General features: G+C 39.5%; 1 protein-coding gene across 1 annotated transcript; it reads right to left on the minus strand.

The window, feature by feature from the left end:
* Nucleotides 1-38,154: 38,154 nt before the first annotated feature.
* Nucleotides 38,155-39,181, minus strand: LOC113316220. The gene is made up of 3 exons (XM_026564438.1): nt 38,901-39,181; nt 38,765-38,805; nt 38,155-38,552 (listed from the first exon to the last, which is right to left on the minus strand). Exons 1-3 carry the CDS (start codon nt 39,179-39,181, stop codon nt 38,155-38,157), a joined length of 720 nt encoding a protein of 239 aa, XP_026420223.1.
* Nucleotides 39,182-72,089: the final 32,908 nt, after the last annotated feature.

A 72,089-nucleotide genomic window follows, 5' to 3' on the forward strand; every position in this document is an offset into this window, starting at 1 on the left:
CTAAACCATATTATATGTTGACATGCTCTTATTGTTATCTCAAAGGTCATGAGTTTTCAAAGTGTTTCAAATACAAACACATGATGAGATATGTCAACAATCTTCAGCAAAGAGAAGATTGTCTAGCCACTAAGCTTAAACTCGCAGAGAAAACAGCTAAGGTATGTAAGATCTTATCTTCCTCGAAGAGATTAGTTTCCAAAGACAGATATAGGCCATTAGAGAAGAAAACACGGTCTAAACATATGGAAAGGGAGGGTTCCATGAATTCCAACCAAAAGGATCATTGTGGAAAAGTTGTTGTTCACCACATCACAACTTGATTGTGTTGTCTTGTGCATCTTGTCTCATGTGCCTGTTCAAAAGAGACAATATCTTGCACACCTCAGGCTTTTAAAAATAAAATTTTCTTTAGTTTTGTTTTTAGCTTGGTGTTGTTTGGTTTGGAATTCCTCCATGTCACTTTTGATATTGGAAGGGACCGGTTTGCCAAAAGAAGAGGGTTATTATCGACAATTCTACTCTTTATAGGGTTGTGAGTTGGACGTGTACGAACCTGTTTAAAGGTTTCGAAACCCCACATTCCTTTTTCCTTCTCTGATACTCCTTATATCTTAAGACTGCTTGTTGAGGTTTGATTGTGAACTCCTCTCATAAAACCATGCTTTCATGGATACTCCAAGTATCATGTCTTCTGATGGGAAAGATATCAATATGATTGTTAAGCCATCAATCACTAAGGAAAAAGAGAAATCTCATTTTCCTCCAACTTTAAAAAGAAAAATAAGGAATGTGAGGAAGCCAAGAGATGTTCCTTCAAACTCTCAGAAGTTTTCTGATGTTATTGAAGAGTTGAAGCTGGCAAGAAAAGAGATTCAGCAAATAAAGGCTTGCGTTTTAAGATCATTGGAAATTCAGAAGACCCTGGTTCAACATCATCATCCAAGAAGGTTTATTGGTATTGACTCCTTTCTCCATGAACCATATGTTCCAATGGATGTTGACGACAAGGAGTTCGGGGACGACAAGGAATTTTTCAAAGATCTTAATGTCTAGTGAAACTTATTAAAAGAATTTTATTCTTGTTTTTGTTTAAGAAGGATAACTAGGGTTTGTAATAGCCATTATTGTGAGTACACATAGCTATGTCCAACGTTTTCATCTTCATGTTTTTAGATTTATTTGTTTAAATTCTAAAGTTTGGTTTGGAAGATGATTTTTGCAGTATTAATCTTTATGGTATTATATATTGCAATGTGTTATGGGATATGTGTGTTTGCTTCCGTGAACTATTATTGTCCCATATATTGTCAAAAGTTATCTCGTTTATATGTCGATATGCATGTATTGATACAAGATCGATGAACTTTTGACAAACAAAAGTTAAGCCTATTATGTCATTTATTGATGGAAGATAGGTTATAATCTTTTGTTTACAAGGATTATGTCTATTATATGTCATTGTGAAAATAGTGATGGAAAATAGAATGAATCCTTGTATATTCTGCAGTATTGACCTTCCCTGATCCATATTTTATATATATACTGTGCGTCTCCATAAGTCTTCTTGTGTGAGCATTTCCAACTAGACTAATCATTGATTCGTTTGTGGTTATTTTGGTTGTGTATTCCGATTAAATTAATCATAAGTTCTCTTGTGGTTAGTTTGATTGAGAATTTTGGATACAAAATCATTTTGTGGTTTTTGGTGTCCAAAGAAATCCTTCTTTTCTCGTAAAAGTAAGGTCGCTCTTGTTGTTCTTTCGGGAATGACATCAAATGCGGGGAGAGTTCTTTTGGACTTGCGCTTAATTGCCATATCTTTGTGGGGAGTGCGGCTGCGGAATATTTGAGGAGTTATCTTGTATCTTTATAAACTCCGTGATGAATGCATTTAGCTTCGGTTTATGACTGCATCTAAACAAAGTTGATATGTACTTTTCTTTGGTCTTGAAGTGTCTCCATGAAAATTTTCATTAGGATCCCGTTTTCGTACCTTTGTCAATTTTATTGACAAAAAGGGGGAGAATTAATATGTAATTCACACTACAAATACATATCGTTTTCGGATCATTATGTAAGGGGGAGTGGTTTTCGTGTTGAGACGAAGTATTGACTAGGGGGGGGGGGGTGATACATATCAACATAATATTATCGTATGCGTCAAAAATAAATTGCACTTTCTTACTACTCAAAATAGATAATGAAGCAAGGGCAAGAAAGGATCGTTCCCACAGAGAGGTCTTGGATTGTCGTTTGTTTCGGTTTCTTATAAGTAACAATGGGGGGTTTTCTGATTTATATAAACTAAAATAAAATAAAAGCGAAACAATAAAAAGTAAACATGCAAATCAAGGATGTGAAATATTGGGTAAAGGTTTCATCTTTAATTGTAAACAAGTATTTGAATGTATGAATAGAATTCGTATTTAATCTCGCTTGCAAAATCTGACTACATCTTTAACCAATAAAAATAAATCAATTACTTGTGTTTATGGAGTTCATAACAAAAAGCATAGAAGAAAGCATCATGTTCAAAATCCTAGAAAACAAAAGTAGAATAAGAGATAATCCATCCTCTCATGGAATAGAATAAGACCCTTATATACTTTCCTTCCTTCCCTGATTTCTAAATCTCAGCCGCATCCAGGCACATGCTAACTATTTGTTCGACTGAAGCTGGCCCAAAAATAATTAAAACAAGCCCATAGTTCAAGAGCCCATCAGCCTTAGGTGCTTGTCAGTTTTGTGAAACTGACAAGCTATTCATTTCATCACTGAGTTCTGTAGCCTCCATTCTATCCACACAACAACCAAGCCATTTCACCACTGCACCATATCAGTTCCATTGCCACTTCCATCTCATTACCAGCAGCAACTTCAACCTACCACTGCCTTGCCGGAGTGAACCCTCCTTGCTTCTAAGTCAAGTCCTGGCCATTGTCTACCAACGCCACATACCCAGCCATCAATTCTTCCATCTCAGGCACTCGCCAACCTTCTAAATTCAAGCAATTTGAGTTCACCATTTCCTTGAGTCTTGCACTGCAACATCAACTGCACCATCTACCACCTGCATCTCAATTTCACCCTGCAATCCATTTACCCATTAGCGCACATCACAACTCATCTCTAGCCTGATGTTCAGGCAACAAGCTTGACCAAATCCATTGCAGCCTCCCTGTATTTGTTGTTACAAAACCACCATACTGCCAATCACCAACTTGAACTGCAGATGCAAACATCTCAATTGCACTTACTCAAATGCCAGCAGCAACACAGCCACCGTAGTCACTACTTCAAGGCAACAGACTTCTCCCTGAGTTCAACCTAAAACCCTTGAATCTTCTTTGACCTTCAATTCCTTATCTTCCCTGTTCTCTCCTCAAATAAACCACTAGTGCCTTCTGTAGCTCTAGTCACTGCCATTGGCACCAATTTAGTCGTGCAGATTTGCACCTTATCATAATTGCCACCAACAATTCCCTCAATCAATGGCACCAACAACAAATTCAGGTCCCAGCGCTTCCAACCATTCTGATTCATCTTCAATCCACTCCATTTCATCATACCCAACTACCATATTCCATTTCAGGTTCACCACCATACGCTTAACACAACCAGCTCCAGTTCCTCCTGCAATCATTGTCTTCCTCAATCTCAACATCAACAACATACCCCAACTTTCTTTGTTCATCACCACAACAACAGTACCAATCTCAAACCCACAATTCTGCTTTCTTCTTATTCTTTAATCGAGCTCAATCCCTAAATTCATCCACAACAAAACAGATCTCCTCATTTCTTCTCTGCTTCTTTTGCTCCAAATGGACATTTTCTGCTTCTTTTGCTCCCAAGGACTCCATTGCACCTAATAAACTCAAACTCACACATAAGGTACATAATTTACATGAAAACTCGCAAAGAAAGCATAAACAATAGATAAATATCAAGGTGTTTTAGACACCTATCACATAGTATAACAATGATCGAGAGCTTTTGTTTTCTCATTGTTATGGCTACGGAACTTCAACAACTATGATGCTGAACTTACAACCTTTGGAATCATGGGAGTGCTTGGAAAAGACAAAGTTCTCGAGTAATGTTGAAGAGCCAAGGAGATCAAGCATGTGGACGTGAAGATACAAAGTTTTTTTCTATTTTGTAATCCATATGTATTGATAGTTTTGTCACTAAAATTGACAAGGGGGGATATTGTTAGAGCACTGCTCGGTCGAACTCGCATGCGTTTCTATATCAAGCATGTTTGTCAATATTAGTGATCAAAACTATATGTCTTGATTTCTAGTTTACTTATGACTAAGTCTCGGTCTAGGATAGTTAAGTGCAGTTGAGCTCCAGACTCCATGACGATCATCTTACGAAGACGAAGAACTACTCGAGGAATAAGTGGAACTTCATCCGAGAAAAAGGTATGTGGAGACTTGAACTTTTCTATCACTCAAAAGTCTATTCTATCTCATACTCTTGAGACAAAGTCGTATAAGTATGATAGTTTTCATACATACACATTTGTTATTTTGGGACGAGTTTACTCGCGTATCTTTTTCTCAAAATATGTGTTGGTGAGCTTTTGCTTTAAACATTTTCATCTTTACCCGTGATGCAAGTCATGAAGACGTTTCAATCTTGAAAATAGATTTGGTGACGATAGTCGTGAATAATGATTGTTATAACATTATAGAAGAATGTTTCAATGATTGAAATGTAGAGTTGAGTTTACCAACTATGGATATAAGCATATATAGTGTGTTGGCACATTAGTGTATAAATCCATGTGCCGGAAACCAAGTGCGTGCATATGTGTGCATGCGGTATTGGTGAAGGAGACATGTTGAGTACGCATACCTGCGGAGGTTTTCATACCGAAAATTTTTGTTGAGTTTGTAAGTTTGCAAACTATTAAACTAGTCACCTTAGGATCGCATACCCGTACGCGTACCCATGGAAGTTTTCGAACCGAAAATTTCTGCTAAGTTTGTAAACTCAAATCCGGTAGCTAAGGTACGCATACCCGTACGCGTACCCAAGCTGGATATTTCTCAAATCGGTTGTTCATGAACTTAAAACAATAAATTATAAGGATTGCAATCTTTGCAAACCGTGGCTATATTGTTCATGAATTGATTCAAGTGAATCAAACCGATTTTGTTTTAATTGTGTCTATGAATAAAGACCTAAGCAATTGAACAACACTTGAACTAGTTCTTATGAGTCATTTGAACTAGTTATGAGAAAGATGAATACAGTTAATATGAAAGTGCTCATATGGCTAACCATTGGTTAAATATTTGTGAACCAACTAAGTGTACACGTTTAGGTATGGTTACTCAAACCTAAATGAATACATTTCGTTTGTGTGTGACAAGCTAAGTTTCGATCTGACGGTTGAATAGCTTGGAAAAATCAGGTTTTCCATCTAACGGTGAATATTGAATGCTCTGTTACCAAGGTAACTTGGATTGCAAACCCTGATTTGAAAACTATATAAAGGAGACATCTAGCAACAGGAAAAACTAATCCCCACACCTCCTGTGTGATACTAGGTGGTTTTGCTAGAGTCTATTCTCCTTTAACCGTAGGTTTCTTCTCGAGACCCTGTCGATTAACGACTGAAAGACTTCATTGGGATTGTGAAGCCAGACGAAACTACTTCTTGTAGTTGAGTGATCTTGCCATTTTCTATCGTCGGAGTTCAATTGAATAATTGACTTTAGATTATATCTCCGATAGGGCAAGATAAAAAAGAAATCACAAACATCTTCGTCTCATCGTTTGTGATTCCAGAATATCTAGTTTCGCTACCATACGATTTAGATTATTGTGAGGTGATTGATAATACTAGGATGTTCTTCGGGAATATAAGTGCGGGTTATCAATTAGTTCTTGTTCACCTTGATTTATCAAAATACGGAACAAAAACTCTTGGGTATTTCTGTGGGAGACAAATTTATTCAATCCTATAGACTTTTCTATGTGAGACAGATTTGTCTATCAAGTCTTCGACTTTGGGTCGTAGCGGTGATAACCCCAAATTAGTAATAATAGTCCGGCCGACCCTACTATTTCCAATCCAAGGTTTCACTATATGGATATGCATCCATACGGCGATCACAACAAGCACAGACCATAAAAAAATAGAATAAAACAAACAAAATTGCCACTTTTATTGGGATAGGTATATGGAAGTCTGATACATCCCATCAAATATGAAAATAAAGCTTGAAAACAAAGTAGTGTCTCAAAACAACTGAAAATAAAACTCAAGTCGGTACAAAGTACCGGTGTCTCTCCGTGCACCCCTTATTACATAAATAAGGTAAACAAATACTATCAAACTGCTGCGAGGGAGGATTCATATTTCCTCAATTAGCTGCAGCACCTAACTCGAGAAATCCATGACTAAATTACTTATTCCTGTCACCTGAAAGTGGAAAATCAACACAAGGTTAGAGCCTTGAAAAATAGCAAGTTCACTCTTATTCCATCAGCCTAACTGCTGAGTATGAAAGCATTATGAATATCACATACGAGTTGTTATATTGGCCAAGATAAAATGTCAAATAAGATAATAATGCAATTCAGTAACCCTTCACCTTTTAAATATATAGTTCCAAACCTTTACCATGGAAGTTCAGTACTAGTAATCCTTTTCCTACCACATAACTCAAATTTAAGTCATAAACAAGAAACAACATACATAAACATTATAGCCCACCGTGACACACAATCCTTTTAGTTACATGGTTGTTTCCCTGATCTCGGTAAATAAAATTCAAGACATACATACCACCATTGCCCACCACGACTCATATTCTAATTGTGATATAGATGTGTCCCTGATCTCGGCGAAAAACAAAATCAACACTTTGCCCACCGCGACTCACATTCAGTTACATTATGAACATGGCCCTGATCTCGGCAACCAAGACATACTGGAATCAAATAAGCACACAACACATAACAAAAACAAATATAGCGACCGACACAAGCACAACAATTTGTACCGCCTAACTGTCCTTAGTATAAACTAATGTTCCACTTACCTGATCGTCCTATAATTTTTATAGAGAACTCAAAATTACCTATAGTGAAACATATAAAATTTCAGGGCATTCTAACGGTGGAATCCTGAGATACCAGGCATTCTTAGATTCTTTTCCAAGGTAAAAATCTGTAGAGGCAGTCCACGTTTAGAGGGAAAATGAGGTGCCTACCCAAGTGCGATCCTTATGAAATTTATACAGGACATTAATATGGTTAGAGATATCTTCGTACCAAAAATTTAGAAAAATCTAATGGTTACATTCATCATACCAGGAGCTACAGCTATCCATTTCAGAATTAGGGTTCTGCAGAAAACAACTAATTCCATTGATTTCTACAGGGTCTTACCAGAGTCCGATGGACCTAAAAATTTAACCAAAGGTACCTGACATACTCAACTTCAACACAGCCAAAATTCATAGGAAGCCAACGGTTGGAAAATTATACACAGGAAGATCAGTAATCACCTACCACAACAATTTACCATTTCTAATATGTGACGTTTCATTAATTACCTTAAGAAAAATTATGAATACACCATGTTAATCAAAAGGCTTAGATAAACAAAATTAACCTGATAAAGCAATAGTAAACTTGCCTTTTCAACAGAGAGGAGATCAATTGAACTAACGAGAAATAAAATCAAAACCATAATCCTGACTCCTTTCTCGAATTTGCACGTCTGTTCCTCTTCTCAAATTTCTGCTCCCTAAAGGTTATAGCTTGAATCTAGATTTATACGTTTTTATTCCATTTTATCTCTTAACTCTCTAGTTGGAAGTTACTAATCAGACCCTACTGAAATGATAAGGGGAAAAACCCTTCTAGACAATTCTAGCCTAGAGCCAACTTACACCCCTAATACACTCCTATATGACATAAAGGATTTAACTAGTACTTCCTAAATATTCAGTAAAGGGGGTATTACATTACCCCCCTGTAAAAAAAATGATTTCATCCTCGAAATCTAACGTACTTCTGAGTCAAACAAGAACGGGTATTTAGCTCGCACATCATCTTCACGCTCCCAAGTGGCTTCATTCTCATTGTGGTGATTCCACTGCACTTTCACCAGGGATATATCCTTAGTTCGCAGTTGTTGTACCTTTTTATCAATGATTCGATAAGGCTTTTCATTAAGAGTACCATCTTGTTGAACTTCAAGGTCCTTGAAGTCTATTACATGAGTGCGCTCTTCATCTCTCAAATGTTTCTGCAACATCGATATATGGAAGACATTATGAACCGATGACAAATGCTCCGGAAGTGCTACATGATAAGCCACTTTGCCAATACGCTCAATAACTGGAAATGGTCCAACATACCTTGGAGCCAACTTCCCCTTATTATGTGAAGCGCATTACTCCTTTCATCGGTGAAACTTTCAGCAAAAAATGATCCCAAATATTGAACTCCACATGCCTTTTCTTTTGGTATGCGTAACTATTTTGGCGACTTTGGGCAGTCCGAAGTCGTTCAGGAATTAAGGTAACCTTCTTTGTGGTTTCTTGAACAATCTCAGGTCCATACAAACTATTATCTCCAACTTCTGCCCAACATACCGGTGAACGACAAGGTCTACCATATAACGCTCCGAAAGGTGCCATGCCTATACTAGAGTGGTAACTGTTGTTATAGGAAAACTCGATGAGTTTGAGATTATCCTCCAAACTGCCTTTGAAATCCAACACACATGCCCTCAACATATCCTCTAGGACTTGGTTCACTCTCTCGGTTTGTCCATCCATTTGCGGGTAAAAAGCAGTACTTAGTCTAAGCTCAGAACCTAAAGCTTTTTGAAAACTATTCCAAAACTTCGAAGTGAAGTGCGAATCTCTATTCGACACAATGGACGACGGTACCCCATGCAGTGCGACAATGTTTTCAATGTACAGGTGTGCTAACTTGTCTGTAGTATATGTAGTCTTCACATGAATAAAATGAGCGGACTTCGTCAAGCGATCTACTATCACCCATATTGAATCATGACCTTTCTTCGATATTGGTAATCCAACTATGAAATCCATAGATATTTTATCTTATTTCCAAGTTGGAATTGGTAGGGGTTGCAGCATCCCACCTGGTGTTTGGTGTTCGATCTTGACCTGTTGACAAGTTAAACACTTCGAGACATAAGTAGCGATGGCGAGCTTCATTCCTGACCACCAAAACTGACGTTTCAAGTCACGATACATTTTGGAACTACCCGGGTGCACGGTATATCTACTGCGGTGAGCTTCATCCAAGATGATACATTGTAACTCTTTATCCTCGGGTACACATAACCTCCCCATGAAACGTAAACCACCATCAGAATCAACTGCCACATTGGTAGTTACATCTGAGTTAATCTCTTTGAGTTTTTCTTGGCACCATGCATCTTTCGATTGCGCAATAATGATTCTTTCAATCAATTTTGGTTGAACTAACATACGTCCTACAAACGAAGATTTTCTACTGTCTGAACACAAAACAAAGTCAGTATGTGCAACCTCTTGTAGTAACTTTCATTCATGGGACATCAAAAGAGCCACCACTGCACGTGGTTTTCAACTCGATGCGTCAGCTACCACATTTGCCTTGCCTGGGTGATACTGTAATGCAAATTGGTAGTCCTTCATCAACTCCATCCACCTCCGTTGTCTCATATTCAATTCTTTCTGGGTAAACAAGTATTTAAGACTCTTATGATCAGAAAATATTTCAAACTTTTCTCCCAAAAGATAGTGCCTCCAAATCTTTAATGTGAAAACAATTGCTACTAGCTCCAAATCATGAGTTAGATAATTTTTCTCATGCCGCCTCAACTGTCGAGATGCATAATCCACAACCTTCCCATTTTGCATAAGAACAACCCCTAAACCGCAATGTGAGGTGTCTGTATAAACAGTTAAACCCCCACCGTCAGCTTGGGGAAGTGTCAAAACCGGTGCTGAAGTTAATTTCACCTTTAGAGTATGGAAAGCTTGTTCACATTCTCTATTCCAATCAAAAGGTACGCCTTTCATGGTCAGACGAGCCAATGGTCCTGCAAAGCTTGAAAACCCCTTAATGAAACGACGATAATAACCCGCCAAACCAAGAAAACTACGCACTTCTGTGACCGAAGTTAGTTGCTTCCAATCTAGTACTGCAGTAACCTTATGGAGGTCCACCGCTACACCTTCTCCTGATACAACGTGCCCAAGAAATTGAACCTCTTGCTTCCAGAATTCACACTTCTTAAACTTAGCATATAACTGATGATCACGGAGAGTCTGTAATACCAACCTCAGATGTCTAGCATGGTCTTCTTGTGTCTGAGAGTATATTAGTATGTCATCAATGAATATGATAACAAACTTATCTAAAAAGTCTTTAAAGACCCGATTCATCAGATCCATAAACTCGATGTTACCAACTATGATAACCCCAAATTAGTAATAATAGTCTAGCCGGCCCTACTATTTCCAATCCAAGGTTTCACTATATGGATATGTATCCAGACAGCGATCACAACAAGCACAGACCATAAAAAAACAGAATAAAACAAACATAATTGTCACTTTTATTGGGATAGGTATATTGAAGTCTGATACATCCCATCAAATATGAAAGGAAAGTTTGAAAACAAAGTAGTGTCTCAAAACAACTGAAAATAAAACTCAAGTCGGTACAAAGTACCGGTGTCTCTCTGTGCACCCCTTATTACATAAATAAGGTAAACAAATACTAACAAACTGCTGCGAGGGAAGATTCCTATTTCCTCAATTAGCTGCAACACCTAACTCGAGAAATCCACGACTAAATTACTTATTCCTTTCACCTGAAAGTGGAAAATCAACACAAGGTCAGAGCCTTGAAAAATAGCAAGTTCACTCTTATTCCATCAGCCTAACTGCTGAGTATGAAAGAATTATGAATATCACATACGAGTTGTTATATTGAGCAAAATACAATGTCAAATAAGACAATAATGCAATTCAGTAACCCTTAACCTTTTAAATATGTAGTTCCAAACCTTTACTATGGAAGTTCAGTACTAGTAATCCTTTTCCTACCTCATAACTCAAATTTAAGTCATAAACAAGAAGCAACATACATAAACATTACAGCGCACCGTGACACACAATCCATTTAGTTACATGGTTGTCGCCCTGATCTCGGTAAATAAAATTCAAGACATACATACCACCATTGCCCACCGCGACTCACATTCTAATTGTGATATAGAAGTGGCCCTGATCTCGGCGAAAAACAAAATCAACACTCTGCCCACCGCGACTCACATTCAATTACATTATGAACATAACCCTGACTCGGCAACCAACACATACTGGAATCAAATAAGCATACAACACATAACAAAAACAAATATAGCGACCGACACAAGCAAAACAATTTGTACTGCTTAACCGTCCCTAGTATCAATTGATGTTCCACTTACCTGATCGTCCTATAATTTTTACAAGGAACTCACAATTACCTATAGTGAAACATATAAAAATTTCAGGGCATTATAACGGTGGAATCCTGAGATACCAGGCATTCTTAGATTCTTTTCTAAGGCAAAAATCTGTAGAGGCAGTCCACGTTTCGAGGGAAAATGAGGTGCCTACCCAAGTCCGATCCTTATGAAATTTACACAGGACATTAATAAGGTTATAAATATCTTCATATGTAGAATGGAAGTCCATGTATAGTCCATATATGTTACGGTCCATATATATTGTTGGTCTTATGTAAGTGTCCTGTAAACTAAAGTCCAATATGCTTAATATAAATACTTGCCTCTAGTACCCTAGTAGGGTTAAGAGAGCTTATACAATTGTGCATGGTAAAAAGAGCTAGAACGATCTCTCCAAAACCCTAGCCTCAATTTTTTTTTCGAAAACCTAGCTTGCTCTTCTATTCATCATGTCTTCATCATCTCAATCATCTTCCTCTTCCATTTCTTCTACCTCTAGTACTATGGCTTCTGATCAAAGCCATAGTTCTCCAACTATCCCTTCTTCTGTGTCGCAAACCGTAGGCTCTCTTATATCTACTTATTCTTCTTCTCTGTTCGACAAATCCCCTTTCATGCCTTCTTCGAGAAAAATAGTTCTCTTGGATATAACTAACTATCTTTTTTGGGAATCTCAGATAACTCATATTCTTAAATCCCAACGACTTTTCAAATATCTTCATGACTCTTATGAGATACCAGTTGCAGAACTTGTGGATAAAGAAACTGAAGCTCGAACTCCTAACCCAGCCTATGAGGAGTGGTAAGTTATTGATCAAACTATTATATCATGGATTAACTGCTCTCTCACTGAAACCATGAAGTCTGAATGCTCAAGACGTGGAAACTCTCGTGAAGTATGAAACTATCTTCGATCTACTTATGAAACAATCAACCCAACATGTATTCTTCAACTTAAAGCCAATTTATCAACTATTCAAAAGGGTAACGCTTCCATCTATGAATATATTCTGAAGATTAAGGAAATATCTGATTCCTTGGCAGTCGTCCTTCAACTAGTGTCTGATCTTGAGATTGTCTCCACAACACTACGTGGATTGGGTGTTGATTGGTATAATATTTACACAACAGTTATAGATCGAACTACTCTTCCTACCTTTACTGAACTTCATGCTTTACTACTACATCATGAGTCTCATCTTCAATATTTGCAAAATCTACAATCACACACTGCTGACATTCAAAATCCAATTTTTTTTTTGATGGTGCTCCTTCTGGTCGTGGTAGTCAACAACAACAGAACTCATCTCAACAGAGTAACTCTGGTTGTGGTCGTGGTTCTTTCAACAATTCTGGCCGTGGCCATGGAGGAGGTTTTGGTCGTGGCAACTACTCAAACTCTTGTCGAGGTGGTTACAATAATTCTGGTGGTCGCAACAATTGGAATACTGGTTGGAATGGTTATGTAAATACTAATGGTTGGAACAATGGTGGTCGTGCTGGCAACAATGGTGGATATCAGTCTAAATCTTATGGTCGTGGTCGCAACAACAACATGGGATCTGTGCTTGGTCCTCCACCTCAAACCTTAGTTGTTATCTGTCAGTGGTGCGGTGTGAAGGGTCATACTGCTCAGGCCTGTCATCGACTCACACAAACTCCAAACTTTGATCTCCCGCAGGCCTTTTCAGCTTTGCAAGTTCAACCCGTGCCGTATGAAAACCAGTGGTTGTTGATACAGCTGCATCTGCACACATGACGTCGGATTCCTCTCAGATGACAAATCGTTATGATTATAATGGTAATGATAAAGTTCTCGTTGGTGATGGTAAACTACTACCTATCACAGGAATTGGTGACATTACTCTTCACTCTCCTTCGTCAAAATTGCTACTGAAAAACACATTACATGTTCCATCACTTGCCAAGAATCTTATCTCTGTTAGCCAACTTACTCGTGACTCTAACTGTTTTTTTCGTTTTGACCGTGATGGTTTTTGCATTCAGGATCAACTCATGAGAGCTCTTCTGTAAAAGGGAAAGAATGAAGCTGGACTGTATGCTATTTCCCCCAGTGCGTCATCAGATTCTCGATTGTCTTCCGTTCCAGCACTATCTGCTACCACTATTGGTGTTCGCACTAGTCCCACTGTGTGGCATATGCGCTTAGGACATCCCAATGATACTATTTTTAATTCTCTCATGTCTCGTTTATTGTTTGATTCTAGTCTTTCTTCTTCTAAGTCTATATTCTCTAGTTGTGTAGGTGTTAAACATCACTGTACTCCATTTTCATCTAGAAATATTTATTCCAATAAAATTGGAGATGTTATACACTCAGATTTATGGGGTTCTGCGCCTTTTGTTTCTAATTGTGGTTTTCGTTATTTTCTTCTGTTTGTTGATGAATGCTCTCGCTTCTCTTGGGTCTATTTTCTATCTAATAAAACACAAGTCTTACGTTGCTTTCTCAACTTCCAAGCCATGATAGAGAAACAGTTCTCTACAACCATCCGAGTACTCCAAACTGATGGTGGTACTGAATATGCTGATCCATTGAAATCTTACTTATTTGAACACGGTATTTTAAGCCAATCTTCTTGTCCTAGCACGCCTCAACAAAATGGCCTTGCTGAATGAAAGATTCGTCATATTACTGAAACAGGTCGTGCTTTAATGCTTCAAAGTGGCTTTCCTGAGAGTTTTTGGGCTGAATTTTATGCAACAACTGTTTATTTGATAAATCTTCTTCCTACTCCAGTTTTATCTAATAATTCTCCCTATTTTTCTGTTCACAATCGCCTTCCCGACTATGATTTTTTGAAAGCTTTTGGGTGTCGTTGTTATCCTCTCTTGAATCATTTTAAAAGTAATAAATTGCAGCCAAAAACTCTACCGTGTGTTTTCCTTGGATATAGTGATCGACATAAGGGATACAAATCCAAGGAGAATTTGGAATAATGTGGATCAATTGTTGCGCTAAAACCCCGCGGAAGCGATTTGCACAGTTACACAATGGTACTCTAAATATCGCAAAGAACACAAACTAGAAAAGAAAAGAGACGAGAATTTAACGAGGTTGAATCCTCGGGAAAAATAAGATATTTATATATTATCGTTTAGGAGAAAACATATAAACCCTAAGAGAGAAAGTAGAATTTTTGGTGTAATTTTCTAGGTTCTCTACTAGGCTATTTATATAGGTACATTACTTAGCCTACAAGGCTAGGGTTTCATAACTTAGATAAAAAGTCCCTAGACTTTAGGAAGAAGTAAACAAACCCAAGAGTTATCATAAATCTTGGCCGGCTGATTTTGGTAGATCCAAAAATCTTTCCACCGCCACAAAAAACAAGTGTGAGTTTTTCCCAAACCCAACTTGACTGACCTATATCTTCTAGAATCTACACGTTTGGAGTTCCACATAAATTTGGACTCTCACAAACCGTGTCCTATAATCTAGCATCCAACAATTCTCCACCTAGGATCATGCATTCATGCATGAGACGATCAATATACGAAATCTCCTTCGTCTTCCGACGTCGATTGCGCCGTAGGCTGCCTACGTATCCTTTGTCAGGAATCAAACCGACCGTAGTTCACTTAACGGCCTTGATAGAAGGCCTCCATCAGGTTCCTAAGAACCTCTACCCCAACGGATTTCACCAAACCGGAAGAATGTGGATCAATTTCGATCAATGACGAAACTTGACCCCAGATACTACTTTCGTTAACATATCAGCTGGATTGTCTTTAGTATCGATCTTCACAAGTAGAATGTCTTCTTCTTCCAGAATTTCTCTAACAAAGTGAAATCGAACATCTATATGTTTGGTTCTCGAATGATGCACTTGATTCTTATCCAAGTAAATTGCACTAAGACTATCACAATGCACAGGCAGTTGTTCCTGCACAACACCCAAGTCATCTAGCAAACCCTGTAACCATATAGCCTCCTTAAATGCCTCTGTCACTTCCATATACTCCGCTTCAGTAGTTGAGAGAGCCACAGTAGACTTCAAAACCGATCTCCAACTAACCGGTGCTCCATCCATGGTAAATACATACCCTGTAGTTGAACGTCTCTTGTCCAAATCACCAGCATAGACAGAATCTACATAACCAACACATAGCTGATTGTTCCCATCTTCCTTCACAAACTCCAAGCCAACATCAACAATACCATAAAGATACCTCAAAATCCATTTCACAGCTTGCCAATGTCCTTTACCAGGATTATGCATATAACGGCTGATCATACTTAATGCATGTGAAATATCCGGCCTTGTACATACCATCGCATACATCAAGCTACCAACAGCACTAGCATATGGGACTTGGGTCATATACTCATGCTCTTCTTCGGTAGTAGGAGACATATCTGAACTCAACTTAAAATGAGGACCAAGGGGAGTACTTACATATTTAGTTCCTTCGCAGATACCAAATTTCTGTAACACTTTCTTCAAGTATGCCCTTTGAGACAAAAAAACTTTACCCTTCTCTCTGTCACGTTGAATCTCCATGCCAAGAATCTTCTGAGCTTCTCCCAAATCTTTCATCTCGAACTCAGTTGACAATTTCTGCTTCAAATTATCAATATCTTTCTTGTTATTCAATGCTATCAGCATATCATCGACATACAAGAGAAAATATATGAAAGACCCATCACGTAGCTTCTTTAAGTATACACAATGGTCATAGTGACTTCTTGTGTATGTCTGGCCAATCATAAACTGATCAAATCGCTTATACCACTGTCTTGGAGACTGTTTCAGCCCATACAACGATTTCTTCAGCTTGCATACACAATCTTCTTTTCCAGCAACTTTGAACCCACTCGGCTGAGTCATATAGATATCCTCTTCTAGATCACCATGTAAGAACGTCGTCTTAACATCTAGCTGAACTAGGTCTAAATCATATTTTGCTACCAAGGCCAACAAAATTCGGATTGATGAGTGTTTCACAACCAGAGAGAAAACCTCATTGTAGTCAATCCCTTCCCTTTGGGCATAACCTTTTGCAACTAACCTTGCATTGTAGCGTACTTGATTCACCTGAGATCCTTCTTTCTTAGCGTATACCCATTTGCACCCAATGGCCTTCTAACCGTTCGGAAGCTTCGTAAGAATCCACGTGCCATTCTTGTAAAGAGACTCCATCTCATTCTGCATAGCAGCTTCCCATTCTTGATGCTCTACACTGTGTATAGCTTCAAAATAGGTATTAGGAATTCCTTCTTCAATAACTGGTAATGCATAAGCTATAAAATCATTCATCCATCCAGGTTTCCTGATTGATCTTCTCGGTTTGCTGGTTGCTATGGTTTCAGTGACCGTAGCTTCTGTATCTTCCACTGCTTCATGTTCCTCATAAACATCGTCACTATCATTTAGAACTTCAGTAGTTACCTCCTTTGTAGACGCCATGCCTTTGGAAGTAGTCGTAACAGATACAAACTTAGCTAGACTTAGTGGAGTTGCATCAATCTCCACCCGCTGCAAAGGCTCACTAGTACTGGTAGTGTTCTCCACCTGCCGAGAACCCCAAGACTTCACCATAGACGCTTCATCAAATGTAACGTCTCTACTCATGACTATCTTCTTATCTATTGGATTCCATATTTTGAACACTTTCACTCCTTTCTTCACACCCATAAAGATCCCTTTAACAACACGACTATCAAGCTTGTTTTCACTAACATGATACCAAGCAGGGCAACCAAAGATATGAATTGAGTCATAGTCATAAGTTGGTTTACCATACCACTTCTCCATCGAAGTTTTACCTTCTAATGCAGCTGATGGCAACCTATTAATGAGGAAGCACACATATGTAACTGCCTCAGCCCAAAACGCTTTACCTAATCCAACATTAGATAACATACATCGTACCTTCTCCATCAAAGTACGATTCATGCGTTCAGCTACCCCATTTTGTTGCGGTGTCTTCTTAACTGTGAAGTGCCTCTGTATTCCCTCATCCTGACATACTTGCAATAATGGATCACTTTTGTACTCTCCACCATTGTCCAAACGTTGTACCTTGATCTTTCTTCCAATTTGAGTCTCAGTTTCCTTTTTCCACCTCACAAAGACTTCTAGGACTTCATCCTTATGCCTCATGGTGTACACCCATACGCGCCTAGAATAGTCATCAATGAAAGACACGAACCAATGTTTCCCTCCCAATGATGCATTCTTGGAGGGACCCCAAACATCTGAGTGAACATAATCAAGAACTCCACTAGTGTTGTGGATTGTTGTGCCAAAGCTTGTTCTTGTCTTCTTGCCTTTCACACAATGTTCACAAAACTCTAATTTGCAGGAAATAACACTTTTCAATAAATCTTGACGAATTAAAGAGTGTAACGACTTATCACCTGGATGTGCAAGCCTCATATGCCATAACTTCGTGGTCTCCATCGCTGTAGTCTCGATGTGTTCAGAAATTGGCACATCTCCCGTTAATGTACTCCCAGTTAAGTAGTACAAGTTATGATGCCTTGTGACCTTCATGATTACCAACGATCCAGAGATTACCTTTAAAATGCCATTTTCAGCGACTAACTTGTAGCCCTTAGATTCCAAACTTCCGAGCGAAATCAGATTCTTCTTCACAGCAGGAACGAACCTTACTTCATTTATCTCCCGAACCATACCATCATGCATCTTGATTCGAATACTACCAATTCCAATCAACATGCAGGTGTGATTATTCCCCATACACACTTCTCTATCAAACTCTTCAAAGTTTGAGAACCAATCCCTATGAGGACAAATATGATAAGTAGCACCAGAATCTAATACCCACGTACCGTCAGTTACGATAAAATTTGATGGTATCACAGTCAGCAAGAAATCTGAAGCTTCATCTGAATATTCACTTGCCTTAGCAATGTTCACCTCGGTGTTATCCCTTTCTCGATCCTTACGCTTGGTATAATCCTTAGACCAATGGCCAAAGTCATGACACCATGCACATTCATCCTTCTGCAGACGCGCTCTTGACTTTGAACGCCCTTTCACTTTACCACGATCACCATTCTTCTTTCTCATGTCTGTTGAATGACCTCTTGCAAGAAGCAAGTCATTGTTATCTTTACTTGACAGGTCTTCACGGTCCATCTTCCTGAACTCCTCACTACGCAATGCTGTAGTGACCTCAGTGTATGTCATTTTATCCTTGCCGTGCATTAAAGCCTTAATCACGGGTTCATACCTTTCAGGAAGAGAGTTTATCAGACACAAAGCTTGTTCCTCGTCGTTGATCTTCCCATCATAGTTAACTAACTCAGCAAGAAGTTTATTATATGAATCCAGGTGCTCTGTTAGAGTTGCACCTTTCTTCATGTTATAGCGATACAAATTTTTCTTAAGATGTATCCTATTAGCCACGTTCTTCACAAGGTACTCCTTCTCTAGCTTTTCCCAGAGGTCCTCAGCTGAAGTCTCGTGCTGATAATTAACTCTTACTGACGTTGCTAAACACCCTTGAATCGAACCTAGACATAATTTATTCATCTTGTTCCACTGCTTTTCAGACATCTCCACTGGCTGACCTTCTAAAGCTTCTTTTAGGTCAAGATGAACAAGAGCATCCATTACGTCTGTTCACCATAAACCAAAGTTATTGGTTCCGCTGAACTTTTCAACCTTCAGTTCTGATCTATGAGAATGCAATATTTCTTCTATTGTTTCTTTATCTTTACTCGTGGACTCCGAATGTTCTCCTAAAGGATCTTTCGGATCAAATGGTTCTTTCCCGTCAACCATTGTTCACAAACAACCAAATATAGATAAAAAAATTAAACTTCAAGATCAGAATTACCTCAAAAAACTTCAGAAAAAATACCCTCGCTGCAATAGTACGAATACCCAAAAAATCCAAGAACGTAACACGAGATCTTGATTCCAATTGTTGCGCTAAAACCCCGCGGAAGCGATTTGCACAGCTACACAATGGCACTCTAAATATCGCAAAGAACACAAACTAGAAAAGAAAAGAGACGAGAATTTAACGAGGTTGAATCCTCGGGAAAAATAAGAGATTTATATATTATTGTTTAGGAGAAAACATATAAACCCTAAGAGAGAAAGAAGAATGTTGGTGTAATTTTCTAGGTTCTCTACTAGGCGATTTATATACGTACGTTACTTAGCCTACAAGGATAGGGTTTCATAACTCAGCTAAAAAGACCCTAGACTTTAGGAAGAAGTAAACAAACCCAAGAGTTATCATAACTCTTGGCCGGCTGATTTTGGTAGATCCCAAAATCTCTCCACCGCCACAAAAAACAAGTATGAGTTTATCCCAAACTCAGCTTGACCGACCTATATCTTCTAGAATCTACACGTTTGGAGTTCCACACAAATTTGAACTCTCACAAACCATGTCCTATAATCTAGCATCCAACAATTATACACCTCGGATCATGCATTCATGCATGAGACGGTTAATATACGAAATCTCCTTCGTCTTCCAACGTTGATTGCGCCGTAGGCTGCCTACGTATCGTATGCCAGGAATCAAACCAACCGTAGTTCACTTAATGGACTTGCTAGAAGGCCTCCACCAGGTTCCTAAGAACCTCTACCCTAAAGGGTTTCACAAAACCGGAAGAATGTGGATCAATTTCGAGCAATGACGAAACTTGACCCCGCGGAACCTCTACCTGAAAGGGTTTATATATTATCGTAGTTATCCTCGGGAAACTTGACCGTAGTTTTTCTGTTGGTGTTTTCCCTGGATTCACCACTCTCCTGAATTTGCTCTGATACCAAATTGTGGGATTATGTCGGTGAATATAGGTTTGACTTTTGGTCAAAACTTATCGACGTCATGGTATTTTTTTGGTCTAAGAGATGGTTCCATGAAGATGGAAGTTCGGATGTGAGATTCAAAAGTAATTCTACGGGTATATGGAGATGGTGAACAACTCTGGTGGAAGACGAAGGTGATTTCCTATGATCGTCTCATGCTTGAAAGCATGATCCGAGATGGAGAATTGTGGGATTATGTCAGTGAATATAGGTTTGACTTTTGGTCAAAACTTATTGATACAAACTTGTTCCTAAAGTTTAGGAACTTAGAGGCTAAGTTAGGAAAACTTGTTCCTAAAGTTAGTCTTCTTAAGGGCCAAGTCAGTTTCTCTATATATAGGACTAGAATTGTAGGTTTGTAGATAATCCAACCTAAAAGAGTAGTGAATCCTTGTGCTTAGGATTTTGGTCTTTTTGTTAGGAAGGGTCGTGTGCTACCGTGAAGGTCAATATCGGTGTGAGAGAAAAACTTGTAGAGAGAGGATTTTGGTGTTTTAGTGTTTAGGGTTTGGGGATTTGCCCTAAACCTAATTTCTAGTGTTTCCATGTTTCTCCTCTGTTAATAGAAACTATGAAAAAGGCGTAGAAAAGAAGACATTAGGCTGGTTCGTGGAATGGTTAGAGAGTTGGTTTCTATGGTTTCTTCGATGGTGTTCTCGGGTATGTCTTTTTAACTCTTTGGTTCTTGTCTTGGGTTGCAGAAAGAGAATGTAATGGTCTTTGATGTTAATGAAAGTTTTTCTGGTGGTGTTGGCCGTGGATGTAGCCTATAAAGGTGAACCGCGTATATCTTGTGTTGTGGTTGTGTGTGCCTTTTTATCTTCTGTCTCTCTTATTATTTGTCTCATGTTTGGTTTAAATCACCAATTTCCCTTTGTGATCCTGTGTTTCCGCTGCGCTCGGGGTGCCAATTTTCCCAACAATTGGTATCAGATCCATGGACGGGTTGGTGTGATTGAACTTGGAATTTAACGGTGGTTTATTGTTCGGGTGGAGAAATATTTTTTGAAGATAATGTTTCAACCTGTGTTTAAACAAATATGGATTTGTGATGTGATTTACAAATCATAGGTTCAACTTGGTAGAAGTTTATGTTCTTCGTTTGGTTTTATGATGTAGTATGGGATGCAGAATAAAACTGAATGAGGTGGGATACATATTTACTTCTTGAAAGGTGTTAGTAATCATACACTATAAAGAATAGGTTACAAAGTTTGAAGAAAGGATGAGACTGTGAGGTCTCATGTAGAAGCAAGTCCAGCAACGCTTCGAAGTTATGCACGATATGTTATAGATTTATGTTCTTAAGTCTATGTTAAAGTATTCTTGATGGCTTGCACGTGATTTCAAGAATATGCCCGATCTTGAAAGCATGTACCGTGGTAATATGGGCATTCACACGGTATATATTCTGAGCGAGTATGTTGGGTGTGATGGTGGTAAAAGTATCTTAGATTGGTGATGGCTTTGGAATCGCTCAAAGGTTTAAGCATGTTAATCACAGTGGATATATCTGATGGTTTGTTTCAGATACACGGTAATCATGACATGTGCTAGAGTATGGTATTGAAGCTAATTCTTCCTTTCTGGATTATAGTTCAATATGTAATTAGCTTACTGGTTAGGTGGAGCTAATGGTGATTCTTCTGGATGGTTCTCTTGTTGATTAATGGTGGAGTCTGTGCAAGGATTCATTGACGGCGATTGAAGATTTTCATGGTGTTTGTGAAACATGATCAATTTCACAAGTGTTCTTCTGGCAGAATGTGGTTTGAAGACTTTTATCGATGTCATGGTATTTTTTTGGTATAAGAGATGGTTCTATGAAGATGGAAGTTTGGATGTGAGCTTCAAAAGTAATTCTACGGGTATATGGAGATGGTGAACAACTCTGGTGGAAGACGAAGGTGATTTCCTGTGATCGTCTCATGCTTGAAAGCATGATCCGAGGTGAAGAATTGTGGGATTATGACGGTGAATATAGGTTTGACTTTTGGTCAAAACTTATTCATACAAACTTGTTCCTAAAGTTTAGGAACTTAGAGGCTAAGTTAGGAAAACTTGTTCCCAAAGTTAGTCTTCTTAAGGGCCAAGTCAGTTTCTCTATATATAGGACTAGAATTGTAAGTTTGTAGATAATCCAACCTAAAAGAGTAGTGAATCGTTGTGCTTAGGATTTTGGTCTTTTTGTTAGGAAGGGTCGTGCGCTACCGTGAAGGTCAATATCGGTATGAGAGAAAAACTTGTAGAGAGAGGATTTTGGTGTTCTAGTGTTTAAGGTTTGGGGATTTGCCCTAAACCTAATTTCTAGTGTTTCCATGTTTCTCCTCTGTTACTAGCAACTGTGAAGAAGGCGTAGAAGAGAAGACATTAGGATGGTTCTAGGAATGGTTAGAGAGTTGGTTTCTATGGTTTATTCGATGGTGTTCTCGGGTATGTCTTGTTAACTCTTTGGTTCTTGTCTTGGGTTGCAGAAAGAGCATGTAATGGTCTTTAATGTTAATGAAAGTTTTTCTGGTGGTGTTGGCCGTAGATGTAGCCTATAAAGGTGAACTGCGTATATCTTGTGTTGTGGTTGTGTGTGCTTGTTTATCTTTTGTCTCTCTTATTATTTCTCTCATGTTTGGTTCAAATCACCAATTTCCCTTTGTGATCTTGTGTTTCCGCTGCGCTCGGGGTGCCAATTTTCCCAATTTTCCTTACCGGAAGTGATACTGCAGGTATTAATTCTCTACTACCTAAACTTCAGACATAATTCTTTATGACTGACTTGGGAGACTTGCATTATTTTCTTGGTTTGGAAGCTACGAGAACTAAGGATGGTCTTGTGTTAACTCAGAATCGATACACGTTAGATCTTTTAAAAAGAGTTGATCTTACAGATTCTAAACCCGTTTCTACTCCAGTGGCGCCGCGTTCTAAGTTATCATCCAATGATGCTGCATTATTTTCTGATATTACTCTATATCGAAGTTTGGTGGGAGGCTTACAGTATCTAAATATGACGCGCCCTGACATTTCTTATGCAGTTAATCAGGTTGGTCAATATATGCATCGCCCAACTCAAGCCCATTTTATGGATGTTAAATGAATTCTTTGTTACCTAAAGGGGACACTTGGTCATGGGATTTCCTTTTGGCGCAACAACCCTATAGAGCTTACGTCTTTTTCTGATGCTGATTGGGGAGGTGACCCTGATACCTCTCGCTCTACTTCAGGCCATTGTATTTTCTTGGGTAAAAATCTTATTTCCTGGGGTTCTAAGAAACAACCAACTGTTTCTACTAGTAGTACTGAAGCTGAATACCGTGCCATATCATCTACTTCCGCTGAGCTCACATGGATTCAATATTTGTCGCAAGATCTTGGTTTTTCCTTAACGAAGCCACCAACTCTATATTGTGATAATATCAGTGCTACATATCTTGTTATCAATCCTATTCAACATGCGCATTCAAAGCATATCTAAATTCACTATCATTTTGTATGAGAGCGTATCTCATCAGGCCGTTTACTTCTTCGCTATATTTCAACAGAACATCAACTTGCGGATTTTTTCACTAAGGGTCTCTCTACGACAAGGTTTCATTTTCTGTGTGGCAAGCTTTCACGTTGTTTACCACCGCGTACAGCTTGAGGGGGGTGGGGGTGTAGAATGGAAGTCCATGTATAGTCCATATATGTTACGGTCCATATATATTGTTGATCTTATGTAAGTGTCATGTAAACTAAAGTCCAATATGCTTAATATAAATACTTGCCTCTAGTACCCTAATAGGGTTAAGAGAGCTTATACAATTGTTCATCATACCAAAAATTTAGCAAAATCTAATGGTTACATTCATCATACCAGGATCTACAGCTATCCATTTCAGAATTAGGGTTCTGCAGAAAATAGCTAATTCCATTGATTACTACAGGGTCTTACCAGAGTCCGATGGACCTAAAAATTTAACCAAAGGTACCTGACATACTCAACTTCAACACAGCCAAAATTCATAGGAAGCCAACGGTTGGAAAATTATACACAGGCAGATCAGTGATGTAGATTTTAGATAACAAAAATTAATGATTAAATGAAACCTAGTTATATCCGCAAGCGCACAGGTCAATAGTAATATAGATAGCAAATGCGGTTCGTTCCCACAGGGAGTGTGAAATACTCTACCAACTAATACCAAAAATTAAATAATCAACAAGATAATGATTTAAGAATTTTTAGAAATTCGGAACAAAATGAAATGATAAATAATTTAAAGATAAACAATAATAAAGTCACTCTTGACCAATCTTAGGTGGCATTAGTGTGCTGACATCGACTCGCTTCACCATTAAGTCTCACATTTTGATGTTTATTCGCTGGATGATCGAATTCACTTGTACTTTCTGCAAAAGCACTAAAATAGTGTCATTAGTCAAAATATTGAGTCCTACCTAATATAAATATGGGTATAAAATGTAGCACTTTCGTGCTTATCAACACCCCCACACTTATATTTTGCTAGTCCTCGAGCAAAACAAAGAATTGACCCGCTACACAGCTGGTCATATGAATATAGAGACCCGCTACACAGCTGGTCATATCATTTTTTTCTTGTTTTTTTAGACCCGCTACACAGCTGGTCAAATAATAAGATAAAGAGAGAGAGACCCGCTACACAGCTGGTCATAGAAAATACCATACAAAAGACCCGCTAAACAGCTGGTCATTTTTTTTTAGACCCGCTACACAGCTGGTCATAATTTTTTTTTTTAAAATCCTAACCAAAGTGCCACTCCCCCACACTTAAATATTACATTGTCCTCAATGTAATTGAGTCATCCAACGTAGAAATCAAGGTGGGAAATTATAAATTGCAAAACTAAAATAAACAAATAAAAATAAAAGATAGAGAAAAGAGAACAAATCTGATGGGTTGACTCCCACGAAGCGAAATGGATTGTTTCCCTGCTTTCAATAACACATAATCTCAAACAAAATGAGGTTGATACCCCAAAGTAAGCTGCCAATCATATATATAGAGTCTGAAAAGTTGGGGATCAACCCAACCAATCCGGTCATCTGAAAATATGCACCTGCAAAAACTATAATCATCCAAAGATATATGTGAATCCATTCCCCATAAATAACAATCCTTAGTAATCAATCCATGCATTGTCAGGATATGTAAATCATTCACACAAAGAGGTATAAATTTTTCAATAGCTTCTAGTTGAGGTGCACGCCCTAAATCAGGTTCTAAATCAGCGGAAATAACTTTTATGGCTGATTTTGGTTCCAGTTAAGCAAAATAGGGCACACGAACATATGTTGGCTCAAATGGAGCAATAATATCATGACTCATAGACCCGTTATCATCTAAAACGGTTTCATTATCAATATCATCAAGACAAAAAAATTCTGAACTTAATGGCTTAAAGGTCATGGTCGAAACTTTCTCGACTGATGGAACTAGTCGAGACTCGAACAAAACTAGAGGTTCTAGTTTGTATTTCCATTTATTAGTGTCTAACAGCGGTGTGGAGTCTAACAAGGAATTGACTTCACAAATAACACTGTCGTCATCAAAATCATACCCAAAATGAGCTAAGCAAACCTCTAATGGATCTCCCAAGTGACTCTTGCAAATATCTTGCGAGTGCATACTTTCTTTTCGCCCGCACTTCAGACTAAAGTACCTAAAAAAAATCAAACAAACTGCGTAAAAAGAACTAAAAGAACAATAAAAATAAATTATTTACAAAAATTAAAAATAAGCTATATACAATGATATCAACTAGCGAGTATTTTGCTACCACTCCCCGGCAGCGGCGCCAAAAACTTGATGTAGATTTTAGATAACCAAAATTAATGATTAAATGAAACCCAGTTATATCCGCAAGCGCACAGGTCAACAGTAATATAGATAGCAAATGCGGTTCGTTCCCACAGGGAGTGTGAAATACTCTACCAACTAATACCAAAAATTAAATAATGAACAAGATAATGTTTTAAGGATTTTTACAAATTCGGAACAAAATGAAATGATAAATAATTTAAAGATAAACAAAACGAGTGTGGGTTATTAAGATTTTCGGTTTCCACCAATTAATTATGCAAACTCTACTAATCTTTAAAAGTATATTCCATGCTCTTTCAAATATTGTTTCTCCGCTGTAGTTGTCTTCGCTTCATGAGTAGTGATTCTAAAGCATTACCTATCTATCCTTTCATACCACGTCTAGGGATTTAACCGAAGCACGCAGTATCAATTCAAGAGCATAAATAATCTAGAAAATCACATCAACAATAGAATACCAAGCCAAATGAAGAAAAACTAATAATCAATCAACTCATTATTAAGCATATGAATATAGAGTTTTCATAATAGAATTGGGTTCTACCTAGACCCTAACATAGCTTTACCTAGCCATGGCTTTCACAAAAAACCATAAAAATATTAAAATCAAATAGCTAAGCAAAAATGGAGAAGAAAAACTCCAAAATCCTTCTCCTGTTTCTCTTCCCGCTCTGTGGCCGGGTGCCCCCCCGGTATATTTTGAAACAACACATAAATATAGCTCACAAATGAATTCACGTTTTTCTTCTTCATCGCCACATCACCTCCCAATAGAAGTCATGTCATGAAAATATAAATTCACCCAATGATGTTGTGTCGCGTGTCATAATATGACGAGACATTGTAAAGTATCACCGAATCTCCACTTTCCATAGTATATGAATTTCATTTAGAAAGCATGATATTTTCTTACATGTGATGGGTCCCACCTTAACTGTATTTGCAAAATGACGTCAGTTGGCTTCAAATATTCCTTCAGATTCTTTATATAAATATAGCAAGAGAACTTATGTAAGGACAAGATATATTAATCTTTCCTTTTTCTTCATTTGCATGTGGTCATGGAGGTGATATTCTTCCATTCTTATGCTAACAATAGTAAAGTCACTCTTGACCAATCTTAGGTGGCATTAGTGTGCTGACATCGACTCGCTTCACCATTAAGTCTCACATTTTGATGTTTATTCGCTGGATGATCGAATTCACTTGTACTTTCTGCAAAAGCACTAAAATAGTGTCATTAGTCAAAATATTGAGTCCTAGCTAATATAAATATGAGTATAAAATGTAGCAATTTCGTGCTTATCAACACCACCACACTTATATTTTGCTAGTCCTCGAGCAAAACAAAGAATTGACCCGCTACACAGCTGGTCATAAGAATATAGAGACCCGCTACACATCTGGTCATGTCATTTTTTTTTTGTTTTTTTTAGACCCGCTACACAGCTGGTCAAATAATAAGATAAAGAGAGAGAGACCCGCTACACAGCTGGTCATAGAAAATACCATACAAAAGACCCGCTACACAGCTGGTCATTTTTTTTAGACCCGCTACACAGCTGGTCATAATTTATTTTTTTTAAATCCTAACCAAAGTGCCACTCCACCACACTTAAATATTACATTGGCCTCAATGTAATTGAGTCATCTAACGTAGAAATCAAGGTGGGAAATTATAAATTGCAAAAAAAAAAAAAAAAAAAAAAAAAAAAAAAAAAAAGATAGAGAAAAGGGAACAAATCTGATGGGTTGACTCCCACGAAGCGAAATGTATTGTTCCCCTGTTTTCAATAGCACATAATCTCAAACAAAATGAGGTTGATACCCCAAAGTAAGCTGCCAATCATATATATAGAGTCTGAAAAGTTGGGGATCAACCCAACCAATCCGGTCATCTGAAAATATGCACCTGCAAAAACTATAATCATCCAAAGATATATGTGAATCCATTCCCCATAAATAACAATCCTTAGTAATCAATCCATGCATTGTCAGGATATGTAAATCATTCACACAAAGAGGTATAAATTTTTCAATAGCTTCTAGTTGAGGTGCACGCCCTAAATCAGGTTCTAAATCAGCGGAAATAACTTTTATGGGTGATATTGGTTCCAGTTGAGAAAAATAGGGCACACGAACATATGTTGTCTCAAATGGAGCAATAATATCATGACTCATAGACCCGTTATCATCTAAAACGGTTTCATTATCAATATCGTCAAGACAAAAAAATTCTGAACTTAATGGCTTAAAGGTCATGGTCGAAACTTTCTCGACTGATGGAACTAGTCGAGACTCGAACAAAACTAGAGGTTCTAGTTTGGATTTCCATTTATTAGTGTCTAACAGAGGTGTGGAGTCTAACAAGGCATTGACTTCACAAATAACACTATCGTCATCAAAATCATACCCAAAATGAGATAAGCAAACCTCTAATGGATCTCCCAAGTGGCTCTTGCAAATATCTTGCGAGTGCATACTTTCTTTTCGCCCGCACTTCAGACTAAAGTACCTAAAAAAAATCAAACAAACTGCGTAAAAAGAACTAAAAGAACAATAAAAATAAATTATTTACAAAAATTAAAAATAAGCTATATACAATGATATCAACTAGCGAGTATTTTTCTACCACTCCCCGGCAGCGGCGCCAAAAACTTGATGTAGATTTTAGATAACCAAAATTAATGATTAAATCAAACCCAGTTATATCCGCAAGCGCACAGGTCAACAGTAATATAGATAGCAAATGCGGTTCGTTCCCACAGGGAGTGTGAAATACTCTACCAACTAATACCAAAAATTAAATAATGAACAAGATAATGTTTTAAGGATTTTTACAAATTCGGAAGAAAATGAAATGATAAATAATTTAAAGATAAACAAAACGAGTGTGGGTTATTAAGATTTTCGGTTTCCACCAATTAATTATGCAAACTCTACTAATCTTTAAAAGTATATTCCATGCTTTTTCAAATATTGTTTCTTCGCTATAGTTGTATTCGCTTCATGAGTAGTGATTCTAAAGCATTACCTATCTATCCTTGCATACCACGTCTAGGGATTTAACCGAAGCACGCAGTATCAATTCAAGAGCATAAATAATCTAGAAAATCACATCAACAATAGAATACCAAGCCAAATGAAGAAAAACTAATAATCAATCAACTCATTATTAAGCATATAAATATAGAGTTTTCATAATAAAATTGGGTTCTACCTAGACCCTAACATAGCTTTAGCTAGCCATGGCTTTCACAAAAAACCATAAAAAGATTATAATCAAATAGCTAAGCAAAAATGGAGAAGAAAAACTCCAAAATCCTTCTCCTGTTTCTCTTCCCGCTCTGTGGCCGGGCGCCCCCCCGGTATATTTTGAAACAACACATAAATATAGCTCACAAATGAATTCACGTTTTTCTTCTTCGTCGCCACATCACCTCCCAATAGAAGTCATGTCATGAAAATATAAATTCACCCAATGATGTTGTGTCGCGTGTCATAATATGACGAGACATTGTAAAGTATCGCTGAATCTCCACTTTCCATAGTATATGAATTTTATTTAGAAATCATGATATTTTCTTACATGTGCTGGGTCCCACCTTAACTGTATTTGCAAAATGACGTCAGTTGGCTTCAAATATTCCTTCAGATTCTTTATATAAATATAGCAAGAGAACTTATGTAAGGACAAGATATATTAATCTTTCCTTTTTCTTTATTTTCATGTGGTCATGGAGGTGATATTCTTCCATTATTATGCTAACAATAATAAAGTCACTCTTGACCAATCTTAGGTGGCATTAGTGTGCTGACATCGACTCGCTTCACCATTAAGTCTCACATTTTGATGTTTATTCGCTGGATGATCGAATTCACTTGTACTTTCTGCAAAAGCACTAAAATAGTGTCATTAGTCAAAATATTGAGTCCTAACTAATATAAATATGGGTATAAAATGTAGCACTTTCGTGCTTATCAATCAGTAATCACCGACCACAACAATTTACCATTTCTAATATGTGACGTTTCATTGATTACCTTAAGAAAAATTATGAATACACCATGATAATCAAAAGGCTTAGATAATCACAAGGGAACATTATTTAAATACCCTTATTATAGGGCCTCTTCCAAAACACCCTTATCATCTTTTACAAATACCCCTAGGCATGAAAAAGCCCAAACCCGAATTGTAAGATTACCAAACTAACCTTCAAATAAATATAAAGATTCAGGAGAAAAGAAGTAACGGTCGGCCATTAATTAATTTCTTCTTCTTATTTTCTTCTCTCACTCTGTTTCCTCTCTCGTTCCAGATCGAAAAAACTGCCCAAATTCAAAAACAAAACTGAAAAAAACTGCAGAATCGACTACAAAACCAGAAAAAAAACTGAAACAAAACCAATTAATCGTTACAGAAAACAGTAAACTAGATCAAGGAGTAGATTAGTTCAGAGATTTTGCAAAAATCTAACCACAAAAACGAAGCAACAGATCAAAAAAACTACAAAATCTAACGGCAACATCACTTTCAGAAGAACAAACGAAGGTAATCAAAGATTCTGTGTTTGAATGAAGTTTGAATTTCAGTTGATTTCAATTTTTAGGGTTTAATACATGATTTATCTTCAAAAAAAGAGTTCGATTCATTTGATTTCAGTTTTGAAATAGTTCGATACTGATATCTCTTAGATTCAAACTAATTTTCTTTGATTTTGTTGCATGTAATGAAAGAAAACAAAATCAACTGATTCTGTTGGTGTTATTGATACTAATTTCATTCAATTTGATATTGCATGTGATGAAAAGACAAATTGAACTGCTTCCCTCTGTTGGTGTTTAAGGAATCGAATGCTTCTGCTGGTGAAAATAAATCAGTAAAGGTAATAAACCTCCTGGTGATACTAATTTCATTCGATTTACTTTGTTCTACTTCATAGTTACTTTGTTCCATTATGTTGAATTAGAACTGTAGTTTTGTTGAATCTCTGCAATCATTCTATAGGAAAAAGGTATTTTACTATAGATTTGGAAGCAACTGGTAGTAGTTGCCTTCACATTTTACTACTGGTTTTCAACTGATGCTAGTTGTTCATATATTTTGAAGCAACTGGTAGTATTTTCCTTCATATTTTGAGTCAGTTGTGCATTTATGCCTTATAAGCTGAAAACTAGTAATTGTTGTATGCCTTTGGAATGCCTTATGAATGCGATGGAACATGTTAAATGGTTCTGAAGACATCATGTACTATTGGACTTATGCTAGTTGTTCCCATTATGTTCTGAAATGAATTGTGCTTTTGGAAGCAACTTGCACTAGTTGCCTTCGTATTCTGGAGGCAGCTTATGCTAGTTGTTCCCAGTCTTTGTGATTGTACTTCTTCTATGATTTTATATTTCTAGAGGCAACTTTTTCTAGTTTCTATAATATGTGGAAGCAACTTAAGATAGTTGATCTCAATTTCCTAAGTCAACTTAAGATAGTGGAGTCAGATTTTGGTAGTTCCTCATATATATAGAGACAACTTGAATTAATCAGCTCTATTGAGATATCATGCTAACTATTTCTATTGTCTGAACAACACTAGTATGAAGAGGACATCACCAAGATTGAAGGCAAAGGCAACCAGCTCTGTAAAAAAGAATGCTCCCAGCAACAAAGCAACAAAAACTGGTGACAAAGTTCCACAAGGAAAAGGTATGAAAAAGAAAACATATAAATCTTCTTTTAATTAGCTATATGTATCTGTGTAATGTATGTTAACTGGATAGCTTGCATGTATGTAGGTAAAAAGAAGAAGATAGAAACAACATATAAATCTGGATTATTACCATTGTTAGATATGAGTTACTACTTGTATAAAGTATTGAAATACAAGCCATCCCATGTGAAAGCCTTAAGAGAGTCTCTGTATTGGGTTTTTTTTGAACCATTCTTTAAAGAAGAACCAGAAAACAAGCCTCCAAAAGACGTAAGGGCTGAAAGAGATGTATACACTAAGATTCCTCAAGCTATAGAGATTCTTCTCAGTTGCCATGATAGTGTAGTAGTGAGGAAGAAGGTGGAAGTGGGATTTGTTTTTAAGAATAAGGTTAGTTCCAAAAGCGGATGACTTTGCTTTTTTCTTCAATGTGCAAAGAAGGCCTGAAGATGCTGAATTTAAGAAGAAATTGAGTAAAGTAACTAAAGAGCACATAAATTTCTTGCATAAACATTTCCCCCCAGTAGAAGCCAAAGACTACAAAATTACAAGGCAACAGATCGATATGGCGTTGAGAGAAGAAGCTGAAAATGGAAAGGACCCGGCGTTGTTTCTGATTTTCTTTGGAATGTGGTTGTGCACCGTGTTCTTTTACATGGATACTAGTGGAGGATACTTTACCCAGAGATGGTTGACATACTTGTTCTCCATGCATAAAGTGTCGTGGCCAGACCACATAGTGAAATTTTTAATGGATAATATAAGGAAACCAAAAGGAAAAGATGGTCTTAAACGTGTACCTGGGTGCATACCACTTTTGTTCGTAAAAAAGAAATGAAAAATTGTTGACAATTTAATCTTGATCTAAAATGTTTTGAGAAACTTAACTAACATTTTAATTTTTTTTCAGTATTGGTTTTTGGAGCATAACAACTACCTCCCGAAGCGACAAGGATTTGAACATTCAACTCCGAGATTCACTAGGTGGAACCAACTGGATTTGTGCAACAAGTTGACGGTAGAAAGGAAAGATAAAGACGGGAATATGGTGTTCCCAGAAGGATTTACTGTAAGTAAAAATTCTTATGCTATTTGTCAATTCTCTGAGTTCTAAACATATTTGTAGTCCATTTTGCTGGTTAATTATGGACTAAACATGTTATTTGTCAATTAGCACATGTTATTTGTCAATTCTCTGAGTTCTAAACATGTTTGTAGTCTATTTTGCTGGTTAATTATGCTTTTAATGATGACTGAAACATGTTATCAGTCCATTTTGCTAGTTTACTTTACTCGCTACTGTTTACTTTAGGCTAGTTACTTTAGTCACTGCTGTTTAATTTACGCTTTATTAACTAGTGTTATGAAACAACATATGTGGAAGCAACTTGCTCAAGTTGTCTCCATAAAATGAAAGCAAATTGCTCAAGCTGTCTCCATAATATGAAAGCAACTTGATCTAGTTGGTTTCAGAAGTTGAAGCAGAAAGTTTTTTCTATTCCAAATGTATATTAACTTGCCACTGATTTTGAAGAAAAAAATGCTGACTAATTTGGAACTTTTCAGTTTACAGAAGGCATTCGAGACGAACTATCACCAGATGATCTAGGACTGACTTACTTGAAAGAATTGCAAGGAGAATTAGAAATAGAAAAAGCTTTCAACAACCTGCTGTATGATTTACTTAAAGAAGAGAGGATAAATGGCGCATTTCTTGAAGCCGAAAACGTTGCACTCCAAGAGGTCTTCTATAGGATTGATGGGAGAGATCAGTTCTTAGGAAAGTTCATCGCTAACAACTCCTTTCTCAGAAGCGTTTATGAAGCTAAGAAGGATAAGATTAATTTGAGCGATGATCAACAACAACAGATGGCCGCCGCGTACAAGAACTTGAATGACTGGGAGGATTTGAAGAACACACCAGAGAACCTCTCAAGGGAGCAGAAGTGCAAGGATTGGAGCGCAATGTTTCAAGGTAAAACAACCAACGGACAGTCCTCTGAACATGAAACTAAAGAAGATGATGTGCAAGTAGGTGGAACTGGGGGAGAAGATAGTGTAGGTGACAGTAAAGCTACAGAAAATGTAGGTGAGACTAAAGAAGTTGATGAGGAAGAAACTGAGGAAGAAGATAATATAAGTGACCCTAAAGCTGCAGAAAGTGTAGGTGATACTAAAGAAGATGATGAGGGAGTAGGTGAAACAGAAAATGAGGTAGTAAATCTAAATGCCGATGAGAAAATATAGGCGAGCGAATAAGAAATCTCTATTGCTGAAGAGGCAACACCATTAACTGCAATAAAGAAGCCGATTGAAAGGAAAGATTCAGCCGAGGTAAATATGCAAGATAGTTATGATGAGTTGATACAGGAAGTGGACATTAATGGTATAACTGGAAGATATTACGCTGACATAGTGCAAGTAAATGGCAATATACAAGAAGAAACAAAAGCAAGTACAGTGTGCTAGTGGAGGAAGAGCAAGTTGCAATGGATGAAGAGAAAGAAAAGGAAAGTCCAGTTGCGCCAGTGGAAAAAGAACCAGTTGCAATGGAGGAAGAGAAAGTTGCAATGGAGGAAGAGCAGAAAAAGACAACTCCAGTTGCAACAGAGGAAGAGCAAGATGAAAGAACAAGTGTAGTTGCAATGGATGAAGAACCAGTTACAGACAAGAAAGAAAAGAGAACTACAGTTGATGAAGAAGATGCATCGGAAAGGTAAGTTTCATTCATTTACTTAGTAGTAAGTAATTCTTGGATGGAAGCAACTTTCTCAAGTTGTCTCCAAATGTGGAAGCAGCTTGCTAAAGTTGTCTCCATATGTGGAAGAAACTTCCTCAAAGTTGTCTCCTCTACTTGTTTTTAGTGTGCTCTGTTTTTAATGAATTTTTTCCTCCCTCCGTGATTTGCTGAAATTGCAGGAAAGTAGCATATTGTACACAAGAGAATGTGGATGAAAAGAAAACATCAGATGAAATGGATGTTGTTCTACACACTCCAACAAGCAATAAAGAAGCATGTGTGCAAACCCAATCCTTTGAAGGTCCATCTTTTGATTTGAATTTTGAGTCTCCGGCAGCACCAGTCCCAGGTTCTCTAATAGTTGAACAACAAAAAGCAGATGAAAAGAGTGACTTATCAGAAACTGTAGAGCAACAAGTTGAGGAGAAAGCAAAATCTGATGTTGATTCTATTATTAGAAGAGTCAAGAACGATCCAAGAGAGAGGAAGAGAAAGGAATTGGAAGATGCATTCACTAGAACAGGTTTACACCCAAAGAAAAATAAGAAACAACAGGGGAGTGAAATTATTGATTTGGAAGCAATAGAGTACACTGATCCAACACCCCCAGAACAAAAACAACTCAAGGATGCAGAAAGTCTTGAGATTTGGGATAAGTGCACTAAATAGGAACAAGCAATTCTCAAGGAATTCTGTAAGGATGCCACATAAAGGTAATATACGAAAAAACTTTACTTTTCATTTAATACATTTTATGTCTATCTGAAAAACGGGACTAGAATTGAACTGAAAAAGATCAAAATACTTTGAGTAGATACTTAGAGTACTTGAATTAAAAAGATGAAAGTACTTGGTGATTAATCCAAAAAGTTACTTGTGCAAGTTTGTTCCATATAAGAAAGCAACTTCTTGAAGTTGCCTCAAGTATTTGCATTAGAATGTTCTGTTGTGTTGTTTATGATTGTTGGGTTATGAAGGGAGATGGCTTATTCTGGAAAGGATAATAAGTTTCATATTGATAAGATGCACATCCAGAATCTGCTGGATAACAATTATATCAACAGTGATATCATTGATTATTACATCACTATTCTAGAGGACAGTATGGAAAAGGGTCCTGATAAGGGATACGACAAGCATGTCATTTTAAATACAAATACTTTGGTAAGTAATTTTCTTACTTTTCATTTGACAACATTATCTTCTGATCTATTGCAGGTGTTCATAAAAAAACTTGTTGATATTCTCATTTCTTTGTCACTACGCCTGTTGTTTATGACCACCTGAAAAAAGAAAAAAATACTAGTTCGATTATGGTAAGATAATAAAATTCTGTATAAGATGATGACATAATACTATGATGAATAGAAATCTGAATGAAAAACATTTACATTGATGCAGGGTCTTGTACAATCTGCATTAGACAAGGGAGATGAGTCTGCAATAGAGTCAAGCGTAGTTGCAGATAATGTAAGACAATCTTACCAAGTGGATGGCAGAAGAAAGATGTTACTGATTCCGACGTGCATGTACAAAGACAAACGTCCTTACCACTGGGTTTTGCTGGTGCTACATGAAGGCATGTGGAAGGTGTGCAACTCAATGAAGCAAAATCCAGCCCAGTCAAGAAAAATTCATGCCCTGACAAGGACATTAAGTAAAGTTATTAATGAAATGGGACACATAGACAAAGATGGTGCGCCTATATCTCCAAATTTCAAAGTTCTTCCAGTGCTTCAACAACGAGAATACCCTAACTGCGCAATTTTTATTTGTTGGTATATGAAGACGTTGGTGAAATTCGAGATCATCGAAATGCTAAAAGAAGGAACAAAAGATACTTATGTGGAAAAGTTCAACAAGAAAAGGGTGAAGTTGGCCTTCCGCATCTTGAATGCAACTGATGAATGGAAGCATCAGAAAGGAACAAATATCAGACAGTTGGTAATATACTCTCAATAGAACTAATTGAAAGGGAAACATTTGTTCTTGTTAGTATTATCTAGTAAAACATTATGTTGGTATTATTAGTATTATTCTGATTGAACTACATTTATTAGTATTATTCTGATTGGTTTTAAAACAATATGTTTAATATTATCTAATTAAAGTACACTTCTTAATATTGTCTAGTTAAAGTTTGAATGGTTTGATTATTTCCCTTGATTATATCAAGTGCTGAAATATTTCTATATGGTTGCAGGTATGCATGGGTAAAAGGGGAGATTGATAAAAAATACAGACAAACCCTTGCTCAAGTTGTGTACTTAAATGGAAGCAACTTGCTCAAGTTGTCTCCATAAATGGAAACAACTTGCTCAAGTTGTCTCCATCTATGGAAGCAACTTGCTTCAAGTTTGTTCCAACATTGGAAGCAACTAATAAAAGTTGTCACCAAAAAAATCATGTAGGAACTGAAATGGAAGCAACTAGCAAAAAGTTGTCTCCATAAATGGAAGCAACTTGCAGAAGTTGTTCCCAACATTGAAGCAACTAGAAAAAGTTGTCTCCATAAAACAGAAGCAACTAGTAAAAGTTGCCTTCAACTAGAATAACTTGACTTCAAATCTGTATCCATAACAAACATAATTTCCATGGAAAAAAACATTACAGACCCTGCAGCAAACTGAAGAACAAAAACTGATTTCATAAGCATAAAAAGTTGAAAAAAAAAGTGTACCATTATCAATTAAAGACAAAACCAAGTTCACATAAACATAAATCACAAGTTCAGTAAAACATGAAAGAAAGGTTCAGAAAAAAAATAAAACAAACTGGAACAAATGAAAAGAGCCTAATGCGGTTGAGAGATTCATAAGATCATAGGAACATCATCATGTAGAACCTTCCAATCCTAGACTAATTCTTGAATATTGGTGGGCGAGGGGCCAATGGAGCACTGCGGCATGTTCTACGATTATGGTATACAAGCATTCCACAGCGACCACACTTTCTCTTCTTGCGGAATTTCTCACGATAACTGAGTTTACGAACAGAGTTTGGTCTTCCAACTTGTGGTCCAACAGGGGGAGGCATGACATATTTTGTACGAGAAATCTCACCCGGCTTGTCTCCGTCAGGAATGGGATAGATAGGTTTTGTGTACAGACCTCTGTAGTATTCGATAGTGTAGTAAGGTGTGACGTGCTTGTATTCCTCCTCCTCACCAATCTGCACCATAGCTTTCACGGAATAACTGCAGAGGAAGCTGTGTTTTTTCCACCACTGACAAGTGCAGGTCTGGGAATCCAAGTCGACAGTATGCTTCCCGGTATTAGTTATGATCTCAAATACCTTTTCACTGGCTCGACGCACCTTGTATCTACGACAGTCAGTTATCCTCTTGTTTAGCCTTGCTTGCATCTTAGGGGTAAGTCTTGTAGTCCAGTTGCTAGCTGCAAGCTTCCTCTTCCATATTATCTCCATTGTCCGAGCACGAATATATTCAATCAACTCGATGGCTTTCAGTCGCTTTTCGTGCCTAATCAAGTTGTTGAAGCTTTCAACTACATTGGATGTAAGTTCTCTATACCTTTCCCCAAGAAACTCGAGGAGCCCAGTTCTTCAGTGGGATCTTGTTCATCCACTCAATAACAGAGAACAACTTCAGATTGACCATGCTTGAAACTGCCTTCAAAAATTTCTCCTTGGTGACATCACTGTAGCATTGCTCAAACAACTTAATAGCAGTTTGTCTACTCTTGCCTTTGCTAACTGGATTATTGCCTTTCATATGGTACGAGCAATATGAGTGAAAAGCATTCAGAAAGATTTCAGGAACAATGTTCAAAAGTCCAGTTCCACGATCAGATATGATGGTCGACAGACGATCATCATCGACAGTTCCCTTCAAATTTTCCAGAAACCAGCGCCAATTATCACTATTTTCGCCAGAAACAATCCCAAAGGCAACTGTAAATATCTCTGCAAATAAAAAGAAACAAAAAAATTTAATACAAAAAATGGTTGCATGTTTCGAATTATACAATGGAAGAAACCACGACAAGTTGAATACAGAAAAAAGGAAGCAACTAGCACAAGTGGTATCCAAAAATGGAAGCAACTTGGTCAAGTTGGTTTTCAAAATTCTTAAAGTTGCTTCATAAAAAGAGAAGAGGAAAGAAAATGCATAATACCTTGGTTCCCAGTTTTCCCACAAGCTACCATAAGACCACCCCTGAACTTCCAGAAAGAAACGTAGCATCTATTATCAGCATAGGACGGCAATACTTGTTGAACCCTGTAATGCAAGCTTCAAAAGCAATAAAAAACCTCTCAAATTGCCGGTTTTGAGAATTAAACTCAAAGTTGATGACGCTTCCAGGATTATAACGCTTCACGGCTTCTTCATGCCACAAGAAGTCAGAATACGACTTGATATCATCTCCCCAAATACATTCTTTGCAAAATTTCAGTCCACGATATGCTTGATGGTAGCTGAGGTCAACTTTATACTCTCTGAAAAACAAATCTTGAATGTCCTCAGCTGATTTCTGCTTAGTTGAAACTCTAATATCATCTTTTATGATGTTCTTGATAAAAGTCTTCGTCATTCGAAGCTTTGAAGGATCAGGGCACGCCAAACCACAAGAATGATCCGATATAAAAGTCTTTCACTTAAAAGCACGGATGTTTGGGAATGCCAAAGATGAGTGGAACCTCCATTTACATCCTTTTTCTTCTTTGAAAAGGCAACAAACAGTATAACGCTTCTGATCAATCTTCAAAGGTTTGACTTTGTACCCACTCTCCACTTGATACTTCATCATGACATCACAGACTTCTTTTTTCCCTCCATAAAACATCTGACCAACACCGGTAAGAATTCCATCCCAAGCATCACACTTTTTTGGTTCTCTTATGGATAATTCATTCATTGAAACATCATCAGTCGTGTCTTCAACAAAAGCCAAACTGTCAGTTGAAACACAACTCGAAGAAGCTGAAAAAGAAGGAGCACATGAAGAAGAAGAAGAAGAAGAAGAAGGAGTTTCGAATTGAACATTCAACTTCAAAACTTCTATTCTCTTAGATTGGCTGTATATAACAAGAAAATTCAAATCTAAATCAGACCAAACGGTTTGAAGTAAACCATTAACATCAGAAAGAATCACAAATTGGACTTGAGAAAGAATACTCCAGGAATGTAACACAACACTTCGCATCTCCTCGAAGGTAGTTGATTCAGAAATAACACGAGAGATGCTTAAGTTGCAAAAGTTAATCTCTGCGACAACCATATTTACCTGACAAAAAAAAAGAAACTCAGTAAATTGCAAAGGATTATAAGATACATGTTAATCTCTGCAACAAAAAAGTAGTTTTTGGAGAAAAAATTGAAAGCAACAAACAAAAGTTGTTTCCACAACTAGAAGCAACTACCACAGGTTGCTTGGAGAAAAAATTGAAAGCAACCAACCCAACTCTTTTCTCACAACTAGAAGCAACTACCACAAGTTGTTTTCAGAATTGGAAAAAACTTGGACAAGTTGTCTTGGGATTCAATATGTATTTTCAGTAACAATGACATTCAATATAAACAGCTTGACAAGCTACATTGCTTGTATTCACTAACATAATTTAATCAGGTTGAACTACTACATTATAACCTACAGCATGTCCTGAGATTGAATATGTGATTCAGCATGTCCTGTAGCTTATAATCTGGTCATGACGCAAATCAGGGTAATCAGTGGAAAAAGATGAAGTATACACATCATAAACTACATTGTTGTTAGTGAATATGTGATTCAACATATAACAGGTTTCAACAACTACATTAGAACACCAACAATAGACATCAAAAACTAATAATATGACCTAATATTCAGTTTCATACACAATATGACCTGAAACTACATGAGATTTGTTTATTAACATTTTATGAATAATTTTTATCAATTTCATTGTCATTCAAAATGATAATCATATATTGAAAAAACGATTTGTTCATTTGTGGATGGGGAAAATCGATTTGCTGGTTTTTACGGAATTGAGGAGACGACCGTACGGAGGAGACTCCTTGAACCGAGCGAAATGTTTAACCTCACACAGATGCACTGCAGGAAGGGAGTGCTTTGAATTCGAGAGATCAATTTGTAGTACTCCGTCCTAAACCAAGACAATGGCTGTTCTAGAGTAAATTCGGTCACAAAAGAGGATGGGTCGATCTATAGGAGGGAAGCTGAGAAATGTGTGGAATCAATAGTAATCAAAGATTGTAGGTATGTTGTGTATTCTGAATAACATAAGTTCTGAATGATTGAATTTGCTCAATTGAGAGTAGTTGCTCAATTGTTGAGTTGTTAATATCGTGTTGTCTGTGAGACGTGAGATTCTTGTTGTTTCAATCATGATTCAGAGACTTATTTATATTGCTGGAATTGTAGACACCATGATCCCATGAAGTGTGACAGTTGATGGAATCAAAGGGTGGGGAAATGAAAATCTTGTTTGAAACCAGTTGTTCATCGTGCGGAGACTTGGTTGATTTTCCATCCACTACTTTGTTAACTCCTTCAACTGATTGCACGACTTGCTCAGATTCCATCATGTGTATGAACACACGTGCCGTAGACCTCCAGACCAAAACCCTAGTTAATACCCCCCCCCCCCCCCCCCCATTGCGACACGATTGATGTCTCGCGGAGTCTGCAAGGCAGACGTGTATTTAATTAGTCAGTTGCTGACTTCATGGGACGATGAGTCCATGTATTTGTTGAGTTGAACATGATTTTTCAAAATGCTTTGAGACTCATGAATTGAACGTGTCTTTGAGACAGAGGTATAGTTATCACGTTGATAGTTGAGGTGAGCAAGTATTTCTCATTCGATGAATTGTTGAATATTGAGAGTTGAACCAATATTCCTTGGTTTGAGCAAATATTGCTCATCTGATAAAGTGTTGCTCATCTGATAAATTATTGGTAGCGTGACCGAAATAAAACATTAATTAGAATACTGGTAGTTGAACCGAGTATAATAAAATGGTGATCATGATATCGTCTTAAAATTATTAGCGTTCGAGTCTGGAATTATGATCCTTGGACTCAGAAACCCTAATTTGATCAATTGATGGTTTATTAAAATTTAACCATGGAATGAAGGAGGGACCGGCTACATGGATCATGGATCGACCATGTAGCGCCCATATGCTCGCGTGAGAAAATACCAAGACTTCTTCAAGGGTTGGTGAAAAGATGATCAAATGCTGGTTCAATCATTTTTCATATAATGCTCGTCTGAGCCTTAGGTGATAAAACCTAATTAATTATGAAGAGGTGAAAGACCAACCAAGGGGTCATGAAACCGGCCCTGGATGGTCACGGGATCGAATGACGATCACTCCATGAAAATTCCAATTTTTTTTGAAAGAGTTCCGGACCTAATACGTGCAATTGTGCAAATTAGGTCAAATCATGAAAATACGTGGGACCGGCTCCTTGCAAGCCAAAGAACTAACCTTGGTCGGTCAAGGTAACATGCTCTCGTCGTCAAAACGTCGGTGTCTCAGTCCTGAGAATTTTGATATTTTCTGACGTGCGTTTGAGCAACCATTTGAGAAAATATGACAAAATCAGGGTTTTGCTGAAACTAAGGAAACTTCTTGAGATGAAGGAAAATAATTATAAAATGAAGGAACATGAGGTGTGGGACCGCTGGAGCCAAGGCATGGCCGCCCGGCCAGTAACCACGGTCCCATGATGCCTTTTCCTAATTTTATAATATTTTTCATGATTTTATGAAAATATCATGAAATCAAGGAATTTTGTTGAAATTAAGGAGTTTCCTAAAAGTGAAAGAGTTTCCATGGGATCAAGGAAGCAAATAATATTAAAATAATAAAATAAGGGCGTGTGGGGCCGGCTAAGGCATGGCCGGCCGGCTTGGGCCCGATCCCACAAGTTTCCCTAATTTTATGTAATTTTTGTATATTATTTTCCATGATTTGAAGGAATTTTCATAATTTGAAAGAAATACCATGAAATCAAGGAATTTCATGGGATCAAGGAAACCTTAAAATAATAATAATAAAATAAGGGGCGTGTGGACCGGCTGAGGCATGGCCGGCCAGCTGGGCCCGATCCCACGAGTTTCCCTAATTTTTATTATATGTTCATGATTTTGTGAAAATACCATGAGATTAAGGAGTTTTCATGAGATTAGGAAAATAATAATAAAATAATGAGGAACCATGAGGTGTGAGGCAGGCCAGGATCAAGGCATGGTCGGTTGGCCAATAATCACGGCCCCATAATGTTTTTCCCAATTTTATATTATTTCCTGGGTGCGAAGGAAACATCATGAACTGAGGAGTTTCCTCAAAACGAAGGATATTTGTTCAAATGAAAGGATTTTCATAAGATCAAGGAAAATAAAAATTAAAAATATGATAAAATATAAAACTGGCGTGGGATTGGCCACGGCACGGCCGGCCGGCCGGTGAGACCAATCCCTCAGTACCTTGGTCAATATTTAATTATTTATTATTTTTCTTCCTATTTTGCATAGGTTCATTGTTTCGTCGTATTTTGAAATACTCGTTCATGCGGTGATTGTTAGTGCATCATCGTTGAGTACACTTACACCATTTGAGTCGGGGCTTACTCGGAGGTAGCTCAGACGCCCGTGCGTTGAATATTTATTACTAACCCATGGAATTCTGCTGGGAAGAACCATAGATTGAAGTAACAAAATATTGCGAAAATATTTGAATATTTTCGGAAATTCAGTGGATGAATCCAAGAATTTAGGAATAATTAACTTATGGCTCTATACTAGCAGAGAAAGCTGTCTAGGAGCATTAATTATTCTGACATGAGCTTGCTGGAGCTTCATATCCTTTATATAGTCAGGGAAAACTGTTGTTTGTATCCTGAAGACGTTATTGCTCTATACTAGCAGAGCAAGTTGTCTAAGAGCCGCCAATCTTGTGATTCTATATAGAAATAATTACTGAAGTGTTCAGTATTCATGAGATATGTCGTTGTCCAGCCGAGAGACTACATATCTGCATGTACTCTGAGAGAAAGTATTCTCAGTCAGAGATTCGATGAGAGACTTGTGTCTCAATACTCGCGTCTGATTGCTGGATCAAAAGTTGGTATAATTATGGGTTTACGATTTTAGCCTTTGTCAAAAATCCACCATCTACATTAAGTCCCCTGCTTAGTGAGGAATAGTCGTGTTCCTCAGTCAGCATTGAATGGTGATTTTCCGGTCATAAACAATATAAGCGATTGAACTTAAGTCGTAAGTTAAGACGTTAACGGATTTTTGATAGTACGAGCAAACCACGACTTGAATGGAGATCCCAGTGACATGATAGAGCATTGTCTAATGAGCATATATTGGCGTTGAACCGCTGATTTTGATGACGGGACCTTGGTCGGTCTAGGATTCACGGGCCGGGCCCGAAAAGAAATCCTTATTTTAGGAATAGACGCTTGTCCGTTCGTTAGTTTAAGAAACAAACAAAATAGACCTGAGTCTAATGATAAAATTTTTGTCTATGAGCTTTCACGAAAAACAAAATTTTATTTTTTAAATACGTGAGATTTCACAAAGTAAAATAAACTCTCATTTCAAAGGTGGATGCTCGTACGAGAGAATTTTTTTTTTGAACAGACGTGCGTCTGTTAGTAATAAAATCTTGTTTATGAGATTTCGTGAAAATTTTTATCTTCGAGCTTTCGGAAATCTTTGAAAATATACTCTCGCTTCAAAGATAGATGCTCGTGCGAGAGAGCAAAAAAATATATAGATATATATTTTTCAAATTTACGTGAGTTTCACATTAAATATATATATTTTCTAAAATCAATGTTTTGATTTTGAACAACGGTTGATGGTAGACAATCATACATGGTGAAATAATGTCTGTATGTGAGTTTTCACAATTGTAGAATGGACGTCTGTCCAATTTTTGAAAACCAGTGAATGTTCACATAGTAAAAAATTTACGTGGGTTGTTCACGGTTTTATAAAAATCAAGTCACGATTTTGAATAATGAATTTTGTTCGTGTTTGCAGGTTTGAAGGAGCGAACGAATTCTCGAGATTGTAATCACTACAGCTAGTGAAATTGTAAATAGGTAAGAGTTAGAAGGTTACCATTTTTGTAGACTCTGTTGTGAGCACATTTATTCCATGATTCATTGTTCTGTGGAAGCCTGCGCTTTGTATGAACGATGTGCTGAAGTAACCACTTTGAGAGAATGACTGACTCCCATGATGATTCTTCCAAAGATGGTGTTTCCAGGGATAACATCTCTACGGAAGAAACTTTAAGAAATGGTACTTCTGGAACCTCTGGGTGATGGTGAGGGATCCTTCATACTGAGTTGTACTCGTGGTTATTTCATTAGCTTTACCATAGGATGATCGTGTAGTGAGATCCTGGATCAATATAGACTCCACGGAAATGAAAGAAAGTCTACGGGAGCGGAGAACCCAGAAGTAAGGACTACAGTACGTTAGCAAATGACGTGTAGTCCCCAGCCGTTTCTTTGGTGAGTTGTTGAAGCTTCTTGTGTCATGACTTTGCCCGTGAAATTAGGATCGTGAGACCAAGGTTTGTTATTTCTTTTCAGACTTTTGCTCCATCGATTGACGGTCTTCAACTTGTTCCCGGGAAAACAATTCATGAATCCAGCACTGATGAAGAAGTCGATGTAAGTATCCTTTTTCGTGCAGGTGGTCGTGGCATCTCCTTGAATGAAATAATAATAATTGTTGTTGATGGATCCAGGAAGAAATCATTGTAGATAATAATCGTGTTGATGAAGCGTGCTCTTCTTTGGGATATGAGAATATGGAGAATTCCCGAAATCCCAAACCGAATGGAGATAGCGGCGTTGCCAATGGAGATTGCCGAACCTTCAAATGATTTAGAGACTCCCCTAGTAAGTATATATCCTGTAATCTCTTCATAGAAATATGAAATTGCTGATTTTTTAATGAATGAATAAGTATCCATGTGAGTATACGAGTAATTTTGCTGAAATACGTCACCTGAAAATTTCAGACTTCAGCATTTTAGCAAAAACACCGTAGAATCTTCGTTCGAAGTCGGATTTTCGCGATCTGCATATGTATCTTCAAGCCCAGAAAATTTCCCAGATTTTTCAAAGAAGATTTTTGAGTTTTGAGCATTTTTAGGGCCTGAAAAAGGAGAAACAGTAAACTTCTAGGAGACTTTCAGAACTTTTTCAGATTGTATGTTGTCCAATGTTTAGGCATCATCTCCTTGCTCGTTTCTTCAATTGCTTTGAATTTTGGATACATTGTAGAAGACATTTATACGAAGAGAATGGTATATGAACCATCCTAGATTCTTCACCAATTGCTCCCAGCTCGTCGGTTTGTACAGGACAGTGTAAAATCATCTCAGACGAGCTTGTTGTAAAACACCCATGTTGTGTTCTTAGACCATTCACTTGTATCTTGAACGGTTGGTGAAGGATTTTAATGTCATTTATTCATTCGAGATCAGGACCCTTTGATTGATACATGAGCATGGTGCTTGTAGTGCCATCTTGTTTCTGTCAGTCGTAGAAACATCACTTCTGAAACCCTGGTCACGGGACCATAGGCGAGGTTGCTCTCGAGAGGGGATGATGTAATGACCATGGTTTCATGTCCCGGTGGTAGCATTACTTTTATGATGAATGATTAGCACATGAGAGTCTGGTTCCATGAGTCTTGGACTGTGAAACTGATCGTCATGATCAGTGGACTGTCAGTCCCCAGTATTTTGTTAAATCTCTCCTTTTTCTTTTCTCTTCTTCTGGCAAGACTTGGATAGCGGACCCAGGTAAAAAAATTGATGTAAAGACCTAGGTGGTCGAAGTTGGAGGTACCTTGATGAAGTACTTAGTGGAAAGACCTGGTGGACACCGATCGACTGTGGAAGTCATGAATCCCGCCTAAGAATTGCTGCTTGCATGTTATACGCTCTGGAAGCTGTAGGGACCTCATACAAGTTCGGAATTCGATTCTTGACCCCAACTTTTGAAGCTAAGAGGCTGAGTTATCTAATGAGAAAAGAATCACTCAATTTGGAGTTGTAGATCTCAGCCAACGAAGCGTGCACATTTGTAATTTGTAATCACGTACAAATTTTTCAGACTCTGTAGACCTGACCGTAAAAGCCATATCTTTCAGCTCGTATGTCCGATTGATGCGCCCTTTTGGTATGTTGTGTAAGGTGGTAGATAGCATCAGCAGTTTTCATACTGGATGTGATTGGTGAAGAGAGGAAATTCCTCAATAATGCAGGGGCTTGTGATGTAGAGAAATCCCATTGATGGAGTTTCGCGGAATCACCTCAGGTTGCCCAGTGTATGTTGAAGGAGTTAGTGCCATCCATGTATGAATGATGTTGCATCTGCTTCAGAATTCTTATCATGAGATAATGAAGACTTATCGATTGTAGTTTAGTTACACTTTGATCGTGCTGGTGTTGAATCCATGTGTCATCGTCGAGATATTTTTGCTGTACTCTTTGATTGGGAGTACAATTTTATGGCTTCTTAGATGCTTGAGCGTTGAAGCGTATATTCCTTAAGCATCGAATGTATTAGGGGTTTGATCATCTCGGACTTGGAGTATCTTCTGTTGATTCAGCATCCCTTTCGTTGCGGTAGTGAGATTCGACACTTGTGCAGACATCAGAGCTTTCTGATTTTGTGGAACACATGTACTTGCAGGAGAAACGCCCAAATTGTTATTTGCCATGTTTGGACATCATCTCAATAATGAATGTTTCAGTGCTTGATTCGGAGAAACGTCAGATTGAACCACTTGGTAAAATACTAATGCAGTGAAGCCACCATTCATAACGTCTTGCAGAGTTGCTAGCAGAATTGAGTCCCCATGCTAAGATAGCATGTGAGGAAATAAATGACATAGACATGGGAGGAATGAGACTTTCCTGAGTACATGACCTTTTGATGAATGTCTATGCATCTTTTGCAGGTTCTTGTTTCAACCTCGTCAAAGTTCGAAATTCCTCCAAGTGCTCTGATGATGGAACGTCCGCCAAACCTTTTGGATCAGAACTTTCTTCGTTGGAGAGATGTGTAACCAAAGGCGCTTTGTAAGTACCCATCTTTTCAGCGTGGATCCACACTCGTCTGAAGGATATGTCATATCCCGGATCTCCTGATTATGTGAAACTTGGTTTCTGTCCAGGTTGAACTTATGTTCACTTTGAGAGTGATGTAGCCATAAGTATTTCCGTGCGTTACTTCAAGGTCTCTGATTGAGGTGGGAGCATGAGTAGCTCCTTGTCGAGTGATGCCTGTGGATCTATGGTTTTCAGTGGAATGTTGTTGATGGCGGTGCCAGCATCGATCAACGTTCTTCCAAATTCGTTTCTTCTGGGATTGACTGTGGTCAGTAGTCCCCAGTCATACATCTCTTTGTCTATGGATGGAGGATCAAGAAGTATTTTCGAAATGGACTTCTTGACACGATGTGGTTCAGTACTGTGAACATGTCTCTCCTTTGTGCCTTCGACAGATAAAGCAATTCACGTTCGACCAAGGATTGAACTGCCTCTTTGATAGGTTGTTCAGAGAATATAAAGGTTCTGAATCGGAGAGGATTCTTGTGCACTCCTTCAGTCCCCAGTTGAAGCTATTGTGGATCAACCTTCTCTTTGAAAATGTGCTTAAAAACTCCGCAGTCACTTGTGGGATGATTGACGAACCTGTGGAAGCGGCAGTAACGAGGACTTTCCATGTCTTCTTCAGTTGGTTCTTTCTTGACATATGGCAACTTGATTGCACCATCTTGGACCCATACATCCAGGAGTTCTATCAACTCTTAAATGGAAAAAGGAAAGTTAGGTGCTTCTTGATCAGGAGCTCTTGTGCGTTGGTCAGAGGCTTGCGCATCTTGCTTATCCTTTCTTTGTGCTTTTGAAGGAGTTGAGGTATGCTTGCGCGGCGGTTTGGCTTTCTGTTTGCTCCCTTATGCAATAGTGTTTGTGGAAGGATGGAGGTTTTACTTCTTCTTGATCAGACGTCTTCTACCTCGAGTGTCTCGCGGTTCTTCAGCCTTTGTAGCTTTTTTTCTTTCTAGTAAAGCGGGCGCAGTAGTTGTCGATCTTTTCGCCGCTTCATGAAGCTCTGAGAAGTTCTGGAAACGAAGATTTTCCAATAAATCTCTGTAGACCGAGATCATGTCGTTGATACACAAGTCTACCAGTTGCTGCTCTGTGACGTTTGGATCATGACATTCCAGGGCATGGACTCTGAATCTTTTCACGTAGTCATTGGGATGTTCATTGTTCCTCTGAAACATTCTTCCAAGATAAGAGAGAGTAATTTGCTATGACACAAAGAAGTACTTTCTGTAGAAGGCGTTAATCATTTCTCCCCAATTGTTGATAGTTTCTGGTGCGATGTTGTTGTACCAGGTGTATGCTCTTCCTTTCAAGGATTTTGAAAATTCTTTGAGGCGAACAACATGGTTATGTTCATGTTCACCCAAGGCTTCCAGGAACCGAGAAACATGTTCCCGAGCATTTCCTGTTCCGTCGTACAAAGTGATGGTTGGAGAGGTATAACCTTTTGGAAGAGGAACCCTTTGCATAGCAGCAGGGTACAGAGGCTGGTGACGATGGACATGTGATGTCTTGTCTTTTCCACGGTTCTCCTACATGCGTTCCAAATCTTCCCGAGTAATGAAATTTGATGATTCCTTTACTGATGGATCGTCTGCAGCTTTGCGGACTTCGTTGCCATCCACTGTATGAATTGGAACTACTTCAGGATCAGCATCTGGAGATGTCTCCTTTTTCTTTTCCCTTTTCTTGAGTCTTCTTTGACATCTTGTCAGTGAGAGTTTTGAGATAATTGCACAACTCCTTCTGTGTTGCAGCCATGTCAATCTGATTCTTGGAAATAGTCTCTTGCAGCTTCATGAGATCAGCTATGGTAGGTGGGTTTTCTCTGATTTCCTCAGGGGAACGACCAAAAAGGGGATGTGCTCCAGTCTGATGAGGAGTGACGCCACCGCCATTGTTGGAAGCAGGAATGGTTTCTGGAATATCATCATTAATGTCGTTGCTAGTGTTAGCATCATTATGTTAGTATCTGCGATCGTGCGTGACCTAAGATCAACCATCTTGTGAAAGCTTGAGATTTCAACCGAGAGATTAATCTCCCACTGTGGTCGCCAATCTGTGGATGGGGAAAAACGATTTGCTGGTTTTTACGGAATTGAGGAGATGACCGTACGGAGGAGACTCCTTGAACCGAGCAAAATGTTCAACCTCACACAGATGCACTGCAAGAAGGGAGTGCATTGAATTCTAGAGATCAATCTGTAGTACTCCGGCATAAACCAATACAATGGCCGTTCTAGAGTAAATTCGGTCACAAGAGAGGATGGGTCGATCTTTAGGAGGGAAGCTTAGAAACGTGTGGAATCAATGGTAATCAAAGATTGTAGGTGTATTGTGTATTCTGAATAAGATAAGTTCTGAATGATTGAATTTGCTCAATTGAGAGTAGTTGCTCAATTGTTGAGTTGTTAATCTCGTGTTGTCTGTGAGACCTGAGATTCTTGTTGTTTTAATCATGATTCAGAGACTTATTTATATTGCTGGAATTGTAGACACCATGATCCCATGAAGTGTGACAGTTGTTGGAATCAAAGAGTGGGGAAATGGAAATCGTGTTTGAAACCAGTTGCTCATCGTGCGGAGACTTGGTCGATTTTCCATCCACTACTTTGTTAACTCCTTCAAATGATTGCACGACTTGCTCACATTCCATCGTGTGTATGAACACACGTGTCGTAGACCGCCAGACCAAAACCCTAGTTAATATCCCCTTATTGTAACATGATTGATGTCTCGCGGAGTCAGCAAGGCAGACGTATATTTAGTTAGTCAGTTGCTGACCTCATGGGATGATGAGTCCATGTATTTGCTGAGTTGAACATGATTTTGCAAAAATTGAACGTGTCTTTGAGACAGAGGTATAATTATCACGTTGATAGTTGAGGTGAGCAAGTATTGCTCATTCGATGAATTGTTGAATATTGAGAGTTGAACCAATATTCCTTGGTTTGAGCAAATATTACTCATCTGAGCAAGTGTTTCTCATCTGATGAATTATTGGTAGCGTGACCGAAATAAAACATTAATTAGAATACTGGTAGTTGAACCGAGTATAATAAAATGGTGATCATGAGATCGTCGTAAAATTATTAGCGTTCGAGTCTGGAATTATGATCCTTGGACTCAGAAACCCTAATTTGATCAATTGATGATCAATTGATGGTTTATTAAAATTTAACCATGGAATGAAGGAAGGACCGGCTACATGGATCATGGATCGACCATGTATTGCCCATATGCTCGCGTGAGCAATTACCAAGACCACGTGAAGGGTTGGTGAAAAGATGATCAAATGCTGGTTTAATCATTTTTCATATAATGCTCGTCTAAGCCTTAGGTGATAAAACTTAATTAATTATGAAGAGGTGAGAGACCGACCAAGGGGTCATGAAACCGCCCTGGATGGTCACGATATCGAATGACGATCACTCCATGAAAATTCCAAAATTATTTGAAAGAGTTCTGGACCTAATACGTGCAATTGTGCAAATTGGGTCAAATCATGAAAATACGTTGGACCGGCTCCTTGCAAGCAAAAAAGCTAACCTTGGTCGGTTAAGGTAACATGCTCTCATCGTTAAAACGTCTGTGTCTCAGTCCTGAGAATTTTGATATTTTCTGACGTGCGTTTGAGCAATTATTTGAGAAAATATGACAAAATCAGGGTTTTGCTAAAACTGAGGAAACTTCATGAGATGAAGGAAAATAATTATAAAGTGAAGGAATATGAGGCGTGGGACCGCTGGAGCCAAGGCATGTCCGGACGGCTAGTGACCACGGTCCCATGGTGCCTTTTCCTAATTTTATAATATTTTTCATGATTTTATGAAAATATCATGAAGTCAAGGAATTTTGTTGAAATTAAGGAGTTTCCTTAAAGTGAAAGAGTTTTCATGGGATCAAGGAAGCAAATAATGTTAAAATAATAAAATAAGGGTGTGTGGGTCCGGATAGGGCATGGCCGGGAGGCTTGGGCCCGGTCCCACTAGTTTCCCTAATTTTATGTAATTTTTGTGTATTATTTTCCATGATTTGAAGGAATTTTCATAATTTAAAAGAAATACCATGAAATCAAGGAATTTCATGGGATCAAGGAAACCTTAAAATAATAATAATAAAATAAGGGGTGTGTGGGACTAGCTAAGGCATGGCCGGCCGGCTGGGCCCGATCCCACAAGTTTTCCTAATTTTATATTATATTTTCATGGTTTTGTGAAAATACCATGAGATTAAGGAGTTTTCATGAGATTAGGGAAATAATAATAAAATAATGAGGAACCATGAGGTGTGGGGCCGACCGGGATCAAGGCATGGCCGGTTGGCCAATAATCACCGCCCCACAATGTTTTTCCTAATTTTATATTATTTCCTTGGTGCGAAGGAAACACCATGAAACTGAGGAGTTTCCTCAAAACGAAGGATATTTGTTCAAATGAAAGGATTTTCATAAGATCAAGGAAAATAACAAAAAATATGATAAAATATAAAACTGGCGTGGGATTGGCCACGGCACGGTCGGACGGTGAGCCCAATCCCTCAGCACCTTGGTCAATATTTAATTATTTATTATTTTCCTTCCTATTTTGCATAGGTTCATCGTTTCGTCGTATTTTGAAACACTCGTTCATGCGGTGATTGTTAGTGCATCATCGTTGAGTACACTTACACCATTTGAGTCGGGGCTTACTCGGAGACATCTCAGACGCCCTGCGTTGAATATTTATTACTAACCCATGGAATTCTGCTGGGAAGAACCATAGATTGAAGTAACAAAATATTGCGAAAATATTTGAATATTTTCGGAAATTCAGTGGATGAATCCAAGAATATAGGAATAATTAACTTATGGCTCTATACTAGCAGAGCAAGCTGTCTAGGAGCATTAATTATTCTGACATGAGCTTGATGGAGCTTCATATCCTTTATCTAGTCACGGAAAACTGTTGTTTGTATCCTGAAGACGTTATCGCTCTATACTAGCAGAGCAAGCTGTCTAGGAGCCTCCAATCTTGTGATTCTATATAGAAATAATTACTGAAGTGTTCAGTATTCATGAGATATGCCGTTTTCCATCCGAGAGACTACATATCTGCATGTACTCTGAGAGACAGTATTCTCAGTCAGATATTCGATGAGAGACTCGTGTCTCAATACTCGCGTATGATTGCTCGATCAGAATTTTGTATAATTATGGGTTTACGATTTTAGCCTTTGTCGAAAATCCACCATCTACATCATTCAAAAGGTGCAAACTTGTCATATTCACGGTATGAACACAACAAAACAATTTGTAAATTACATTATTCAGAACAAAATGTTAAAACAAAACAAAGATTATAGAAAAAAAACTAAATCTTACCTGTTAACGAGATTGAACTTGAATAATGATAAGAAATCAAAATCGTTGTTTACTGAAGTAGACCTCTGCAATCGATGATTCAATCAGAAACTCAAATTATGAAAGAAGCTTACTGAAGTAGATCTTCAGACTCAAATAATCGGACTCAAATAATCGATGATGCAATTGAAAACTATAGTAGATCTTCAGATTCAATGATTTTCAATTATCAGAAACTTCTTCTTCAATTTTCAATTAACCAAATCTTACTCTGAAACTCCTTCAACGATTTCTATTGATTCAAACTAGATTCAAGATTCAATGGAGAATAAACTGCATGTTTATTGAAAATTGATCTCGATTAATTCAATGGAGATTCAATGGAGATTTGGTGCTCAACTCTCTCTGATCTGAGCTATCTCTGAAACCTCTCTCTGAATTTTTTTTTAATTTTTGAGAAAATAGAATAAACGAAACCTATTTAATCTCCAACATAATAAATGTTGTGGAGGTTAAAACCGGACTTTAACACGCTCATGGATATTCAGCCCGTTGGAAAGATGCCCCTGAAGGGTGTTCGTGCAAAGCCCATGGATACTAGGGGCATAAATAACATTCCTAGTAATCACAATTAACCTGATAAAGTAAGAGTAAACTTGCCTTTTCAACAGAGAGGAGATCAATTGAACCAACGAGAAATAAAATCAAAACCAAGTTAATCCTGGCTCTTTTCTCGAATTTGCACGTCTGTTCCTCTTCTCAAATTTCTGCTCTCTGAAGGTTTTAGCTTGAAACTAGGTTTATATTTTTTTATTTCATTTTATCTCTTAACTCTCTAGTTGGCAGTTACTAATCAGACCCTACTGAAATGATACGGGGAAAACCCCTTCTAGACTTCTAGCCTAGAGCCAACTTACACCCCTAAGACACTCCTATATGACATAAAGGATTTAACTGGTAACTCATAAATATTCAGTAAGGGGGGTATTATAGTAGCAACTCTTAGTTGTGGGTGAGATCAGCTAAGGGAATCAAGTGCGTAGTATCCTGCTGGGATCAGAGACGTAAGGAGCGCAACTGTACCTTGAATCAGTGTGAGATTGATTAGGGTTCAACTACAGTCCATACCGAAGTTAGTTTGTAGTAGGATAGTGTCTGTAATGGCTTAATACAGTATGGTGTTCAATCTGGACTAGGTCCCGGGGTTTTTCTGCATTTGCGGTTTCCTCGTTAACAAAATTTCTGGTGTCTGTGTTATTTCTATAATTGAAATATCACGGGTTATGCGTTGAGATCAATCAATTAGAATATCCAACCTTTGGTTGTTGATTTACATTGATTGGCACTTGGATATTGGTCTTTGGTACCATCCAAGTTTATCTCTCCTGTATTTGATAAAGACTCGTAGATTTCCATTTGCTTGAGTAAAGATCAAATCGAGAGATAGAGATATTAACTCCTTGGTATATTTTTTATTAAAATTGAGTCTGACTGTCTAGTTGATTCTCTTAAAAGTATATTAGAGTTAGTCCATACAGATTGCTAATCCAAATATTGGGTGAGGTTGTTGTACCCCCGCTTTTTCAGATAGGTTCCAATAAAGACATCTTATAGTCAGGATTGTTACTCAACTACAGAAATTCCCAGATTCGATTCACATTTTGGTCCATCGCAGGTCACCTTCTTAGGACACGCATGGCAGGCTACATAGCGACAACCATTTTCAATTAGTATTTTGGTCGAAATCGCATTGTAATGAAAGAGATTATCAACCTGCTTACTTGGGGTGGATGTGGAATATTTAACGGAAAACCATAGACTTGATGGCTTTACAAAAGAAACATAGTAAACCTGTTTTGGGGTAAAAATTGATTCAACTGTTTTTTGGTAAATTTGGGTGTGTTGATGAGAAACGAATTCAAACCCTAAACAAATGCACTGTACGGGAGTACTTTTAGATTCGAGAGATCAATCAGTAAGACTCTGGCCTAAGCCAAGAAATGGTTGTTCCAGATTCAATTCGGTCACAAGGTGAAGTAGAAGGGTTGATCTTAGGGAGGGAAGCGAAGAAGGTGTTTGAGATCAGAATGTTGAATTATGAAGGTGTGGATGTTTTATGACTTGTATCAGAAAATGGTCTCGGGCTACTTGTGTTGATAACACTTGTTGTCCCCCTTTGTCGAAATAGATTGAAAACCTATTTATATAAGTCATGTTCGAGCACCCCTGATCTCGTAGGAAGTGTAGGTGATTAGGCAATGGAGAAGTGGAGTTGTGTAGAAGTGGTGATCACCACGTTTCTACTATGAGGGGAAACTGGTCACACCTTCACCCACAATCTTATTATTGTTAACCGTCCGTTCTTTCCTGACAGGTTCTCGTAATGGGCGCGTTGAACACCGCACGATGTAAACCGCCAGACCAATACCCCAGTGAGCATCCCCCAGTTTGTGACATGTTTGATGTCTCGAGTAAGTGGGTCGAGTCGTGAGACTCGTCGCTGAAAGCAGCACACAATGCTTTTAGGTCAAATAATTAATTATGTGTGAAACCAATATTTATAAGACATCTCTTATAATCGATGTGCATGAAGCATCACTTTTAAGCAAGCAGCTGAAAATAATCGATGTGCTAGAAGCATCGCTGTTTTTGAGCTCGATCGAACCAGTCACGGATTGAGCATCTTAAAAGTAGCACGACCGACCATCTTTGGGTGATCTTTTGAGGACCCTATAGGTATGCTATCATTTGGTCGATCCCTCCCTGTGGAGGAAGAATGGCCGGTGATCACAATGCTACTTTGTTAGTTTTCTAAAAATAAATCTACACCATCCAACTAGGTTGGCGAAGTTGGATGGACGAGATGATTTGCGGCAGTTGTATATTGTCGTTGACGCAATTTTAGGGTTTAGGGGCCGCCGCAGCCAACCCTCTTTTGGGCGAGCGATTCGAGGCATTGAGTGCTAGTTCGAACAGGTCGATCGACCATGTGCAAAGATTGGTTGTTGGTGAGCATGTTGACATCTCCTGGGCCATCCAAAATAAAATCCAAGCCACTCAAATAAGATGGGGAAGATGGATGGTTGTGATTGTTTTGCGGCAGTAATGTGTTGCGACAAAGCAATTTTAGGGTTTTTCAAACAGCGCGTTAACCCTTCTTTGGGAAAGTGATTTGATGCTCTCTGGACTTGTCGCGGGCAGGTCGATTGACCAAGGGAGAAGTTGGGCCGACGGTGAACACGTTGGCACCTATTTGATCGTTCGAGATGCGATCTAAGTCGTCCAACTAGGCTGGCTAAGTTTGAGACCGTTTTTGCCGGTCTTAGCTCGTTTGAGCTTGTTTTTATACAGCGCGAATACCCATGTTTGGGCTGACGTTTTAAGCACTTGTGAATGAGCAAAATAGGACTCGATCGACTAGGGAAACAGTGGGCCCGCCGGTGGTCACTATGGTGATTTCCTAGTTCTGCCAGGAGTAGTCTAAGCTTGTTAAATCGTGCTGCTAAATCATGTGGCCGTGGTTATTTTTGAGACTGATATGAACAATCCAAATTTTCCTTAAAGAATTTAAACGCGTTCGATCGCGTTAACTTTCAATTAAAAGGTGTGTAAACACGCTGATCTCTTTATAGAGAGTGGTATGGCCTATGTGAGTGTTTTCATGCAGGTCTCAATACTGACACTTCGGGAGATTCATGCTACTCTGCTGCGAGCAAACATTAGTCGTCATGTCATGCCAATATTGAGAGTTCGGCTGGGAACATTGCATAGGAAAATACTAGGCTGGCAATGCATTATTGAATAATGCAATAGATAAAAATTTCCAGAATATCAGGGGTTGTTGCTTCATGCACCGATTCTGGATAAATTTCATAAATATGTTGAATTTCTCAATACATACATAAGTAAAGAGGTATGGGCACTCATTACTTTTAAATGGCCTTTATTCCTTTGCAGGATGTCAGCGCATTAAATAAAGGATTTTACAATTTAACCCTGATTTAAAAACCACCATCAACATTAAATCCCCTCCTTAGCATGTAACAGTGACATTATTGCAGGGTAAGCACTAGATGGTGACAGACGAAAAAATTCAGAAGAGAAGTTCGGCGCACATTACCAAGATAGAAGATGGCTCGGTTATTGATAAGATATGTTTCCTTTCAACGCACGTCATATGTCTTCACATAGATAAGTATCTATTTGATTGTTATCCCGCATCTGGGGCCTTTATACACGGCAAGTAGAGACTCCTTTTCTTCTCGTGATCTTGCTGATTTGTGGAATATAAAGAAGGCGCTGGAGCCTTTCTCCCATCGTATAATTGCTTCTCTTCTTCGTTCCAGGTATTGCTCCATGTTCATTATGCGGTTTGATTTTTGATTAATGATGATAATAATTTTTTTTTTATATATATCAGCCATTGATATGATCATAACGCCCCTTTTGCAGTATATGATGGGAACTGCTGGTGATGATTACTCTTTTACTTCTACAGAAAAGAGCTTTGAAGTCGACCAACCCAAGGCTAATGCGTTCGAGGAGGTGATGGCCAAAATAAATTCCCCGTTTCACGAAGCTGGTCGTTCCATACAGGGCATGTCTCTTCTGCACTTATGAATCGTTCGAGAGTGTACTCAGGTATTCTTGGCTTCAGTCAGCATTGAGGAGAAATGGAGACACGACGAAGCGCCTCAGCCGACGAGCGCGAGAGCTGAAAGGTTTGCAGCTCGACTAAAGCGGCGAAGAATCGAGCATGAGCGGCCTCCCAGTGAAAACGAGAATGATTACCCTATCCACAACGGAGTCATAATCCTCGATTCTGACGTGGACGAACCGGAGCATCCTCAGAAAGCTATTGGGGCAGTTCCTGAGGAAGAGGTCGAAGTAGCCTCCGTGGACGGTATTGAAGCAACTATTGGAGGGAACACTATAGTGGTTGCTGAGGATATCATGGGAGCGGCATCTGGAGAAGATGTTGAAACAACTCCCAAGAAATATGTTGGCACGTCTCCTGGAGGAAACATTGAAGCAGCTGTCGAGAGAGGTGTTCAAACGACATCAGAGAGGGAAGTCGAGACGGCTTCCGGAGATAATGTAGTAGTGTTTTGCGATGAAGGTGTCGAAGAAACTTCCAATGATAGCTCCGGTGAAGACACTGCTGATCCCTCTAATGACTAGACTTTCCCTTGTTTCTTTCATTCATTGTTGAGCACTTTCCATAGTTTGTAGACATTTTCTTCTTATACTCAGTAGTTTTTTGGCTGAACCTGGTTTTCATTGAATGATGTTTCTTTTTTATTCACGATATCTGGGAACCCTAATTGTAGTACTTCCCAGTAGGTTTGCAATAGAATCTCTTTATTCCATTGAGTCGTACAACCAAAAAGAACGCGACATTCATAAGTGATGATGCGTTTTTATGTGACCGTGTACTGTCTTCATGATGATTTCATGTAACCCTAAAAGAAATGAAGGGGACGCAATAATGGAAAGCGGAGATTGACCACGAACCTGTCTGCCCTCTAATTGATAACATGTTGCAATCCGCCTAACCGTGTGGTGATCGAGAGGCCGTTGTATTGTTGGAGTAGAATGCTCTTCAGAGTACGAAGCGCTTTCCCTAATAATCATACGATTCTTTTTCACCTTTTCTTTATGTGTGTACTCCTTCAATGTTTCTCAAAAGATATGAGATGTTTCTTTTTAGGGTTTTGTTTTCTGGTTTGAACTGATGGGTAATGATGAGGGCTTAGGCTTGCTCAAGACTTTGTGTCATGATTCAGGAGTAAAGAGATTTATAAAAGGAAATAATACTTTGATTGACTGAAAAATTGAAACCCTAATTATGAATGCAAGCAGTACAATCATTTTGGAGGAATTAAAAATATTGCATCAAAGGGGAAATTGCTGGAGGAAATACTAAAGAGAACGCTGGAGGAAAAGGTAGCACAACGTTTTAGGTATTAAAAGGCTTGAGACATCTTGAGTGAATGGGCACGCCTTTCAGTTTGTCGGCATTAATGAGCTTTCAGTAACCGCTTAAGATAACATCTGCCACCAGGTATGGCTCGTCTTCTCTTTGCGTAGGCGAATCAGGCTGAGCGGTCACCTTCAATGTCACATCTCCAACTTGAAACACGGTCACCTTCACTACCATATATCTAACTTGAAATGGGTTTGGGCGTTGTACAACTACTTGACTCTTGGACTTATTGTCTTTGACTGAGACAACTTCTGAACTTTTGACAAAGTATTTGAAAGGACCAGCATCCCATTCACATCCCCTATTGGCGGTTGGGTTGTTGATCAGAGCGAGTCCCCGAGCCTTAGTGGAAGGCAGAGTGACTGGTTGCAAAAAAGGGTTGTTCAATAAGACTTACTTGGGTTCGGAATCTTCGAATGTATGTTGACAGGATCTCTCCAGGTAACTGCGTCACATTGGCAAGTTGTTGATACGGCAACAGATAATCTTCGGGGTTGGATGGATTGTTGGAAATCCTTTCAGGTATAAACACTGGCAAAGTACACACTCCTAGCTTTGCTTTGTTGTCATGCACCCACGAGCGCCCCATAATCATATCATAATTCTGGTAGTCTTTCACAATATGAAACTTACCGCGTGACAGAGCGTCTCCCATATTGATTTCGAGGTCGATGTACCCGTAAACGTCTCTAGACTCTCCTTCAGAATCTTTAATTATGGTTGGGTAGTGAACAACTTCCTGCTTTGAAATCTTTGCAGCTTTCAGGGCCTTAACAGTGACAATATTGAAAGCAGATGCTACATCAATCAGTGTGTTGTCAAACTCAAAATCCTTCAAGCGAGCGATGGTTAGGATCCCCCAGTTACATCTCGCGTTTACCAAGAAGGATTGGGGTTTGGGAGCGGCCTCCTTAACTGGAAACATACGCTTGCCTGATATGACACGGTTGAGATCCCCAAACATGTCTTGACGCTGCGCCTTATAGAAATACAAAATTTCACATAAATGCTCCATCATAGACTGCACGGTCTTGTGGACAGAGTCCCCAGAAATCATGCAGCTCCTGACAGGAAGAGGGTCTCTGTGGACTCCTTCATTTCCTAATTGAAGTTCTCCCGCATCCACCTTCTCTTTGAAAATGCGCTTCAACTTGTTGCAATCACTGGTTGGGTGATTGACAAATCTGTGGTAACGACAATATTTGGGATTTGCCATCTCTTCTTCAGTTGGCGGACGTCTGAGAGGAGGTATCTTGATGGCGTCATCTTGAATCCATGCTTCCAGGAGTTCAATGACTTCATCTATTGGAGATGGGAAGTCTGGAGCAGCATCTCCAGCTTCAGGAGTCTTATCCGCGTCTTTCCGGGAGGGAGTCATCTGCGTCGGCGCTGCGCGCTTGGGTTGTTGCTCCGCTGCTGAAGCTTTTATTTATCCTCCTTCATCTACCACGCTTACAGAAGGACCGGTGTTGTATTGCTTGTTGATGATACGTCTTTTTCCTCGAGTTTCGTGTGCGTCCTCACCTCTGGACGGTCTGGTTCTTTCTAAAACCATTGGTGCGGTCGTAGACGATCGCTTAACAACTTCATGGAGTTTGGAGAATGTCTGGAAGCGCAGGTTTTCCAGTAAAGCACGATATATGGGAACCATACCGTTAATGCACGACTCCACGAATTGTTGTTCGGTCACATTTGTGTCGTGACAATTCAAAGCTTGAATTCTGAATCTATTGACGTAATCATTTAGATGCTCGTTGTTTCGTTGAAACATTCTTCCTAAGTCTGAGAAAGTGATTTGCTCGGACACGAAGAAATACTTTTTATAGAAAGCGGTGACCATCTCACACCAGTTCGATATGTTGTTTGGTGCGATGTTGTTGTACCAGATGTACGCTGTTCTAGTAAGAGACTTTGAGAACTCTTTCAGGCGAAGAACGTGATTGTATTCGTGTTTTCCCAAAGATTTCAGAAAACGAGAAATGTGTTCGCGAGCGTTACCAGTACCATCATAAAGGGAAAACTGAGGAGAGGAGTATCCTCTCGGGAGAGGAACTCTTTGCACATCATGAGGATACAGAGGTTGGTGTTGGTGCAGGTCCACCGGGTTTTCCTTGCCTCGATTTTGGAGAAGTTGTTCTAGATCCTCACGCATGATGAAATTGGATGGCTGATTCCTTTCTCTTGAGTGCTCAGGAGCAACACAAATTTCCGCATCTATGAACGCACGCCATGTTGAAGTTTTAGCGCCAAGAGTGTTGAAAGTACTCCTTATTGGTTCCATGGGATGACACGGCTCTTGTGGTAGTCGTTCTGTTAGTGTCTTGAGGAAAGTGAGTACCTCTTTCTGAGTTGTAGCCATGTCTGTCTGAGCCTTAGCAAGAACTTCTTGTCTTTCCATTAAATCGACAATGGTAATAGGGAGTTGGCCTCCTCTGACTCGTCCGGTCTCTCATCCTGGTGGGGGAGTGGCAGTAGCTCTAGTAACAACCGGGGGTGTTACACTCGAAGAAACATTGGGGGTGGCGGCAGTGGCTCTGGCTCTGGTGATTGGAGGTGTCACGCCTAAAGGAATGTTTCCCGCGCCGCTGGTGTTGGTGGTTGAGGATGTAGTGCCACGAGATGCGTTAATCGTGCTGGTAGGTGGTACATTGGTGTCACCAACAACGTTGATACCATGGGTGTTGTCAGCGCCAGTAACATAGGGATTTGTCGCTGATCCAGACCTAAGATCCACCATTTTGAGTTTGAGAAAATTGAAATGAAATTTAAAATTGATCTTGCAACCGAGAGATTAATCTCCCACTGTGGTCGCCAGTTGTTTTGGGATAAAAACTGATTCTACTGTTTTTTGGTAAATTTGGGTGTGTTGATGAGAAACGAATTCAAACCCCAAACAAATGCACTGCACGTGAGTACTTTTAGATTCGAGAGATCAATCTTTAAGACTCTGACCTAAACCAAGAAATGGTCGTTCCAGATTCAATTCGGTCACAAGGTGAAGGAGAAGGGTTGATCTTAGGGAGGAAAGCGAAGAAGGTGTTTGAGATCAGAATGTTGAATTATGAAGGTGTGGATGTTTTATGACTTGTATCAGAAAATGGTTTATAGCTACTTGTGTTGATAACACTTGTTGTCCCCCTTTGTCGAAATAGATTGAAAACCTATTTATACAAGTCATGTTCGAGCACCCCTGATCTCGCAGGAAGTGGAGGTGATTAGGCAATGGAGAAGTGGAGTTGTGTAGAAGTGGTGATCACCACGTTTCCACTATGAGGGAAAACTGGTCACACCTTCACCCACTATCTCATTGTTGTTAACCGTCCGTTCTTTCCTGACACGTTCTCATAATGGGAGCGTTGCACGCCGCACGCTGTAAACTGCCAGACTAATACCCTAGTGAGCATCCCCCAATTTGTGACATGTTTGATGTCTCGAGTAAGTGGGTCGAGTCGTGAGACTCGTCGCTGAAAACAGCACACAATGCTTTTAGGTCAAATAATAAATTATTTGTGAAACCAATATTTATAAGACATCGCTTATAGTCGATGTGTATGAAGCATCGCTTTTAAGCAAGCAGCTGAAAATAATCGATGTGCTAGAAGCATCGCTGTTTTTGAGCTCGATCGAATCAGTCACGGATTGAGCGTCTTAAAAGTAGCACGACCGGCCATCTTTGGGTGATCGTTTGAGGACCCTATGGGCGTGCTATCATTTGGTCGATCGCTCCCTGTGGAGAAAGAATGGACGGTGATCACAATGATACTTTGTTAGTTTTCTAAAAATAAATCTACACCATCCAAGTAGGTTGGCGAAGTTGGATGGACGAGATGATTTACGGCAGTTGTATATTGTCGTTGACGCAATTTAGGGTTTAGGGGCCGCGCAGCCAATCCTCTTTTGGGCGAGCGATTCGAGGCACTGATTGCTAGTTCGAACAGGTCGATCAACCATGTGCAAAGATGGGTTGCCGGTGAGCATGTTGACATCTCCTTGGCCATCCAAAATTAGATCCAAGCCACTCAAATAAGCTGGCGAAGATGGATGGTTGTGATTTCTTTGCGGCAGTAATGTGTTGCCGCAAAGCAATTTTTGGGGTTTTCAAACAACGCGTTCACCCTTCTTTGGGAAAGTGATTTGATGTTCTCTGGACTTGTCGCGGGCAGGTCGATCGACCAAGGGAGAAGTTGGGCCGACGCTGAACACGTTGGCACCTCTTTGATCGTTCGAGATGCGATCTAAGCCGTCCAACTAGGCTGGCTAAGTTGGACGGATGCGATGGGTTTTGAGACCGTTTTTTCCGGTCTTAGCTCGTTTGAGCTTGTTTTTATACAGCGCGAATACCCATGTTTGGGTTGACGTTTGAAGCGCTTATGAATGAGCAAAATAGGACTCGATCGACTAGGGCAACAATGGGCCCGCCGGTGGTCACTATGGTGATTGCCTAGTTCTGTCAGGAGTAGTCTAAGCTTGTTAAATCGTGCGGCCAAATCGTGTGCCCGTGGTTATTTTTGAGACTGATATGAACAGTCCAGATTTTCCTTAAGGAATTTATACGCGTTCGATCGCGCTAACTTTCAATTAAAAGGTGTGTAAACAAGCTGATCTCTTTATAGAGAGTGCGGCCTATGTGAGTGTTTTCATGCAGGTCTCAATACTGACACTTCGGGAGATTCATGCTACTCTGCTGCGAGCAAACATTAGTCGTCATGTCATGCCAATATTGAGAGTTCGGCTGGGAACATTGCATAGGAAAATACTAGGCTGGCAATGCATTAGTGAATAATGCAATAGATTTAAATTTACAGAATATCAGGGGTTGTTGCTTCATGCACCTATTCTGGATAAATTTCATAAATATGTTGAATTGCTCAATATATACATAAGTAAAGAGGTCTGGGCACTCATTACTTTTAAATGGCCTTTATTCCTTTGCAGGATGTCAGCGCATTAAATATAGAATTTTACAATTTTAACCCTGAACTAAAAATCACCATCAACAAAACCTATATGAAATGATCTCTAGTTTGGGTAACAGGATTTTATTGTACGGAGTAATTTCTGCAAGAATAAATGCACATAAGGAAAATATCAGTGCAAGTTTTTCCCACATTTGGATGCAACTCAAGAATCTTATTGGCATTGGCATCACCATGGTATATGATAACTACTGTGTACACATATATCTCACTATCGGACACGTGTATACAGAAAGGTACGTGGAAAGCATGCAAGCCAAGACGTCAAAACACGATGCGTCGCGAAGCACCAAATAAACCCCTAGGAGTTGCTTTATCTCATCCCCAGAAGAGGAGCTAAGATCAACGGTGGGGAGAAAGTCAGCTGACACGTACTGACAGGGGCAGAAGACACTTGTCTGACACGAGCAGACCCCTCAACCACCCGCATTAAACACTCTGAGCAGTGCACGTGTCGACCGACCTATGGAACGAGCGAAGATGCCTCCGCGGGATCGAGGGGGAAACGCAGACCTCTGCGTGATGGACACAAGACACTAGAAGATAAGGTTCCAACGGTCTTCAGAGATGGGTCCCACATTCCTACCTTATAAATACCCAATCTCCACAAAGGGGGAGGGGGATCGAAAAAACATCAGGAAAGAGAGAGAGAGAGAGAGAGAGAGAGAGAGAGAGAGAGAGTAGCAAAGGTAAGGAATCCCATAGTGGAGAGAAATATGTAAACCCCAAGTCATTCAACTATTCGTGTAACCGTGAATAATATAGCAGAACAACAAACCCCGTGGATGTAGGCCTTAGTGCTGAACCACGTAAACCTTGGTCTTATTTACATTTCAGCACTTTACATTCATTTAGTTCCGCATGCATTTACTTATATATGTTGTTTTCCTTTTATATTTGTACCCCATGCATAATCGCTACGCATGGGGAAGATGGAGGAGGCCATGATAAACCCGCGGGTTTTGAGCCAATGAACCCACATCAGGGTATCATCATCGTAATCTCTTTAGACTTTAACAATTGATTGCGGGCATTCGGATCCCGCGTAGTTCGTGTGTCCACAATTTGGCGCTAGAAACAGGGACTTCGTCCCGGTAAAAGATTTATCTTGTCCTGTGATTTCATTCTAATTTGGCATACGATTGCTTCGATTTTATCAGCTCTGACTGTATAGATCATTCGTCAACAGTATTATATTCAAAAACCCACCTTTTGCCTTCGATAAGAGTTAGTGTTCCAAGCATGGGTTATTGTCCTAATCCGTCGGATTTACAATTTTCAGTTTTTTTTTATATATACTAAAGATCGCCTTTAATAAACCCGCTTTTGAAAAATTGTATTTCGACAACTAACCCGCTTCACGCGGACATCCCCGTTTCTGTTTGAATAAATTTATACAGAGAGAACGTGTTGTGAGTAAAGAAGGCGAGTTTACGCTAGATTTCGTCAACAAAAAGGCACGTGATGGAGAAGACGCAGGAAGCAGGAAAATCCAAAGCTTTGTCAAAAGAAACACCCCGGACAACCCCGATCATCACCCGAAGCAAGCAGAAAGGAGATAAAACTAAAATGACCAATCGAAGGCAGGATACCACTGAAATCACTTCACCCATGAACGCTAATTCTGTTGCAATGGCGGCTCTCAGAGCAGCAACGATAAAATACGGGGAAGCTGCGGTAGTCCCGAAGGCTGCGGAGGCTAGCAATACCTTCGCCATGAGTCAACTTAACCAACCAAGGGAGAGGGTGGATGAATCCAGAACATTCCAACCCGCGCATCTGCTAACCTTTGGAATGCCGCTAACAAATAACCAGAATCAAACCATACCGGCGGCTCGGGCACCGCAGAGGGGCGCTCACTCCAATTTGGAAACACCAGCAACAGAAGTTGAACCCCTGCCACCTTTAGTACAGACCATGGAGGAGGGCGGCGCCACGGCTGTAGCGGCACGTGCGGGGACTCCCAATCAGGGGTCCAACCAATCACACCAACTAATGGCTGAGCTCGAGGAACTGAGAAGGAACCAACAGGTTTACGCAGAAGCTGTAGCACTTTTGGCCAGAGAAAATCAAGATTTAAAGGAGCGGATTGCTCTAAGCACAAAGACCAACCAACAACTTGATGAAGCAAGCTCCAAAGCACCAGAGCCAAACCAAGACTGCAGAGTCGTCCTAGCGACCAATGAAGACGCGACAAGGATACATAGCGTATCCGACCCGGATTATGACGATGGAGAATCAAACGGAAATGATCTGAAGAATTTAGAACACCAACGCGCAATGGAGGAACTGCGAGATAAGATGATGGCAGAGATCAGGCAATTGAAAAATAAACAAGGAGGGGGAAGGTTAGAAGAGGTTATGAGAGAAGCTAACTCCACGCCCCTGACGCATCGCTTGGCCAACACCCCTATTCCCCTGAAATGCCCTGTCCCGACGTTCGAATGCTATGATGGGTCCAGCGACCCTGCTGCACATGTTCGGTACTACAACCGCGTCCTAGCAAGATGGGGACAGAACGACGCCGTACTCTGTAGATACTTCCCGTCAAGTTTGAAGGGATCGGCGTTATCATGGTTTGATAATCTGCCACCAAACTCCATACACTCATACGACCAACTGGCAGAGAAATTCTTAAGAATATACATGTACAACAAGACTGTAAACACTGGGATGGATAAGCTTTTTTCACTAGCAATCGGCTACAAGGAAACCACGAGAGAATACACAAACAGATGGCATAGGATCTGCCAAGCCATAGGAAGCGTGGACCCAGTGGTAAGCATCAATTGCTATAAGTGGGGCTTGGACCGAATGAGTCCCCTATTTGTTGAAATTCACGGGAGCGTTCCCAAGACAGAAGGCGATCTCCGAATAATTATCGAGAAGCACGCTCGACTTGAAGAAATTCAACGGGAAAACCCGAGGGCATATCCGCAGAGGTCTCACCGCACCAATTCAGCAGAACAAACCAATGGGGCCAAAAGGGGTTCCTCAGATGAGAGACCTCACGAAGATAGAAAGGAACGGAGGGATGAACGAAGAACAGGCGACCGAAAATTCGAAGACCAAGTTTACACGAAACTCAACGCTAGCTATGCTCGTATCCTGCGGGAGATCAAAGGGAGGGAAAACTTAGAATGGCCATGGTCTAAGGGAAAGCAGCCCCCAAGATCCGAAAAATCTAAAGATTACTGTGAGTATCACTGTTTCAACGGACACCAGACCGAAAAATGCAAGAACCTTAAAATAATGATTCAAAAATTAATTGATGCGGGTGAGCTCAAACATTACATACGGAAGGAGGTTACCGAGGAAAGATCCAAACGAACCAAGCCAGTCCAACTTCCGGAAGAAAACCGAACAATCAACACCATCTCGTGTTCCGAAGCCACAGGACCCTCGCTCACAGCACAGATTGGAAAAAGGTTACGGAAGCAATTCGAAGATCGCTGCGAGTTATATAAGGTCGATGGGATAACAGTGGACGAACATGAAAAATGGATGGAATTACCAGTCATCTTCGATGCCGAGGATATCGAAGAAGATATGGAAGACCATAACGATCCCTTGGTCCTGACATTACCAATAGCGGGATGTAACCTCAAAAAAATCCTCATAGACGGGGGAAGCTCTGTGAATGTCCTATTCTATGACGCATTCAAGCGGATGAAGCTCCATGATGAACAGTTGATGACCTCTTATCACACCATCTACGGATTCAATGGAGCGGCCACGAAGCCCTTGGGAGACATTGTGTTACAGGTTAACGCAGGGCCCATGAAGCTGGATACCCGATTCAGTGTGGTGGACACCCCTTCCCCCTACAATGCCATTATTGGACGACAATGGGTACACAAGCTCAAAGGAGTAGCGGCAACATACCACCAATACCTCAGATTTCCAACACCTGAGGGAATCATGGAGATCAAGGGAGATCGAATCGCTACACGAGAATGCCAGGCCACTCAGGATCATATCAACAATGAGCAAGAAGAACAGCGAAAAATCCGAAGAGTAAGAAATCAAGAAAGCACGAAAGAGAAAGCCGTAGACCTATTCCTTAAGGAAACTACAGGAAAAGGCTTGACGAAAGAGGATAATGTCCGAGGCTCGGAAACAAGTACCTCAACAATCAACAAAGAACAGAAACACGCAAAATAGCAATTAAAGAGCTCCCCAGTCCTCGGAAACCCGAAGCCTATGTTCACACCAGTGGAACCCACAAAGGAAATCAACATAGGAACGAAAGAAGACCCGAAGATGGTCAAAATTGGGACCATCATGGGCGAAGAGAGAGAACATTCCTTAACCCAATTACTTAAGGAATATGCGGATGTGTTCGCCTGGAAGTTAGGAGATATGCCGAGGATTGACCCAAAAGTAATCCAACATGAACTACGCATCAAACAGGGCACACCCCCGTTCAGGCAGAAAATACGAAAAGTGGCTCCAGAATATCATGAGGCGGTAGAAACAGAACTTCGGAAGCTACTAGACGCAGGATTTATCAAGGAAGTCAAGTATCCTACCTGGATATCCAACATGGTCATTGTTCCTAAGAAAAATGGAGGGGTTAGAATATGCATCGACTTTACTAATCTCAACAAGGCGTGTCCAAAGGACAGCTATCCCCTGCCGAGCATAGATCAACTGGTTGAAGCAGTTGAAGGGTACGAGGAGCTGTCGTTTATGGACGGATACTCTGGTTACAACCAAGTAGCCCTGGCAGAAGAAGATCAGCAACACACAGCATTCTATACACCACATGGCCTTTATTGCTATACCAGAATGCCTTTCGGGCTCCGAAACGCAGGGGCAACATACCAAAGGATGGTCGATGCTATCTTCAAACCATGGATTGGAGGAACCCTAGAAGTCTACGTGGACGACATGCTCGTCAAAAGCAAGCTGTGTAAAAATCACCACCAGGACCTGAGGAATATTTTCAATGCAATGAGACAACATCACATGAAAGTAAATCCGGAGAAATGTACTTTCGGTGTCACCTCAGGGAAGTTCCTCGGTTATCTGGTGACGAAAAGGGGCATCGAGGTAGATCCAGCTAAGATTCAAGCCATAGTAGAGATGCCGTCACCAAAGAATCTAAAGGAAGTGCAGAAGCTCAATGGGTCCATAGCAGCGTTGGGCAGATTTATTGCACGGTCTTCGGACAAGTGCAAACATTTCTTCAATATTCTTAAGAAAGGGAGCAGGTTCGAATGGACCGCCGATTGCGAGGAAGCATTCCAAAAGATCAAAGAACATCTAGCTTCGATCCCTATCCTGCAGAAACCTGACCCTGATGAAGTTTTGGCACTGTACATAGCAGCAACGGAGGACGCGGTCAGCGCGGTATTAGTCAAAACCAATACAAAGATAGAACAACCTATCTATTACGTCAGCAAGACACTCAATCCCGCGGAAAGAAATTATACTAAGATTGAACAACTCATCCTCGCACTGGTATGGGCTACCCAAAACTGAGAACCTACTTCCTAACTCACTTCATCAGGGTACCATGCAGAGCACCATTGGAAGCAGTCCTCAAAAGCACAGGAAAAGTGGGCCGAATAGCCAAATGGAACACCCATCTGGACCAATTCAACATCATTCATGAAATTCAACATTCTCAGAAGTCCCAAGTTCTGGCAGATTTCTTAGCAGACCTCCCTCTAGACAACGACGAAGAGATCAAGGGAATACCAGAAGCCGAGGAAGCAACCAGGGATCCAATGGATATCCTCGAACCTGCGAGTCATAGACAATGGGAAGTCTTCGTCGACGGATCTAAAAATAAGGAAGGGGCAGGAATAGGTATTGTCATCATCACCCCAACTGGAGAAAGGATCATACAGGCACTTAGATTGGAATTCAAAGAGCATACCAATAACATTGTTGAATACGAAGCTGTCATACATGCCCTACGTATAATAATAGAGATGGGGGTAACCGATGTAAGGCTGACAAGTGATTCGCAGCTGGTCATACGGCAAATCGCGCTCGAATATAATGTGTACGATGACACCCTTTCAGCTTACATGGCATTGGTCCAAACATTGGCTTCACAAATCCCGAACATTAAGTTCCGGCACTTATGCAGAAGGGACCTCAGGCATGCGGATGCCCTAGCATACATATCATCCATGTTGAGGGATAAAAATGCCGAAGGTATTAAAATAGCAAGGGTATACGAGCCTTCGATTGCATCTCAATTCTCCTTCGCTACCAATCAAGATACGATGGAAGAATATATGGAAGACCAAGTAGGAGAAGACATCCATAACGACTTTGATGAAGAAGACATCTTGTCAAAAGCAAATCAAGACGAAGATTTCAGCAATGAAGATGACTGGAGGGTGACAATACATGCCTTCCTCGACAAAGGAAGCCTACCTGCGGATCGGAAGCAAGCTAGAAAGACGCTCTCCAAAGTGGGAAGATACGATCTTCGGGACGGGGTCCTATATAGGAAATCTTTCCTCGGACCATTACTACGCTGCTTATCCCGAAAAGAAGGGCATCGAATTCTAAAGGATATCCATTATGGTGACGCAGGGAATCATAGCGGTATGAGATCACTAGCTGACAAGGCAAAAACGCAAGGATATTACTGGCCGACCATGATACAAGATGCTGCGAGGATGTCCCGACGATGCGAAGAATGCCAGCGCTTCGCGAAAAAAATCCACGCGCCGGCAACATTGCTAAACTCTGTCGATAGCCCGTGGCCATTTGCAAAATGGGGAGTAGACATCGTCGGGCCTTTCATCGAAGGATCCAGGAAGAGACGATTTTTGATAGTAGCCACGGACTACTTCAGTAAATGGGTGGAGGCTAAGGCCTTGGCCAGGATCAGAGACGCGGATGTGTTCACTTTCATATTCCAGAACATCATTTGCAGATTTGGTATACCTGCTGAAATTGTGTCTGATAACGACAAGCAATTACAGGGAAAAAATATAGACATGCTCTTCGACACCTTTAAAATAAGAAAGAACAAGTCCACTCCCTTATACCCTCAAAGCAACGGACAAGCGGAAGCTACCAACAAGACCCTCGCCCTTATACTCAAAAAACAATTAGACGAGCATAAGGGAAGATGGTGCGAACAACTGCACAATGTCTTGTGGGCATACAGGACAACACGAAGGTCCGCTACCGGAGAATCCCCGTTTCTTCTTACTTATGGAGCTGAAGCAGTCATACCTACAGAAATCCTCATGCCAACCACGAAGACTGAAGCCTGGGAGAAAAACCTAACAACAGATATGATGTTAGAAAGGTTGGACGACTTGGAGGGAAGGAGGGAAGTAGCATTGCAAAAGATGGAAAATTATCAACGAAGACTAGCAAGGGAGTACAACAAAAAGGTAAAGCTACGAAATTTTGTAGAGGGACAGTATGTGTTGAGAACAATCCCACGATATCAGCAAGAAAAGAAATGGGGAAAGTTAGCACCTACATGGGGAGGACCGTTTATGATCCACGACATTGCGGGTAATGGTTCTTACTACCTCCGTAATCTAAAAGGTGAGGTTCTCCGGCATCCTTGGAATGCTAAATGGCTCAAACCATACTTCCCATAGAAGCAACGCAGATTTGAATCTGCTGGGAATATACCAGAAGAAGAAAGGAGCCTCCCCGCCCAACATGTTTCTATCTCTGGAAGAGGAATTGCAAACCTCAACTTATCAATTAAACAAGCTTTCAAATTATCAAGTCTGAGGAATCTACCTACAATATTGGGGAAAGTAGTTAATCTACAATCTCTCAGGGCTCCCCCATCAGTGTCCATAAGTGTAGGACCAGGGGGAAGGCACCCAGCAGAAAGAGATACCCAACCAATCTTAAGGCAACGGGTCGACGGAATGGGTGCGTACATATTTTACGCCCCATATCCTAGAACGTTGCCCAGGCCCCCACCGTCTGGGAATCCTCTGGCCCAGGATTTGCCAGCGGGGTGACAGGTCTCAAGACGATCACGGAGGTACCTTCCTTTCGTATCGCACTCAAAAACACTTAA

Source organism: Papaver somniferum, chromosome 10, assembly GCF_003573695.1.
Source record: "Papaver somniferum cultivar HN1 chromosome 10, ASM357369v1, whole genome shotgun sequence".
Taxonomy (NCBI): domain Eukaryota; kingdom Viridiplantae; phylum Streptophyta; class Magnoliopsida; order Ranunculales; family Papaveraceae; genus Papaver; species Papaver somniferum.

Bases quoted from the DNA above. Each gene is read 5' to 3' on its own strand.
- LOC113316220 (XM_026564438.1), bottom strand. From the start codon at position 39,181: ATGACGAAGACTTTTATCAAGAACATCATAAAAGATGATATTAGAGTT. The intron at 38,806-38,900 runs GTTTTTTATTGC...CTGGAAGTTCAG, and splicing joins CAAAACCGGCAATTTGAGAG to GGGTGGTCTTATGGTAGCTT. The intron at 38,553-38,764 runs GTATTATGCATT...TTTTATTTGCAG, and splicing joins TGGGAAAACTGGGAACCAAG to AGATATTTACAGTTGCCTTT.